This window comes from Apium graveolens, unplaced genomic scaffold (assembly GCF_009905375.1).
Source record: "Apium graveolens cultivar Ventura unplaced genomic scaffold, ASM990537v1 ctg8135, whole genome shotgun sequence".
In the NCBI taxonomy this organism is placed as follows: domain Eukaryota; kingdom Viridiplantae; phylum Streptophyta; class Magnoliopsida; order Apiales; family Apiaceae; genus Apium; species Apium graveolens.
Genome location: NW_027420916.1, coordinates 1 through 72,089, shown reverse-complemented (window position 1 = coordinate 72,089; position 72,089 = coordinate 1). Strand labels below are relative to the sequence as shown.

The window sequence follows — 72,089 nt, the reverse complement described above, 5'->3', positions numbered from 1 at the left end:
TAACCAATTAAAAGTCTTTTAACTCATATTTTAACATTTATCTTTTACATTTTTAGTAGTCAATATTTTAATAATTTGTACAACAAAACTGAGTAAATAATTTTTTTAATTAAATAATTTTTAAAAAAATCCAGTAAATATTACATAACATAAATAGTACACCATGAGGATTCTTTAAAGTATGAGAATATTTTTATCAATCTTCTTCCTGCTTAAACTTTACATTAGATTGGTACACAGTATGTGAATAGATTTGACATATAGAAAAACTTGGTTGATTTTTATTACTGTCTAAACATTACTAATCAGATATTTCAATTTTGTATAGCATTATACAATGGTGTCTACTTCAATAATGAAAGTTGACAGTGGATTATATTTGTATATTGAGATTACAAAAATCTATTAAAGTTAATTTTCACATATATGTTTTTCTACATATATTGCTTAAACATGTGAACTCGAAATCAATTTTTGTCAATTACTCCTCTAATTGTATTTCTGTATATAAATTTCAAATATAAAATATTAGTTCAATATTACTCGGCGTCGCCTTACGGCGACCCCTCGCAGTTTAAAATTTGGAAAATTAAAAAAATGTAAATACTTAATATGAGTTATTTTAAAACCGTTGAATTGAAAACTGCAATGTTACATTTCTATATATATTACTTAAACATATGAATTTGAAATTAATTTGTGTCAATTACTCTCTAATTGTATTTCTATATATATAACTTAAATATAAAAAAATTAGTTCTATATTACTCGGCATCACCTTACGACGACACCTCATAGTTTAAAATTTGGAAAATTAAAAAATGAAAGTACTCAATATAAGTTATTTTAAAACAATTAAATTGAAAACTACAAAGTTACATTTCTACATATATTGCTTACACATGTGAATTTGAAATCAATTTTTGACAATTACTCTCTAACTGTATTACTATATATATAACTTAAATATAAAAAATAGTGCAATATTACTCGGTGTCGCCTTACGGCGACACCTCGCAGTTTAAAATTTTGAAAATTAAAAGATATAAAGACTAATATAAGTTATTTTAAAATTGTTGAATTGAAAACCATAATGTTTTACGTGAATACATATACAAAACATATAAATTAGTGCATTAAAACAAAAGTCATTATTCTACTAAAGGAATTTTTTTATTCAAAAGTATTTTAATATTATTGCGACGCCTCGTCGTTTAAACATTATACAATTAAAATATATTTTTTTATCAGCACAGATCCATATCAATGCTCTATAATTTGCAAAATGATTCTCCAGTTTTCTAAAAGATTTGTTGGAAGTCTCTTGAACAGTAGATGTCATGGAAATCACAAATTGATTCCAAATAGCTAATGGCAAGATTGCAAGCATATGTGTGTTCTGCAAATGTTATTAAAAAAGTTAACTAAAAACATAGATATGAAACAATATACTATTCGTATTTACATCTTGATTCTAATCCTAATGCTGAATTTGCCGTAATATTCTATGTGAATTGTAATCATGGAGAATATAATTGAGAGTTAAGATTGTAATCACATCCTCATTCTAATCCTGATACTGACAAACCCTGATTTATATCTTGTTGCATAAGAAATCAGAATTTCTCAGCATCAAGATTAGAATCAAGATGTTAATATGTAGAGTATGCTCCAATAGATGTGAGAAATGGGATTGTTCGCTCGAACCTTCAATGTCCAAGCTACTTGAGTAACATCCAGAGCGGACAAATGCTGATGGTCGTCCATATCTGAATGCAAGAAGAGGAGAAGCTTAATAAATTACTATGGAACTTCAATGTATATTTGACAAAATAAAAAATGTGTACCTCTATTACCTTCTTTTGATGTTTGAGTATAGGTTGAGAGCCCAAACATGTGAATATATAATACGGTTAAAAGAAATTGAATATGGTAGAGTTGCATAATCTTTTTAACTTTTAAACAGATATGCACTATTTTCATTGATTAATTGACTGAGAATTTGTGTAGCCATAATATTCTCTGTGAATTGTAATCATGGAGAATCTAATTGAAAGTTAAGATTGTAATCACATGATGATTCTAATCCTGATGCTAACAAACCCTGATTCATATCCTGATATTGATTCATATCCTGATGAAGGAGAAATCCAGGAACATATCATGATCTTGATCATATCTTGTTACAGAAGAAATCAGGATTTCTCATCATCGGGATTAAAATTAGGATGTTAATATGCATAATATGCACCAAGAGATATGAACAATGGTTCGAATAGAACTAATATAATTAAATCACACCTCACAGTCCAACAGAATAAGATTATGCCTGATTGCCTCCCCATGGTTATTCCTTGATATCCACATTCTTGTCACTCGAACCTTCAATTTCCAAGCTACTTGAGTAGCATCCAAAGCGGAAAAATGCTGATGGTCGTTCATATCTGAATGCAAGATAGGAGAAACTTAATAAATTAATATAAAACTTCAATTTATATTTGAGAAAATCAAGAATGTGTATCTCTATTATGTTCTTCTGATGTTTGAGTATAGGTTGAGAGCCCAAACATGTGAATATATAGTACAGTTAAATGAAGTTGATTATGGTAGAGTTGCATAATATTTTCAACTTTTAAACATATATGCACTATTTTCATTGATTAATTGACTGAGAGTTTGTGTATCCACAATATTCTCTGTCAATTGTAATCCAAAGAATATGATTGAGAGTTTAGAAAAATTGTTTCATGAATATTGTGTCATGAATATTGTGTCTAACACGGTAAGAAATGTAACAATATAACCGGTCACGCGTAACTTGCATTTGAGGGTGATGAAAGTGATATAGGTATAAAAATGCGCACATCGATAGTATCATCACCCGGATAGAAAGCATATTCATTAGTTCCCCTTAAAAAAATTAAATTCTGAAATATTTATAAGATATGTTGTATTTAAACTTGCCACTAATAATGTCAAAATAAAAAGAAATAGAAGAATAAGTAATAAAAAAATAATGTAGTATGTGTTTCAGTGATACCACATTTTTTTACACCCCTATGTTTGAGCAGCGTGTGATGATTATCAAGTTGTTTTGATAACCATTTTCTTGTTGTGAGTCAAAATCCCCTTCAACATGCTTAAAACCGATATCATGTTTAAACTTTTCACATAAATCTAGGATTACCCGTGCATGGAACATCATACACAAAATAATATTGATAAAATTGCAACAATAACCAAATATCTACATAAACACATGCAGTAATGCACTTGTTTTAGATATAAACTTTAAAACCTACTTTAGTTAGATTATAAAGGGAGATGAGAGCTCTAACAAAAAATATGACGTTATCAAATGCTAATCAGGTTTGAAAACGACACAGATGACATAGAAGTAATATAAGGATGGTTGAAATTCCCGTCGACACAAATTTTGATTCTTCAACATTTTAATATTACTGATAGTCACGTTAAAGTGACACTTCCAATTTTAAACATTATAAAATGAATTCTTCAAAAAAAGATAATAAAATTAAAATATTTAAAATAATAGCTAAATTTTGATATAAAATTTAGTTCAATATTACCCGCCATCATGTTCACACTTTAAACTTTGAAAAAAATATAAATACTCTATATAAGTTATTTTAAAATATGTTAATTGACAACTTATACTTAGATGTATACAATTTATAAAAGCAAACATTAGTACATTCAAATTATTTTCTAACGGAATTTTTCTATAAAAAATTCATTTTAATATTACTGATATCCACCTTAACACCTCCTATTTTAAGCATTATAAAATTAATTATTGAAAAATATATTTTAAAATTAAAATATTTCTTTTCTCGACATAGTTTGCTATAAAAAATTTAAAATTATATAATATATAACAATGATTTTGAAATGCAGATAAATATAATTTTTCGAATATATAAACTGTGTATACATATATTTTGAAATGCATAAAAATATCATATAAATATCACACTATCTCTTTTTTAAAATTTTGGATATTTTCATTAATTCATTCAATATTTGATATTTTAATATCAAAAGATAATTGACCTCAAAATCAATATTACATAAGGTTACATAATTTATCCAAACTTTTCATAGTTAATATTGAACTTTTATGTATCCAATATTGTTTGATACATAATTTGAATGAACTTAATAATTTTATTAGTTAAATACAATAAGAAGTATTCATATAAACTAAATTTATTATTTATATACTATGATACTATATATTTAATCTGATTTTTTTAATAAAATATAAAAATGTATAAATTTGTACTAAATTTATTATTTATATACTATGCAATTTTTGTAAGTTCTTTTTTTTACAAAGTCAATTAATATATTACAATAGAACACACCAAGCATGATAGTTCAAACCTCACGAAGAAAACACTAATACTCGGTGTGCCCTATCACTTTAAACTTTGAAATAAGTTATTTTAAAATATGTTAATTGAAAATCGCTATGTTATATTTGATGTATACAGTTTGAATACAATTTGCAAAAGTAAAATATTAGTGCATTAAAATTATTTTACAACGAAATTTTTTTATTAAAAAATTATTTTAATATTACTGATATTCACCTTAAACTGACACTTCCAATTTTAAATATTATAAAATTAATTCTTCAAAAAAAAGATAATAAAATTAAAATATTTTAAAATTACAAAAATTACATTAATTGTCAAAAGGTAAATATATACAAATAAAAATTATATAGTTATATTCAAAATTGCATACAATTTAGTTCAATATTAGCCGGCCCCGCACTTTAAACTTTGAAAAAATAAATATATATACTTTACATAAGTTATTTTAAAATATGTTATTTGACAACTATTATATTATAATTGATGTATACAATTTGCAAAAATATATATTAGTGCATTAAAATTATTTTGCAACAAAAACTTTTTGTTAAAAAATCATTTTAATATTAGTGATAGCCACTTTAAACTCACACCTCCAATTTTAAACATTATAAAATTAATTATTCAAAAAAAATAAATAAAATCAAAATATTTATTTTCTCGACATGGTTTGATATAAAAAAATTTAAAATTATATAAATTACATTAATTGTCAAAAGATAAATATATACTATAGAAAAATGAAAAGTATATCAAAATAGCTGAATTTTGATATACAATTTAGTTCAATATTACTCGCCATGACAACACCTCACACTTTAAACTTTTTAAATATATATATATATAAATACTCTACATAAGTTATTTTAAAATATGTTAATTGACAACCACTATGTTATATTTGATGTATACAATTTACAAAAGTAAACAGTAGTGCATTAAAATTATTTTTCTAACGAATTTTTTTTATTAAAAATTCAATTTAATATTACTTATATTCACCTAACATTGACACCTCCTATTTTAAGCATTATAAAATTAATTCTTAGAAAAAATATTATAAAATTGAAATATTTATTTTCTCGACATAAATTTGCTGTAAAAAAAATTAAAATTACATAAAATATAACAATGATTTTGAAATGCAGATAAATATTTTTTTTTTGAAAATATAAACTGTGTATGCATATATTTTGAAATTAATAAAAATATCACATAAATATCACACTATCTCTTTTTTAATTTTTTTGAGATTTTCATTAATTCATTCAATATTTGAGATTTTAATATGAAAAGATAATTGACCTCAAAATCAATATTACATAAGGTTACATAATTTATCTAAACTTTTCATAGTTTAATATTGCACTTTTATCTTCATAATATTTTCTTGTACATAATTTGAATGAACTTAATAATTTTATTAGTTAAATACAATAAAAAGTATGCATATAAACTAAATTTATTATTTATATACTATGATACTTTTTAATCTGATTTTTTCAATAAAATGTAAAAATGAATCAACTTGTACTAAATTTATTATTTATATAATTTGCAATTTCTGTAACTATAAAAACGTCCTTTTTTTATAAAATCAATTGATATATTAAAATAGAACACAGCAAGCCCGGATAGTTCAAACCTCACGAAGAAGATACTAATACAATTATTAAACATAGCATGCAGTCTTACTTACTCTTTGACCAAATATACTAAAGAAGAACCCACTCACTATTTACTTTACTATTAGAATCTTACATTGTAACAACCCGCACTTCCGGACTATTAAATTCTAAATCGAAAACTAAAAATAAAATATATTATTACTCGATAATTCTAATAGATCACGAAATTCAAAGCAGCGGTCAAACTCAATAATCAAAATCATAAAAATAGAGACGCAGCTCCACAAATCCGATAATAATTGTCTAACAGATAATTAAATTTCTTCTCTAAAAACAAAATCTTTATTCTAATTCAAATAGCACAAAACGAAGCAGCACAGATCTCCACATAGTTCTCATTCCTTAATCTTAATATGCTCCAAATTCCGAACCTGAAATGTTAAAAGGGGTGAGCTACACAGCTCAGCAAGTACAAATTGACTAACTTTTAAACAGAAAAACAATGGGTGTTTTGATAAAACGATTTTTCTTAAAACAATAATAATTTTGTAAAACATTTTCTAAAATAAATCCAACCCAAAGTTTTATATTTTAAAATTCAGAATTTAAAACAGAACAGAGCAGAATTTATAACAGTACAGATTTTATAACAGATCTGAGCAGAATAAAACAGAACGAAACGATAATTCTTATAAATACCACAGTCTTGATCTACGGCCACACTTTGCCAGTAGCCGGCATCTAATTCTTATTCTTATTCTTTATACCACACTTTGCCAGTGGTCGGCATCTAAAGTTCAATAATTACGCGCCCTTAATAGGTATCTAAAGTTGCACACTTGTGCGCCTACTAAGGGTATCTAAGGCTAGTTCCGGAACTATAGCGTAAATTACGAACGGTTCGAAAACGTAGAGACTGGGTTCTAAAATTCACAAATACTTATATCTTATAATTTCGAAATCAAAGTTTTTATATCTTATATGAAATTAAAAACAGAACTGAAATATCTTTTCGGAAATTTAAAAGTAAGTCAAAAGGTACTTACCTCAAAGCCTGACCAGATCTGAATTTACTCTTTTTGACCCTCTAAACGATATTTTCTTGGAAAACACGAAACACGAAAGCTGAAGATAACGAAAAGACCTTTCTGAAAAGTCCAGAATCACTGAATTCTGACTTACGATGAATTTTCTACGAATTTTACAAGACAGCTGATTTTTGCTGAGAAAGTCCTACGAATTTTAATGATAAAAACAAGGAATACGAATATGGTGTATTTATAACGATACAAAACCCTATATCTCAACTAGGAAATAATAATATTTCCTCCTAAAGATTTACAACCTCTCCAAGTAAATTCCATAAATAAAATATTTGATACACACAATTACCTAAACTAAAAAAATTTCGATTTTCTAAATTATTCTTACACTTATTTCCACAAATAACAAATCTTTTCACAAATCAACTACCTTGCACAAAATGTTTTCAGAATATTCTAATTTTAAAATATTTATCTAGACAAATTAATATCTAATTTCTAATAAATAAATTAAAAATAAAATTACGAATTTTACATTCTTCCCTCCTTAAAAGAATTTGGTCCCCAAATTCACATAACATAAATAAATTAAATAAGTCACTAAAGAAAAGAAATCATACCTTAATTGCGATAGTTGTCATTTCCTGTCAGCTGAAACACACGTCCTTTGCCCATCTTGTTATCTGCTTCCTTCCTTGGTGGCGGTGGCGGATTGTGCGGACAATTCGAAATCTTATGTCCTACTTCTCCGCAATGAAAACAAGCACCTGTATTCCAACGACAGACTTTGTCCGGATGATTCTTGCCGCACCTGGTACACGTCTCTCGATCACCTTGACCCCCGATGTTATCGTACACGTGTGGCTTCTTGAGTGGTCCCCCTTGAAAAGATTGCCCACTAGTTTGAGTGAACCGCCTCTTATTCCAACTGCCAGACGCCTTTTCAGATTCTGCCAAGCCCCTTTCGATCACTAACGCCTTGTTGAGGACAGCCTCGTACGTCTGAAGTTCAAACGACGCCACTGAATTCCTGATGTCACTTCGAAGTCCCTCCTCTAATCTTCGTGCTCGACTGCTCTCATCTGCTACTAGGGTCGACGCGTACTTCGCAAGCTTTGCAAATTCTGCTTCGTATTCAATGACGGTTCTTCCACCTTGTTGAAGTCGAATGAAGTCCCTCTCTTTCTGCAGACGAACTGTTCTCGGAAAGTACTTGTCCTCTAAAGCCTTCTTGAACTTTGCCCAAGTGTACGGTTCATGATTTTCTTCAAGATTTGTCGTCTCATTCTTCCTCTTTTCCATAAGCCACCAGTCGTAAGCGCTTCCTTGCAATTGGTACACAGCTAAGGTCACCTTCTGTTCCTCATTGCTCCCCAGAAGTCCGAAAGCTTTTTCCATCTCTTGGATCCACATCTCAACGATAGCCGGGTCTGTAGCTCCATCAAAAGTTGGCGGGTTCAAACGCTTGAATTGAGAGACGATGTTGGGCTTCGGTTGCTGATTCACAAGTACAGCTAGAGTTTCAGCCAGCTGGTCAAAGACGTTTCCTCCTTCATCATTATTGCCCTGATTTTCATTGTTGTTCTGATTTTCTCCATCCATCTTTACTAGAACACACAAAACAAATTCTAAACTTATAGTCAATAATCAAAAAAAACACAAAAGTCAAACATATCAAATAATCACACAAATAAATGCCCTAAATCCAAAATAATTTTCTAAGACCTATACGATAGTCTAAAGGATCGCATCCTAGGGAATGTACTAGTCCCATACCTAATACACTCCGAAGGACAGCCTGCTCTTGATACCAACTGTAACGATCCACACTTCCGGACTATTAAATTCTAAATCGAAAACTAAAAATAAAATATATTATTACTCGATAATTCTAATAGATCACGAAATTCAAAGCAGCGGTCAAACTCAATAATCAAAATCATAAAAATAGAGACGCAGCTCCACAAATCCGATAATAATTGTCTAACAGATAATTAAATTTCTTCTCTAAAAACAAAATCTTTATTCTAATTCAAATAGCACAAAACGAAGCAGCACAGATCTCCACATAGTTCTCATTCCTTAATCTTAATATGCTCCAAATTCCGAACCTGAAATGTTAAAAGGGGTGAGCTACACAGCTCAGCAAGTACAAATTGACTAACTTTTAAACAGAAAAACAATGGGTGTTTTGATAAAACGATTTTTCTTAAAACAATAATAATTTTGTAAAACATTTTCTAAAATAAATCCAACCCAAAGTTTTATATTTTAAAATTCAGAATTTAAAACAGAACAGAGCAGAATTTATAACAGTACAGATTTTATAACAGATCTGAGCAGAATAAAACAGAACGAAACGATAATTCTTATAAATACCACAGTCTTGATCTACGGCCACACTTTGCCAGTAGCCGGCATCTAATTCTTATTCTTATTCTTTATACCACACTTTGCCAGTGGTCGGCATCTAAAGTTCAATAATTACGCGCCCTTAATAGGTATCTAAAGTTGCACACTTGTGCGCCTACTAAGGGTATCTAAGGCTAGTTCCGGAACTATAGCGTAAATTACGAACGGTTCGAAAACGTAGAGACTGGGTTCTAAAATTCACAAATACTTATATCTTATAATTTCGAAATCAAAGTTTTTATATCTTATATGAAATTAAAAACAGAACTGAAATATCTTTTCGGAAATTTAAAAGTAAGTCAAAAGGTACTTACCTCAAAGCCTGACCAGATCTGAATTTACTCTTTTTGACCCTCTAAACGATATTTTCTTGGAAAACACGAAAGCTGAAGATAACGAAAAGACCTTTCTGAAAAGTCCAGAATCACTGAATTCTGACTTACGATGAATTTTCTACGAATTTTACAAGACAGCTGATTTTTGCTGAGAAAGTCCTACGAATTTTAATGATAAAAACAAGGAATACGAATATGGTGTATTTATAACGATACAAAACCCTATATCTCAACTAGGAAATAATAATATTTCCTCCTAAAGATTTACAACCTCTCCAAGTAAATTCCATAAATAAAATATTTGATACACACAATTACCTAAACTAAAAAAATTTCGATTTTCTAAATTATTCTTACACTTATTTCCACAAATAACAAATCTTTTCACAAATCAACTACCTTGCACAAAATGTTTTCAGAATATTCTAATTTTAAAATATTTATCTAGACAAATTAATATCTAATTTCTAATAAATAAATTAAAAATAAAATTACGAATTTTACATACATTACTTGGTCATAATTTAGAAAATTGAAGCTCACTAAGCAACAGACTACAAATTAGCAAAAATCACATACACTAACACTGAAATATGGCATTACAGTTAAACTTCAATTCATTCCTCTAGCATTAGCTTCCTCCATCATTGCCAATCGCATCAGCACTTCTTTGCATGATAGATGATATAAGGTGCAATATCACTGCAATTTAATAGTATTAACTGCAGTAGTCCTAGCCAAATGTATTAGCCATGTAGCCAAGGAAAGCTAGCATTGCAGTCCAACACAATGTCGACGTTACCACCAAATTCTTCTCACTCAGGTGAAATATATCACTATATGGGTTGAACTGTGAACCTTTCTTCCCTGGACTTTTGTTGATATGTTATTTATGCAGATTATACATAGAAATTATGAGCTTTTATGTTCTAAGAACTTAGAAACATATGTTAGCTTCTATCAAAACAGAGATGATTTCTCACCAGATATGAAGATATGCAAATATGGGAAAATGAATCTTGAATTTCAGAAGTTTAATGTGGACTGACAGACTTTTGTATATCTTTTCTAGTAGCTGAAACCAAAATAAAAAACATTGATGCACATTTTATTATAAAAAACTGTGAAAAAACAATTCTTGAGTTATGAGTATGAGAGTAAAGAAACTTTACACGAACCCAAAATTCATCCTTCTCAATATTTCCATGGTTCTGATGGTGAGTTCTGTGGCTGATTCTCCTGCAGGAACTCACCTTTGTAATATTTTACAAAATGACGTAATGCTCATAGTGCAATGCCATCGTCAGCAATACCAAAATAACAACAAAATCCCTCATGACATAACTAACAGACCTCCAAGGATTCTTAACCCAACAATGCTTGGAAATAGTACAAACATATTATCAATACAAAAAACAACACTAAAATTACATAAAGAAAGGAGTGCAGGGACGAATTAAAAGAAAAACAGAAAAAAGAAGAACTATGATGTACTAACCTGTTTGTTCATTAGCAGATGAAACTCAATTAAAATCTACATGTAACCTGCAAAAAGAAAGAGAGAAAATGAGATTCTGAGATATGAAATTTGAGAGAAGAAGAATAACAGACGTATATATATCAATAATTTAACTCAATTTACAAATCAAGGAGTGATAGTTTCTATAGATAAGTATGAAATTCAAAATTTAAAAATATAACAAATAAAGGAGTAAATCATGCATGATTGATTAGTCTAAAATCTTTTTCGATAGATAACTTGCTTTTTGAATTTCAAATTATAAATGTAGATTAAGAATATTTATACAAACATACCAAATCAATACAAAAAAATATACTAAAATTACAAAAAAAAAGAGTAAAAGAAATGACATATCAAATCAATACAAAAAATTATACTAAAATTACAAAAAAAAGAGAGCAAAAAGTCGAATAAAAAGAAAAAAAATTGAAAATAGAAGAATGAGAGAGATAAATGTCTGATATAATTTGAAATAGTGGTTTTTGAAGGTAGATATATTTGAATAGATAGCTTTATCGTATTCGTGGCTAAAATTGTGGATCTTGAGTAGCACACATATAATATTAATTGGGTAATTTGATTGGATATGAGATAATTAAGGAAATTTGAATTTCAAAAAAAAAAACAATTGAATGTGTAAATAAAGAATGAGAGATAAGGAAACCAATAATTATCATTGAATTAGTGTTGTAACATATGTGAGAAAATCATGCAAATCTTTACTTAGATAAGATGTTTAAATTTTAAAATTCAAATTTTTTCCATGTTTAGTGTTTTGATGGGTAAGAAAATGGGTAAACTTATATGGATATATCCATGGATATATAGATTTTATACTTAATATGGGTCATGGGTAAATTTATTTACCCATTAGGTAAATTTTGTGGATATATCCATGGATCTAGTGATTTTATACTTAATATGGGTTATGGGTACCCATTTGAAAAATGGGTAAATTAAGGAGTAGTCATTAAGAATATATAGATACACACTCAATGAGTGCATTAAAATAGATTGTGTTTGATTCTGAAATTATTTTCAACCTATGTTTGCTTGTGAGCTTCTTGAACTATGTACAACATCTCTAGTTTCCGAAGTCTTCTAATCACCGGGCTTTATGCATAATACTGCTCTGGTTACTTAAAATGATATCAGAGCTAAATTTAGGGAGGAACTCGGTTTCGAGTACTCCCACCACCATTTATTTAATATAAATATTTGTTGTTGGTATTAGTGTTGGTTGTATTTGTCGTTGTCAATCGTAACGAAACGTATCATACGATTGATGGAAGTGTTAGAGAGTATAAGATCATATTCAAAACTTTCTCTACCACCTTAAGGTTCTAGAACAACCAGTTACTTAACAGGTAAAACATCAAATAATACATCAACCCTTTATTGACAATATTTATATATAAAGTAGTCCTTTTGTATTCATTTTTTGTACTTTTGTATTCTTACCATTCCAAGAATATGTGTTACGTAATAATATTAATTTATTTATTTTTAATTAATTACTTTTTAAGTACCGAGTTAAACCCAAAACCTCAAAAAACATGAAGGTTCAGTTTTGAGTATGGCTGAGTATTCGGTCGGTTCGGTCCTGACCGAACTGAATAGACCGAAAAAATAAAATATCATTTTTTTCCTGGACCGAACCAGACCGAAATTGTATTATGGACCGAACCAAAGCAAACTAAAGTAATTCGGTTTGGTCCAGTTTTGGACCGAACGGATCGATTTGTTTTTAAAATATAATTGTTTTAAAATTTTAAATCAAATAATATAAAACCTAAAATATAATTAAAGTAAAGTGATAGGTAGAGGTCTAATAGTGCATAAATACAATTACAAATTAAAAATTATGATTATAATTTTTAAGATGTAATTAAAATATAAATTATATAAAATTATACTCCATCCGTTCCGTTATACACTTTTCTTTTCGGGATACCCCATTCAATTATATATATTTCAAGAATTACCAAAAATAGTAAAAATTTTATAATATAAAATTAACTACACCCACTTACATCCACTATTTTCTACCACTATAGTAATTTTATATATTAAATATTAATTGGTACCATCACTTTATCCACTTTTCTTTTTTTTTTCTTAGGACATTTCATTTTTTCATAATCTCCGTGCTCAAACCAAACGTATACATCCAAATGGGACGGGGGGAGTAGTATGTATGATTTGGTCTATTCGGTCCGGACCGAAATATATTTTTAAAAGAACCGGACCGAACCAAATTTTATTTTGGTCAATTCGATCCGTTCCGAATAGATCGAATTTCTGAAAAATCAGGACCGAACCAAACTCAATTAGCACGGTTCGATTTTTCGATTTCGGTTCTCTTTGGTCAGCCCTAGTTTTGAATTTTTATTTTCAATATCCAGACCCGAAATCAATTCGAACCGAAAAATTAAGGATTGAACGCGGATTTTAAAAAATCCGATCAAATCCTGCTCATTGCCATCTCTACGGCGACGTCATATTTAAAACATTCGGGCGAACAGCGAGACATGCGACTGACTTCCTGCGCATATTCAGCACCTGTGGCAAAATAAAATATGTTATTTCTAAAATTTCAAATTAAATTTAATTTTAATTTTTCTAAAGTCAGTTTTAAAATTGATTAAGGTTACAACCAAAAATAGAATTGTATGTAAAAATGAATTATTTAAACCTATTTATATAAAGATATAAATGATAGAGAGCTTAAATTGCACATTCCATCCCATTAATTTTGTCCATAATCATAAAATTTATCTTTTATTGAATTAAATGAATTTCTAACCTTTTTAATAAATAAAATAATTATTATCATATCAAAATAATAATTTTTGAGAAAAAGGAAACATGGACAAAATATGTAACATGGATGGAAACTTTTTTAACTTCTTTATTTGTATTTCCGGAGACTAAACTGCCTCCACCTACAATGTTTGGTGGTGATAATCATAGTTCATAATAATTAGTGAGATTATGTATTTTATTCCGACTATTCTGTACCAGATGCCAGCCTCGAGGTTTGATATTATATTTGTTTGCGTTGAATGACATGACAAATTAAACATAATAAAATGATTGGGGTCACTAGTGCAGAATACAGATTCAATCAAAATAGGTGCGTCGGGACTCGTATTAATATGCGTCGGTCAAACTACATCCGACGCTGATAAAATGTATACGCGACGGTTTTAATTAAATCGATGCAAGAAGTGCGACGCAGAAAAACATTTCCATACCTGTACATCAATATTTAATTAGGGTTCGTCTATTACGTGACTGTGAGCATAATTTAATAATAATTATTTGATAAGTTATTTAATTTTTATTGGGATAAATTTTGTGTATATAGAAATTCATTATATTTATTATGAAAGAACCAATTAAAATTTTAATGCCTATTTTTTTAGTGTTAGCCCATAATCATATCACATAAAAAACGTTGGATTAAATATGAGGAAAATTAGTAAATATGGATGTATGCTGATTGAAAAGTTAAATCTTACTAATTAAATATTCCCTCCGTTCCAAAATAAGTGTCGTTTTTTACACGTATTTTGAGGTGTAAAAAAAAGGTACTTGTATATATTTTTTTATAAATTTTTTTTCTAAATAAAAATATAAATGTAAAATTTTAATTTAGGAAAAAAAATTTGAAAAAAAATATATACAAATATCTTTTTTTTTAATTTCTTAAAAAACGTGTCAAAAGTCAAAACAACACTTATTTTGAAAAAAAGAGAGTAAGAGATTGCTCATGAGTAAAACATGGTACGTACTCCGATGTTTTTTGTCCAATTATAACTATAGATTACAATAAAGTTTTCTCATTACAATAAAGTTGTCCAATTAGACTATTTTGATTGGTTGTCTTTTTTGAATACAGGCATGCCTACCATTATTATATTAAATGTATAATTTTTTGCACCATTATTATATTAAATGTATAATTTTTTGCAATCATCATTAAAAAACCATTAATTTTTTTATAAATAACTACGTGGTACAAAGATCAGTTAGACGAATGTGATACAACAACATCGTTCGAGTGATGAATTTCCCCTTATTGTAGGCAAACAAAATTAAAAAAGATAATCGATAATATTCTTTTAGCCTCATTTTTCTAGATGTTTTGCTTTTAGATACACACATACATGGTGCAGAGTCAAATCATGTACCAAAATTTAATTGATAATAAATCATCATTGTAGGTTGCAGGGAAGTAATTACAAATACACCATATGCCATGCTCAATGTTGCCCAAGAAGCTGCTTTTGTATTAGAAACCAAATATCTAGAGACGATTGTGATCAAACCACCTGCTGACCATAGCTAGACACTCTTCAGGCTTGAACTCTTGAGCTGCATGACCTCCATCCTGTAAAAGTCGAAGACAGAAGCATGAATTTATAATTTTTTCCCTTCTCCGGGCTTTATATAGTGAAAGGAAGAAGTTCGTAATTGTAAGAACTTCTGCAGAAGGTACGAGATGATTCTTTTTGACGCATGATCTGGACAAGTCTCACAAAAATTTAGTTATGTACATAATTCCATACCTTTACAGTCGCAAATGTTAATGTGAAATCATCGTGTGAAAATGACTCGGTGTATCTGTTAAAGATTAAGAAATATAAAGCTTACTTAAGATCGAGAAAGTGAAAATGAAGAATCCGCTTTTATACCCATCTGTAATCACAGGAAAACATTACATACCCTGCTACTTGTTGTTTGACAAACCATGGTGCCCAGGTGCTATCGACATTTAAATGTAGATCACGTATCCAATGTTTGGTTCCCAAGTGTGAAAAAGCCATGTCGTGATCTCCACTGTTTAATGTCACATTATGCCCCAACATGCTTTTAGTGAAAAATAGATTCTTAAGATTTAGAAAAGGCTTTCATTAGGATAAAGTTTACCTGATTATAAGAGCTCGACAATTTTTTTTGGTGAAGTTCCGATGATTATCAAGAGTACTAGAGACATCATATGCATAGTTCACAGTATCATTTTTACCAATGACATAGTGATCAGTGTTGCATCTAACCCACTTTCCAATTGTTCCCTGATGTTTACAACAATTAATTAATGATCATCTACAGTCAAGATTCTGGCAAACAAGCGATCACCAAATCATACATATAGATTCCATACCTCGCGGATATTTAAAGCTTTTCGTACTGATAGAATGTTTGCCCAAACATCAGTGTACAGATACGTATTTTCCTAAACATTAAAGGATAAGTATAAGAGAATAGAGCAATCAATTCAACTCTTACTCCTGCACCAATTTTATTTCTTTGTCGATAATATATTAAAAGTTACCCGACACCATTGCTGGCCTTTCAATTTGGCTGCCCTGGGAAGAGGTACGGAATACTTGTTAGTTGAACTACTAATCTTTTTCTGCAGCAAACTCCTGGTGCTACTGTCTGAAGTACAAATTGGTTCTAATATGTGATATATATACACGTTCTCCAGGCACTGAAAATGTATATAGAAGTAAAGATTAATTCAATTGTTTGTAAGAGGGTATTACAAAGTCTACAACTGAAGATATTATAAGATTTTTCGTAACTCAGAAACTAGTAGTAACAAAAATCAAGATTGTAACCTCGTCGACTTTTTCAAGAGCACTTTGACATAGTTTGTTGCTTGCTTGCACGTTCACGTATTCACCATTGCAATTCGCTTTAGTAGACTGAAAATACCAATAAATTTTTCAAATTTTGATTCACAAAGGAGTCCTTGTAATTGAACATTTTAGTCTAAAAATTACCTCATAAATTTCATCTGATAGAAGCGCCACCTGATGAGCATATGGAATCCGAGTGTTGAAGTCGATTTTCCTATCTGTCAGTGGGTTGCCAATTATATAGCCCTGAGTATATCAACTGTTAGGAATTGATGAACAACACAATAGCTGACAAGAATTGATAGTCGACGGGTCACAAAAACTACATACTGCAATATTAATTCTTGGCTCATTTCCAGCTTCATTGCCTACACACAACAATGAAAGAGAAATTATATAAACACGACAAATTTACGACAACGTTATTAAAGCCTTGGCCAGAATTTGAGCACCAATACCATTAAATATCTCTTGAACAATGAGCGGAATCGTTATTCCTGAGTAGGAAATACCGGTGATGTATAAAGGATTGCTTATAAACTTAGGATGTTTCTGGAGCCACTGCGTCAAATCAATAACAAATTAAATCAGTGCACATCGAAATTTCAAATCATTTTAGCGGGAGCTGGGTCAAAGGCAATCCATTGTTGTAGTATACCGTGCTGTTCGTACCTTGCTAAGAAATTGGTAAGTGTACTTTGCTGATAAAGTGTCACTATTTTTGTAAGTTTCTGGAGATTTTGCATAGGAAAATCCAGATGTAGGCGCGTCCAGGAAGATTACATTAGCCAACTAATATAGATTAAAAAAATGGAAAAAATTAATGACTTTGCTTTCTCCACTTGGTATAAACAAGTAGTATAATAATGTGCACCTTTGTCCAAGAGTATGGATTTAAATGTAAATCTGGTATTTCTTTGCTGGCATCTGGATATTCAATTGTAAGTGGACCTTCAAAAGTGTAACATGAATAAATATGAGGGGGGATCAGACATTTTTTATATATTTTCATTAAATAACTGTAAGAACCAAAATTACAAATTACATTTAAGTGGCCAATTGTAAGAACCAACTTAAATTTATGCAAGTGAAATATTTTTATTTACATCAAAATTTACATTTTTTTAAAATAGTCACTACTCACCAATATTCTAAAAATCGGCCGGCTAGGCGCAATTTTTTTAAAATAGTCACTACTCAGTTTCACTATACGAGTCAACAAAAGGATACTACAACTACAGTTGCTAATTCTATTTACGAATATTAATAATTTTAGGAGTATTTTAATTAACTTGCGTCTTGAAACTGCCAATCAAGTTTACGAATAAGATAGCTGGCACAAATTTCCAAACACCAGACTCTCAAACGTGAACATTATGACAATAGTCAATCCACTAGTATTTGTTTTTGTATAATAACTGACCCGGAGGCCGAGAAAAAAACAAGAACTGGTTTTTCTAGTTTTTTTTATTGTTGCACCGATAATTGATGAGTTATAAAAATTTTATTAATAGAAATTTTTGTATATACAAAACATTCATTATTATTAATAATTTCTCACCAGTAAAATTTTAATAAATAATTAACAACGGTTTTTTAACATGCGTTCTTGACACACTAAAAAATTTGTTATAGTTATTATACTCCCTATGTCATCAATATTGAGAGATATACTGTGCAGGGTTGAGTTTTTCTACTACTAGAGTTTTTGTACCGTGAGAGATCATATATAGCTTGGTTACGTGTCTAATCAATTAGAAAAAAATATTGGCAATGTATTTCAACCACAGATCTCATTATTTTTTCAAAAATTGTTCTAACTAATTCAGACAAATTTTAATTTTCTGTGCCATATTATCCATTATAGTTTCTAAATATACTTGCGGAATACAACATGACACATATATATGTCTTTGGAAATGGAAATTTGTTGGGGTAGTTTACAAATTTTAATATGCATCTGTCCCTCCACATTCTTTACCTGACATATATTTTAAGTCTTATATAAAATATAATTATATAACTTTTTTTGAACTTTTTTTATTATTAAAAATAATTTTTTTAAAAAAAATATAAAAATTATACTTTACATACACGTGCCAATCAGAAAAAAAAAGCTCAAATAAATAAGGGGATAGAGGAAAAGGGACTAATAACTTGTATAGTAATCATCATTGGAAATGGATGTAAATATATGTACACTTATTTTTTATTACAAAAATTTCATAACTGTCACAAATATTTCCCATGTTAATACAAAAATAGTGTCAATTAATCAATGTTGCCTAGTAAATATCGTCTATAATAATATTAGGGGAGGATATACTGCATACAACCCTACCCTCATTTTAAAAAATAGTGAAAAGTATTCGGTACTCAGTATCAAGGAAGAAGCTGTTTTGTCCAAAGACTCCTAATTTATCAATAATATATTTTAGATATAAAGTGATATATAATACAAAGATAAATAAAAGATAGCGATAAGGATAAAGAGAAATTAATATATTAATAAAAAATAGTGTAATATATGCAATAATGCAAATAAAATATAAATTACTATTGAGCTCACATGGCTATGCATAATAGGTGTACAACTAAAACTAAAATAATCCTCACCGATTTGAAAGAAGAAGGAACGAAGAGTAGAACAACCAGGACCGCCGGCGATCCAGATCAAGAGAGGGTCGTCGGTCGGATTCCGTTCAGATTCCACAAAATAATAAAACAATACCACATCTTCTCTCTCTCCAACTTCAACATACCTTACACACCAAAACACAAAACAAACCTATTACGGTCAGGGTTGATGCAGTGGTAAAGCTCCGCATCTTGGAGGTGGTCAAGGGTTCGACCCCTATGAGGTGTGTGTGAGTCTCCTTAGCAAAAAAAGAAACGCATTAGGGACGTACCCGGTTTCGAGTTTGAAGGGAAGGTCCCCGGGAAACCCTGGCAAGGCCCTGACAATCGTCTGTGAAAAAGAAGGGTTTGATAGATTTAATAGAACTACAATAAAAAGAAAAACCCTGAAGATGAATTTCGAAAAAAATTTCATGTTGGTTTAAAGAAAGCGCATATTGTCTTCGGTTTAACACTGTATCTTTAATAGAGGAGGTTAAGTAGTACAGTGCACAAAAACTGCTCGTAAGATTCATGTTGTTAGGTGTTGTTAATAGTAATACAGAGAAAAGCAACTAGACTTCAAGCTTGACTGTTAGATGTGGGTAAGGTAAGTGGAAGGTTATTCTAATCACATAAACGCCGCCAACTTTTTGCTCAGACAAATAAAAAATTTGCACTTCAATTTTTTCTTTGAAAACTAGAAGTCTTACAATGAACACAGTAATTGTTTAACGTTATATTCCCCGTCTAAGAATATATATTTCATGTCTATGTATGATTAATAACCTGAAATTCACAACTAAAAACTAATCTATTTTAATGGTTGTATCTATATGAACAAAATATAACCTACACCTACGTTAGTTGTGTCTCTACCCAAAAATAAGAGTCCTTTTAATTTTAACATGTATTTTAAGATACTCATTTTATGATATAAAATAAAAGAATTTTTGTATATTATTTCAAATTTTCTTTTTTCTGAATTAAAATTTAATATATATATTTTATTTAAAAAAAGAAAATTTGAAAAAAAAATACAAAAATACATTTTTTTATACCTCAAAATAGGTGGTAAAATTCAAAACTAACACTTATTTTGAGATAAAGACAATATATGATTAACAAATATACATGCACTTATTAATTGTAACTAAACTTAACTTACTCTCGCATTTACGATGATGCCCGTTTTCGGTAGAGGAGTCAGAGTTACTCTGACGGTCAAAATGTATCATATATTTTTTTCACATTGAAAACTACTAATATATCAATAAAATGTAAGAAAATATCTAATATGTTGTAAATAACGTATTGTAAATTTTGAATTACTTAATTATGAATAACTTAATAATTACACGTATAGAGAGAATAAAAGTTGAAAAGAGAATTATATTTAAATATATTTCAGTATATCTGATTTCAATAACTGAAGGTTATATTTATAGAGGTTGGTTGACAAGTTTTACTAAAAATGTTATCTAAATCTTCTTTGATAAGTATCGTAATTCTTCACTAGTAAGTTTCGTAAGTTTTCCTTAATAAGTTTTACAATTCCTCCTTACTAAGTTTCTTCTCGAAGAGGTCGTGCAAGTCTTCCTCGATAAGTTTTGAGAGACTTACTCGATAAGTTTTATGAGCATTCTTGATTAAATTTTGACAATCATTATTATATTATAACACTCCCTCTTGATTGTCAAATGCGAGTTTACTATAGAGATTAACTACCTCGTTAAAAACTTGCACGGAAAAACCCAATGGAATAAAAACATTGACGAAGAAAAAAGAGTACAGTCTCCCCCTGGATTTAACATCTCACACTTTGACATCTTGTTGTAGCAAGTTTCTCAATCTCCGCATGCCAATATTATTCCGTAGCTTTTCAAATGTTGATGTGGGTAGTGACTTTGTAAGTAAATCAAGAAGATTATCACATGAGCGCACTTGTTGTACATCAATATCACCATTTTCCTGTAGTTCATGCGTATAGAAGAATTTTGGTAAGATATGTTTGGTTCAACCCCCTTTGATATATCCTTCCTTTAATTGCATGATACAAGCTGTATTTTCTTCGAACACAATTGTAGGATTGTTTAAATACTTGATAATCCACACGATTCTCGAATATGCTGAATTACAGGCCTTAGCCAAATGCAATCCCTATTTGCTTCATGAATTGTAAATAACTCTGCGTGATTTGATGAAGTTGTTGCCATAGTCTATTTTGTAGACTTTCAAGAGATAGCAGTGCCACAATATGTGAATAGATAACTTGTTTGTGATCGTCCAAAATGAGGATCTGACATGTACCTAACATCTGCATATCCAGTCAGTTGTGACTTTGAACTATGTGAAAAGAATAACCCGAGATCAATTATCCCACGAAGATATCTAAATATGTGTTTAATCTCATCCCAATGCCTTTTAGTTGGATTATAACTGAATCTTGCCAACAGGTTCACAGAAAAAGCAATATCGGGTCTTGTGTTATTTACAAGATACATAAGAGCTCCAATAGTACTAAGATATGGAACTTCAGGCCCAAGTGCATCTTCATCTTCTCTTCTGGATCGGAATGGATCCTTTTCAACTTCGAGTGATCGAACAACCATTGGTGTCGTTAATGGATGAGTTTTATCCATGTAGAACCGATCAAGAATCTTTTTTGTATAAGTGGGTTGATGAACAAGTATACCCGAAGATAAGTGTTCCACCTGTATGCCTAAGCAAAATCTTGTCTTTCCAAGATCCTTCGTTTCAAACTCAATGTCCAAATAAGCAGCAGCGTTAGTAATATCTTCGGAAGTACCTACAATATTCCAATCATCCACATATACAACAATAATAATAAAACCAATTGATGACATTTTGATAAATACACATGAACACACTTGATTATTAACATACCCGTCATTTAATAAATATTCACTAAACCTGTTGTACCACATACGACCAGACTGTTTTAAGCCATATAATGATCGTTGTAATTTAACTGAGTATAAATGTCGAGGCTTAGTTTCATCTATCTTTAATCCTAAAGTGATTTTCATATAAATATCACTATCAAGTGATCCATAAAGGTAGGCTGTAACAATGTCCATGAGACGTGTTTCCAATCTTTCCATACAAGCCATACCTTTCAGAAAATGAAAAGTGACTTCATCCATCACAGGAGAGTAAGTATCCTGGTAATCAAATCCAGTCCTTTAAGTGAATCCCTGGGCTACCAGTCGGGCCTTATATCTCATAATTTTATTTCTCTAATTTCGTTTTCGTACAAACACCAATCTATTCCCGATGGGGATCATACCAGCCGGGGTTTGGACTGCAGGTCCAAATACATTTCTCTTGCGCAAGGATTGCAAGTCTTCCTGTATTACAATTTTTCGTTTTGGCCAATCATCTCTTTATCGACATTCTTCCACACTTTGTGGTTCAGAATCGGAGTTCATAATAATATCACATGCCATGGAAAAAGCATATACATCATCAACCTCAATACTCCCACGACCCAATAATTTCTCGTTATATACATAACTCAGTGAGATTTCATAATTTTCAGGTACCTTTGCCTCTATTGAAGCATGTGCCACTTCGGGGACAATATCCTCTTCTAGAGGTAATACCACTTTTGGGGGTTTTGTCACAACCACTTCAAGGGCATTAACTTTTTCAGGAGGTGATACTGCTTCTAGAGTATTTAATATAGCCACTTCAGGGGCTCGAACCTCTTCAGTAGGTAATACCGCTTCTGGGGTATATTCTGGAACACTTGCCACTTCAGAGGCATGTCCAATCAATTTCCGTTTTCTTGGTACAATATCTTTTGCCCCAACAGGTCTACCACGCTTCTGGCATGGTTTTGAATTACCAATAAATTCTTCAGGAATTGCTTTATGAATATGGATTTCAACCCTTTCCGGTGCATTAACAGCATATATATGTGATTTTATGACATGTCTAGAATTATTAAAAGCATCTGACATTTGATTAACAATATTTTGCATACGAATTATTCTTATAAACTCGTATTCACATTGTTTAGTACGTGGATCCATAGAACTTAATCTTGATGCATTCCGTGATAGTTCAAAATTTAACTTATGCAAAATATTATCTCCCCCTAATGGAGGGAATATAGACTCATCACAATGACAATCAACATATCGAGCTGTAAAGACATCACTAGTTAATGGTTCAAGATATCATATAATAGATGGTGAATCAAAACCAACATATATACCTACTCTTCTTTATGGTCCCATTTTAGATCTTTGTGGGATGCAATTGGAACATATACGACACTACCAAAGATCTTAAAATGTGAAATATTAGGGGTTTGACCAAGAACTAATTCATGACGAGATTATTTGTGATAAGCAGATAGTCTTATCTTAATTATTATTGCAGCATGAAGTATTGTGTGACCCCAAATAGAAGTGGGTAATTTAGATCTTAGAAGTAAGGGTCGTGTAATAAGCTGAAGTCTTTTAATTAAAGATTTCACTAAACCATTTTGTGTATGCACGTGAGCTACGGGGTGTTAGACAGAGATTTCTATTGACATACAATAATCATTGAAAGTAGCAGATGTAAATTCAGCGGCATTATCAAGTCGAACTGATTTGATAGGATTATTAGAAAATTGGTTTCGTAATTTGATTATTTGAGCAAGAAGCTTGGCAAAAGCTGTATTTCAGGTCGAGAGTAGAAAAACATGAGACCATCTAGTTGAAGCATCGATTAGGACCATGAAATATCTAAATGGTCCAGATGATGGATGAATAGGACCAAATATATCACCTTGAATTCTTTCTAAGAAATCTGGAGATTCGTTTTAAAGTTTACATGGAGATGGTCGAACAATTAGTTTTCCCAAAGAACATGCTAAATAAGGAAGTTCATCACGTGGCATGACCTTTTTTATTCTTAAGGGGATGTCCTGTAAAATTTTCTATAATTTGACGCATCATAGATACTCCTGGATGACCAAGTCTTTCATGCCAAAGGGTGAGTGATTTTGGATCTATAATTTTGGGAGTAGTGATACTATGAGACTCGATTACTCTAATTTCGGTAACATATAATCCATATGAGATTGCTCGCAATTTTTCAAAGATCTTTGTTAGATATATTTGATAATGTCATGACTAATATGATTTATGTTTAGTTTTCAGATCTTACTTAAACAGGACAAATCAGTACTTAACTGAAATCAACACTTATACTGAAGTCAGAACTTAAGTTATCAGTACTTAAGGTTCAGGAGATATTTATCAGAAGATAATATCAGGACTTTAAGGAAACGTTCAGATAAGGAAGGTGGCTGATTGAAACGAAAAGAAGATCAAGACAAACGTAAGAAGAGATATGCATGAAGAAGGAATTCTAAGAAGAATAGAATACTTGGAAGAAAAGATATCTGATTGATATATTTTAGAAAGCATAATTATATTCCATATCAATTAGCAATTATCTTGTAACTGTGTAGTATATAAACACAGACATAGGGTTTACACTATAAGTGTTATCGTCATCGAGAATATTATTCATTGTAACCCTAGCAGCTCTCGTGATATTTTTTCATCACTGAGAGAAGACAGTTCCATACTGTAACAAAGTTTATTGCTTTGAATAAAGTTTGTTTTCTGTTATTTGTGTTATTAGAATTCGATTTGATTGTGCTATACACTGTATTCACCCCCCTCTACAGTGTGTGTGACCTAACAAGTGGTATCAAAGCCTATCTGTTAACACACAAACAGTTTAAGATCCAAAAACAATCATGTCTGAAGCAGAAACTCCAACCAAGCCCACCAAAACTGAAGAACCACCAAAGACACAAATCCATAGTCAATATTAGACTATTAGAGTTCCCATATTGAAACCGTCTGAATATCCCATATGGAAGGTGAGGATGACTATGTTTCTGGAAGCTACAGATCCAGAATATCTTGACAGAATCAAGGAAGGACCTCACAATCCAACAAAGCTCGCAGTTGCAGTTGCAGGTGAAGCAGCAAAGTATGTACCAAAGGAGAAGAATGATTACACTGCTGAAGATATCGCTTCAATTGCTAAGGATGCGAAGGTACGACACTTACTGCATAGTGCCATTGATAATGTAATGTCAAATAGGATAATTAACTGCAAGACTGCAAAGGAGATATGGGATGCCTTGGAAATAAGATGTGAGGGAACTGATTCGATCAAGAAAAATAGGAAGACAATACTCACTCAAGAGTATGAACACTTTGACTCAAAGACAAGTGAGTCACTGACTGATTTATATGACAGATTTGTCAAGCTCTTGAATGATTTGTCACTGGTTGATAAGGAGTATGATCTTGAAGATTCAAACCTTAAATTCATGTTAGCTCTTCCTGAAAGCTGGGATTTGAAGGCAACAACTATAAGAGACAACTATAATCTTGATGAAACGACTCTTGATGAAATTTATGGGATGCTCAAGACTCATGAACTTGAGATGGAATAAAGAAGCAAGAGGAAAGGAGGAAAGTCAAGGACAGTTGCTCTTAAGGCTGAAGAAGAATCTCCTTAGGCAGCTACCTCAAGGAAAGGCAAGGGTAAAGCTCTCTTCATAATGTCTGATACTGAGTCATCAAGTTATGATAGTGATAATGACTCAAAAACTGAAAGCTTGCCTGAGACGGATGTTGATGAAGAGATGATGAAGCTGTGTGCTCTTATGGTGAAAAGAATCACGAAAATTGCATACAGGAAGTTCAGGAAGGGAAAGAAGTTTTCCAGGAGAGGTGCAAGTTCTGATAAGAAGAATTTCAGAAAATCTGAAGGCAAAGGAGGAAAGTCTGACAGAGGAGATTATACAAATGCCAAATGCTATAACTGTGGTGAAAAAGGCCACATATCTCCTGATTGCAAGAAAGTGAAGAGTGACAAAGGCAAGGCTCTTGTCACAAAGAAGAAAAACTGGACATACACCTCAGATTCTGAAAGTGAGGAGAACTATGCCTTGATGGCAAATGCTGATATGACAAATGCTGAAAGCAATACTGAAGCTGCTAAGTTAAAGGTACCTCAAACTACTTATGTCTTTCATACTGATGATATTAATGAGTTGAGAAGATATCTTAAAACCATATTCATTAGCTATAGAGACCAAACTTTAACATGTGAAAGATTAACTTCTGAAAATCTTGCTTGTAAAAAGAGGAATGATTATTTAGAAAAAGAGTTAGTCATGTTCCATCAAACTTAGAAAGATAGAGATGATGCTTTCTATGTTAGGAATAAAGTACTTAAAATGAATGAATCTTTAAAAGCTGAGTTAGAAAAGGAAAGAGAGATTATCAGGACTTGGACTAATTCTGGCAGAACAACTCAGAATTTGTTAAGTAGTGAAAACTGGAAAGAGGGCTTAGGTTATGGAGAGGATAAGAATGATAAAGGAACTGTAAATATTAAGCCTATAGTTGTTAAACAAAAGCCAAAGTTAAAACCTGTTAATTTTGTAGCTGTAAAGTCTGATATTGAGAAATCAGAAGTTAAAAAGGAATTAACTTCTAACAAACTAAAACAGGAAAAGACAACTGAAGTAAACGTATGCTTAATGACAAAGAAGCAGCTTAAGCATAAGCTGAAAGATGTTAAGAATGCAAAAAAGGTAAAATCACCTAGGAAAAATAGGAATGAAAAGGAAGGTGTGAATAAAAGCAATGATTATAAGCCTGTTCCTGATGCTCTTAGAAAAACGTGTCATAACTTTGGAAGTTCTAACCATCTGGCTTCTTTTTGCAGGAAGAATAAGAACATTAACTCCTTACCTTCAAAGTCAGGAGTTAAGAGTCAGTCTGTTAGATATAAGCCATAAAATCCTTGTTTTCATTGTGGTACTTTATGGCATTCCATTTATACTTGTAAGGAATATCATAGTCTGTACTATGATTATTATCAAATAAAACCTTCTTTAAAGAAAGTTAGCATTGTTCCTTCTAGTGTAAGTTCTGATTCAAAGTCTGATAGGGTAAATTCTGATAAGAAAAATGTTAAGATAAACTCTGATGCTAAATCCGCTGCAAATGTTAACAAACTTAATAAGGCCAAAGGATCCAAGCAAGTCTGGGTCCTTAAAACTAATCATTAGTGGTCTTTGTGATTACAGGGCAACAAGAAAAACATCCTAGTTCTGGACAGTGGATGTTCAGGACATATGACTGGAAATAAAGCCCTTCTATCAGACTTTGTGGAGAAGGCTGGCCCAAGTGTTTCTTATGGAGATGCAACATTGGAAAAATGTTGGGATATGGCAATATCAATCTTGGGAATGTCATCATTAAAGAAGTAGCTCTAGTCTCAGGACTTAAACACAATCTGCTGAGTGTTAGTCAAATCTGTGACAGAGGTTATCATGTGGATTTCTTTGAAGAACACTGTGAAGTTGTAAGTAAATCTACAGGCAAAGTTGTTCTGAAAGGATACACGCATGGTAACATTTATGAAGCCAAGCTTTCAACAAGTACTGATGGTTCTGCAGTCTGTCTGATTAGTAGAGCATCAATTGAAGAAAGCTGGAACTGGCACAAGAAACTCTCTCATTTAAATTTCAACAATATAAATGAATTAGTCAAGAAAGATCTTGTGAGAGGACTGCCAAAGTCAGTATTTGCTCCTGATGGCCTTTGTGATTCTTGTCAGAAGGCTAAACAAAGGAGATCTTCATTCAAGAGCAAGACTGAATCATCAATTCTTGAGCCTTATCACCTACTACATGTTGATCTATTTGGTCCTGTAAATGTCATGTCTATTGCAAAGAAGAAATATGCTATGGTCATAGTGGATGAGTTCACCAGATACACATGGGTGTAATTCTTGCACACAAAAAGTGAAACTGCATCTATCTTGATTGATTATGTCAGGAAACTGGATAAATTGGTCAAAGATTCTGTGAAAATTATAAGAAGTGATAATGGCACTGAGTTCAAGAATTTGATAATGGAAGAGTTCTGCAAAAACCATGGAATCAAGCAGGAATTTTCTGCTCCTGGAACTCCACAGCAAAATGGAGTTATTGAAAGAAAGAATAGAACTCTTATTGAAGCTGCATGAACTATGCTTGATGAAGCAAAGCATCCAACCTATTTCTGGGCTGAAGTTGTGTAGACTGCTTGTTTTACTCAAAATGCAACACTCATTAACAAGCATGGAAATACACCATATGAGATGGTGAAGAAAAGGAAGCCAAATCTGAAATATTTTCATAGATTTGGATGCAAGTGTTTTGTTCTTAAGACTCGTCCTGAACAACTATCGAAATTTGATCTAAAAGCTGATGAAGGAATCTTTGTTGGATATCCACTTTCCACAAAAGCCTTCAGAGTCTTTAACTTGAGAACAAGGGTGGTCATGAAATCTATCAAATTCTCCTTTGATGATAAGAAAATTACTGGACTTGAAGATTTCAATGATCATGATCAGCTGAGATTTGAAAATGAAGACTTAAATTCTGAAACTGAAAAGGAATAAAGCAAGGTTGGTTGTAAAAAGGATATTCTCAACAGGAGGGAATTGATTATGATGAAACATTTGCACCAGTTGCTAGATTTGGAAGCCATAAGGATATTTTTGGCTTATGCTGCTCACAAAAAGTTTACTGTCTTTCAAATGGATGTGAAAAGTGCTTTTCTCAATGGAGAATTGGAGGAGAAAGTATATGTTGAACAACCTCCAGGCTTTGTCGATCCAATTATTCAAATCATGTCTACAGGCTTGATAAAGCACTTTATGGCCTTAAGCAAGCTCCTAGAGCATGGTATGAGACTTTAGCTCAGTTTCTTCTGGAAAGTGGATTTAACAGAGGAACTATAGACAAAACACTGTTCTACCTCAACCATAAGAAAACACTGTTCTGTTGGTAAAAAGAAACTTCCTAAGGCCAAAGGCATTGTGATAAAAGAAAGGATAAATCCTGAAGCAACCAAGGTCAAATCACAATTGCAGATAGATCCATGGTCCAAGGGCAAAGAAAAAGTTGGTGAACCTATAAAGGTTTATGTGCCTCATGTGGATGAAGAATTACTGTTGAAGATGCTGATCTTACTCTGACTTCAAGGAAGATTTCTAAGACAACCTCTGACATGGCTCAAGTTGTTCAGAGTCAAGATATAGTTAGTTCTGATATTACAAAGAAGCAAGTAACCTCTGACATAGCTCAAGTTGACTTGATATCAGAAGAAAGGAAAAGGAAACCTCTAACATTGCTCATGTTAAACCCTCAAAGTTACTCCTACCAGGATTCACCAAATCCAAACAGACTCAACCTTTGAAGACTGCATCAAGTGGTTTTGAAGCAAGAGTGGTTACTGGAAAGGAAGCAAGAGATAAATCTGGATTGGGTAGTGCTGATGAAAGAAGAGTACAGAACACAACCAATGATCCAACTTCCTTAAGTGAACCAGGTATTGGAGCAACTCCTGAAAGATTGAATCAATTAGAATATGTACAAATGGTTTACTATACCTACTTGAAAGAACACATCTTGTTGTACTTCATGACAGATGGTAGGGTTTATCATATAAGGGAAAATGCTATTCCACTGAAGTATTTTGAAGAATTGGAACATGTATTATTCTTACTTCAAGTGAATGACAGAATAACAGAAAGTGCTGTAAACTATTTGAAGAATCAAATTCAGAGACAGAAAAGGCTTTATTCTGTAAAGTCTGACAGTACATATCTTCCAAAGTACAGAGATCACAAGGGTGATATTGTTGAGATGAAGCCTAACTCTGCTAAGATTATAACTACCTTTCTGGGTTATAAGGCTGTAGAATTCAATCTTGAATCTGATAAGGCGTATTTGATCAGACTGGATAAGGACATAAGGAAAGCTATAATTAATGATCTCAGGGCTGCTATTTTCCAAACTGGTGAAGATTCTGCAGAACTTAAAGATGCTAAAAGGAGGATGATTGATGAACTCAGATATGCTGAGAGATATTTGTTAAAGAACTATCTCAGAACAACTCCTGACATCAGAGAGATCAGAAAGTGAAGTCAAGTCAAGATCTACAACTGCTCAAATTCTGATATGAATACAGACTGAAGTTGTTATCAGTAGTTAAAGTTGGTAAAGCTTTAAGGACTGTAAGTTGTAGTTGTCTAGTCAAATTCTCATGCATTTGTATTTAATGTTTTTGACATCATCAAATATCTGTTAAGCTTGTATATTATGCTAATTTACAAGTTGGGGGAGATTGTTAGATATATTTGATAATGTCATGACTAAGATAATTTATGTTTAGTTTTCAGATCTTACTTAAACAGGACAAATCAGTACTTAACTGAAATCATCACTTATACTGAAGTCAGAACTTAAGTTATCAGTACTTAAGGTTCAGGAGATATTTATCAAAAGATAATATCAGGACTTAAAGGAAACGTTCAGATAAGGAAGGCGGCTGATTGAAAGGAAAAGAAGATCAAGACAAACGTAAGAAGAGATATGCATGAAGAAGGAATTCTATGAAGAATAGAATACTTGGAAGAAAAGATATTTGATTGATATATATTAGGAAGCATAATTATATTCCATATCAATTAGCAATTATCTTGTAACTGTGTAGTATATAAACACAGACATAGGGTTTACACTATAAGTGTTATCGTCATCGAAAATATTATTCATTGTAACCCTAGCAGCTCTCGTGATATTTGTTCATCACTGAGAGAAGACAGTTCCATACTGTAACAAAGTTTATTGCTTTGAATAAAGTTTGTTTTCTGTTACTTGTGTTATTAGAATTCGATTTGATTGTGCTATACACTGTATTCACCCCTCTCTACAGTGTGTGTGACCTAACAATCTTCTTATCATCTGAGGTGATTGAGGTGATAAGGAGATATTCTTTTTCATTTTCTCTAGTGGTTTCTACATGTAAACCGTTAAGATGAATATCTTTAAAACTCAGAAGATTCCTAGTGGATTTGCTAGAATATAGAGCATCATATATGTGAATTTGTGTCTCATTTGGTAGTATAAAACTGGCTTTTCCAAAACCCTCTATGATATTTGATGTTCCCGAAATCGTCCAAACGTGTGAGTTAGTTTTAGTCAACTTTGAGAAATATTTCTGATTTTATAAAATTGTGTGAGTGGTTGCGCAGTCAGCAATGCATATATCTCCCATATTTATATTGTGTATATAAAAGTACATGAAAGTAGAATACTAAAACAAGCACATCTAAAACATAACATCAAAGAAATACAAATAAAATTTAGTTATCTAAATCAGAATAAAGTATAGCACCGGTGTCTAGTTCATTTGAGGTCTTGTTGTTTGGTTCTTCACTTAGATTATAACCCGCGAAGTTTGTTTCCACCTTTTTTCCGTTATTCTTTTTATTTACCTAGAAGAGGTCAACTAGATGTTTCGGTGTGCGACATGTACGTCGAAACCAGCCTCGAAAGTTTCCATGCCCACGGTTTCGTCCGTAACCTCGTCCTCCTCTATACCATTTCCCAAGCTCATTCTTCTGGAATGACGTGTTATGTACTTCAGGTAACTGGGCAGAGCCTGTGAGACGTATCTGATGACTTTTCACTAACAACTCATTATTCTTTTTAGCGATAAGAAGAATAGATATCAACTCGCTATACTTCCGAAATTGCGCTCCCTATACTGTTGCGCAAGAATCATAGTGTTGGGGTGAAAGGTTGAAATGGTCTTTTCTATCATGTCAGTATCAGTAATACTTTCACCACATAAAATCAGTTTTGAGCTTATTCTGAACAAGGCAGAATTATATTCAACGATAGATTTAAAATCTTGCAACATTATATTTATCCAGTCATAACGGGCATGTGGCAAATGAACAAGTTTTTGGTGATCAAACATATCTTTGAAATTGATCCAAAGGGTGAGTGGATTTTTCACAATTAGATATTCAGATTTCAAATTTTCATGGATGTGGTGTCTAAGAAAAATGATAGCTTTGACATTTTGTTCAATAGTTGGGGTTTTTCCTGATTCTATGGTATCTTTTAGCCCGTTAGCACTAAGATGTAATTACGATTGAGCACCCAAGACAAATAATTATCCCCAGACACATCCAACGCAACAAACTCTAATTTTGTAAGGTTTGTCATTGTGATTTTAAAATAAACAATTCAAATATAGTATAATATGTCATATAATTAAGCAACTAAGTTTAAACAATGTACATAATTATTTAGTACAAAAGTTACGACGACATAGCCAGCCAGAAAATTTTTGAGTACTACTTGACGACAGAGCCATCTTTATAATAGTGTTACTTGATGGCAGAGCCATCTTTATAATATTTATGCAATAATATAAATGAATATGTAAAGACGATAAAATTAATATCTTAGCACAAACATGAGCAAAATCAAGTCATACTTCTTTTGTGGAACAAGCTTGAGTTGACACGGTTTTGCGAGTAAAATTAAGTTGTACCTCTTTTGTAAAAACAAGGCTCGGCTGGAAGAGACTCGTGCTGATAACCTGTTGTAAATAACGTGTTATAAATCTTTAATTACTTGATTATGAATAACTTAATAATTACACGTATAGAGATAATAAAAGTTGAAGAGGGAATTGTATTTCAATATAATATTTCAGTATATCTGATTTCAATAACTAAAGGTCCTATTTATAAAGGTTGGTTGACAAGTCTTACTAAGAAAACTATCTAAATCTTCTTTGATAAGTATCGTAGTTCTTCACTAGTAAGTTTCAGAAGTCTTCCTTAATAAGCTTTACAATTCTTCCTTATTAAGTTTTTTCTATAAGAAACTGTGCAAGTCTTCCTCGATAAGTTTTAAGAGACTTCCTCAATAAGTTTTATTAGCCTTCTTGATTAAGTTTGGAAAATCATTATTATATTATAACATAATGAGTAATTGGCAGTTTGTAACCCACTTTTATTTTTATTTTTGCGATTTGGGTCTAGATTATTTTCTCTGTCAACATGCACCCCATAAAATTAATTTCGCTTCCATTTGCACCCCACTGACGACTTTCCATCCAAGATGACCGTTAACTTTAACGAAAGCGAGGGAATTTCAGTAAATTACTAATTAAAACAAAATAAAATGAGAGTAATTGGTAATTTGTAACCCTTTTCTTTGAGCGTTTTTTCAATTCGGGTCTATATTATGTTTCCTTGCAAGTTGCACCTTTAACTTTGAATTTCGCTTTATTTTGCACCCCCTTGACCGTTTTTAACTTTTATATAAGGGGTAAAATCGAAAATTTAGGGTCTACAAGAATAAAGCCGAATCCTTATATTTCTCAGTCCAAACCAACAAATAAATACATGAATCGGTTGCAAATAACAAACAAACGCTATCTGTAATATCAAATTTAATGAAAAATTCCCTGAAATCAAACTCCTAATTCGAAATAAGAATATTAGAATCGAGTTTAATTTTTATTTCAGCGGATATGGATCGGCATATTAAATATTCGATCTAGGATTCGATCCGATAAAAAAATCCAATTATAAATGGAACGAATATTTTATAGGCCAATCCATATTCACTAAAATAAAGAATTAAACTCCATTATAGGATTTTTATTTCGAATTGGGGGTTTGATTTTCGGGAATTTTTCACGAAATTTGATATTATAGATAGCTTTTACTTGTTATTTGCAAATGAGGCTGAGCATTCGGTGGTCCAAAACTGGACCGAACCGAATAAATTGAAAATCTAAATTATTATTTTTTTTGAGCTAACCAGACCGAAATTGTATTATGGATTGGACCGAACCGAACCGAAATAATTCGGTTCGATCCGGTTTTGGACCAAATGAACTGATTTTTTTTAAAAAAATAAAATTGTATTAAAAATTTCAAACCAAAAAATATGAACTCTAAAATATAATTAAAGTAAAGTGATATGTAGAGTTCTAACAGTATATAAATATAATTAAAAATTAAAAATTATGATTATAATTTTTAAGATATATGTAAAATATATAATATACATTATAGTATTTATGATTTGGTCTATTCGATTTATTCGGTCCGGACCGAAATATTTTTTAAAATAACCGGACCGAGCCGAATTTTATTTCGGTCTATTTTGTCCGGTCTAAATAGAACGACTTTTTGAAAAATCAGGACTAAACCGAACCGAATTAGTACGGTTCGGTTCGGTTCGGTTTTTCGGTTTTGGTTCGGTTTTGCTCAGCTCTATTTGTAATCGATTCATGTATTTATTTGTTGGTTTGAATCGGGAAATTTAAGGATCCGGCGATTTGTTCTTGGAGACCAGAAATTTCCAATTTTACCCCTGATATAAAAGTTAAAAACAGTTAAGGGGGTGCAACAAAGTGAAATTCAAAGTTAAAGGTGCAACTTGCAAGGAAATATAATATAAACCCGAATTGAAAAACGCCCAAAAAATGGGTTACAAAGTACCAATTACTCTTAATTTCTTCTGTTTAATTAGTAATTTACTGAAATGCCCCCGATTCCGTTAAAATTAACGGTCATCTTTGATGGAAAGCCTTCAATGGAGTGCAAATAGAAGCGAAACTAATATTACGGGGTGTAAATTAACAGAGAAAATAATGGAGACTCAAATCGCAAAAAATAAAAATAAAAGTGGGTTATAAACTACAAATTACTCTAACATAATCAAATTTATAAAATGTAGTGAACAAAAGAGCAATTTTTTTTTCCCAGAAGATAGATAAACAAATTAAGTTGATTAGTATTATTGTTTTGATGAACGAACATCAACCAATGTTACTACATTATTTCTTTTTTTTGCAAGCTACATTATTGTTATTTAAGCAAGTTTTAACTTCAAAGTATAAGTCCGGGTTTTGGAAATTGGACTAAGACTTCAAGTTAAAAGGAGGAAGGCCCATTACTCCTCTGGCCTGGTACGCCATTGCCTGCATTTTTGTTTGATAATCATAAATTATGAGTATTCAATATTTTAATTGGTATTATTAAATTTCATATTAAGGTATCTTGTTCTTTTTATCAGTAGAGACAGTAGTAAACATGTATGATAAAAATTATCAATATGAAAATCTGTCACATTTATATATATTTCAGGATTAAGGATTGTAAAACAGCATTTAACCGGGAAAGAACGTTAAGTAGATAATCTGAAAATAATAAATTCATTCCGTTTCTAGGAAGCAAGTGAAAGACCAACATTCTCTGATCTCCAAAACAACATCTAGAGCACCGAGACATTTCAAATTTAATGGTATTGAGTTCACTAAAGTATAACTCTCCTATTACTAGCGAGAGCATAGCTTCTGGACCTTGGATAAGTAGTTTTGTTAACATCAACAACTTCGACGAAATCACACGCCGAATCTTCATCTATCGTCCCTATCCGGCCAACACCGATACTATAACTCCTCCCACTCCTGCCATTCTCCACACTGGCCTTTAGCTTTCTTCGATCATTAGTATTCTTCGTCCCGTTCTTCGCGGTGTTCTTCAAAGTCATTACTCTAATAAGCTCCCTCAAATCCTCAATGTCTTTGCTCTCTTTAAAACTACTTGATGATCTTGAAAATTCAGTGTGTGATAGTTGATGAGGGAGTGTCACATAGCTGGCCATTTGACCTACATGACCTATTCTTCCACAATCACAAAGTGTGTTTGTGTAAAAATCTCGAAAACTGTTAAGTAATCTAAGAGGTGCCGATAGGTAATACATAATCCTTGGTTGCTTCTTTATCTTCCCACTCTTCATTTCAAATATTTCTTCTCTATATCTCTCCCAGATTAAGAAATGTGTTAACTAATGAAAGAAGTATGTATAATTGAAGAATGTACATATATACAGGAAAGTACCATATATATAAGAAGAAATTCCAACAAATGGTTAGTGCAGTGCTTGAGGTCTTGGTTTCTCTAACAGATGTCAAGAGTTTGGCGTGTGCGTGTGTTAACTATAAAAACAAAGATATCTAAGTATAGCTAATGGATTTTGGTTTATGCATTTGATGAAATGCTATTACTATCTTTAATGTTTGTACTAAGTGGTGCATGGGACGGCAGTTCAGAGAATACATTCGATTCACAAGTTTTAGGTTACAAACGCATATGTCAGAATCAAGAAAGAGGAAACGAGAGCAAGAAGACAACCTATCATATTATACTATGTAAATAAGTTATACTAATATAAATGTTGCACTTGACATATACAACTTAAATGTAGTTCATCAGCGTCCATATGCATGGTTATATAAAGACGGCCTTATTGTCTTTAATACACTTCACGCATATCAGATAGACGATGGGAAAGAGATGATTACTACCAATAACATTATTCTTAAACAATACAAGAATATCAGTCAAAATCGATCGTTACTAACTAAGTATAACAGTAATGGTTGCGTAAACCTCTGCTGATATATACTTGGATTTACTCCAATGACAGCCGTAAGGCATAAGTGAACTCATTTGTTCACTTGTTCGTCCCACAATTGGAATTCATTCAGTAGAATTACCGGCAATCAACTGCAATTCTGCAAGATAATTCAGTAAATTAGTGATTCATTCACCTTGTGCTGAATATATTCTTCTCCCTTATTGACATTATTATTGAAAAGACGCGATCATTTATATTTTATTGTCATTAGCTACTAGCTAGTCTCTTGTACTTCTTCCCTACATAAAGATCTTAACGGCAGAAGCTAGCTACTTCCAATTCATCATATCTACACTTCTTCTGAGAATTATTCAAGTGACAAAAACCAAATCAATTTAAGCACTCAATCATAAACTCCCTTTTACATTGCAAGTTGTGAGGAACCAATCATTTGACAAACGCCTAAGACATTGATGCAGTTGTAATTTGAGGATAATTATATGCAAAATGTTTGCTCATCCAAAAATTTTGGGAAACATCACGGGAATAGTGTTCAGAATCATTTCGAGATTTATTAAACTCATATTTTTATACGTTTTGGGCATTTTTTTTGTAATATTATACGGTAATATTATGATGCTCCCATGGATGATGTTGTAACGTTAATCTTTAGCGAAAGGTTGATTTATTGAATCAACAGATGAATGAATTGGTCCACATGAACCGTCAAGTGACGTTATAGAGTAACGGACCATCGACTCTGGGTGTCTGCAATTTTTTTTTTCAGTTGGTGCCTAAAGTGGTTGAACTTTTGTCCCCCTTGCCGGAGGTCAAGAGTTGGACTCTGTGTGTCTGCAAATAAAATTTCGTCAGGAGAAGTTCAAGAAACATGCATCTGCGTTCTTACCCTAAAATTTTGAGAAAGAATTGAACCAGCATTTTCAAAATCTTCGTCAAGGAACTCATTCTGTTGATGATTATTCAACATCTTTGTACGAGCTCTCGATCACATTAATCTCAATGAATTCGCTGTTTGGTTGATTTCTCGATATATTGGTGGTCTTTGTCTCTAATTACAGGAAGTCCTTAACATGTTTGATCCATATTGACAGTGGATGAAGCGCATCAACAGGAAGAAAAATAGTTTTATAGGAGTATCCCTGGCCCTTTTCGGCAACCCTCTGATTTGGCAGGTTTCATGGGATCCCCTGCATGCATAACCTTCTCGTCCTCAGTCTTCCTAGCAGGCCCCTGCACTTCCTCGTGCTAATGGTGGTTTGCGTTGTTTTACTTGCGATGAAGTTGGTTAGAGACAATTGGTTTTTTCGATACCTAAAATCTGCCACTTGTGGCCTCTTGATGGAACCCGTCAAGTCCCTAGCTTATGATGAGTATGCTAACGGTGTAGATGAAGAATATGTTTCGGATGATGTTGGTCCTCTCTTTTGATGTTAAGCCGGTCCTTTTAACACCCGGGCTCCTGATAACGTCTGGTTATGCTATAATTTGTTTCATTCGACTTGTACCATTGATGGAAAAGCCTATTAATGCTTGTGATAATACTATTCAGTATGATGTCGCTCTAAAACATTTTCTTTCAAGATCTATCCCCAACCAGTTAACTGTCTCGTGCGTGGTCCTTTTCAAGCAACAATGGAAGAATCCAGTGTGGTATAATTGTCTGACTCTCTTGTCAGTTGCTAGTGACATATCTGATGTGGTACCTTCTGAGGTTCAACCGTTTTTACATGAATTTGCGGATGTGTTTCTGGACTCTCCTCCTGAATTGCTTCCTTTGCGCGATTCAACATCATATTGATCTAGTTCCGGCAGCTGCCCTACCCAATTTACCTCATTATTGGATGAGTCTGAAAGAACAATCGTGAAAGCATTAGCCTGTGTGCAGTTCCTACAGTCCTTACTCCAAGGATGGTTCTTGGTGTATGTGCGTGGATAATCGTGTTAAAAATAAGATCACTGTGCGTTATTGTTTTCTTGTCCAGCGATTAAATAAGATCACTGCACCAAAACTTGTATAGAGGTTAGAGAAACCAAAAAATGAAAACAATTTGCACTGCCTATATTTACGGTCTCACAAAACCAACAAACAATATTTAATCAAAATCCTGGGTTGATCTTACTTGAAATGTTAAAGCCAGCAGGGGTATGCTCTGTTTCTTTCGTGAGTTTGAACACAATTTTGGGTTTATTTGATTTTTTTTTGAGATCCCTTCTAATTACCGAGCAATTTGACACTTTTGATTTATGCCTAAATATGGACATGGGCTCTAAACAGGCCCATTACAAGAATTATTAATAATATTGGGTTTAATAAACAAGCTCAAGAATATGGAAGAACTCTCCTAATTTGTATATGGATCCGGGATCATGTACCGCATGTTTACCAAGACTTCGCATGATGACACATAGGAATATATAAAGGAGGATAGTCATGTTCACCTCTTACTAGGAGATGACACATGTCCACCTATAACTAGTAGGTGACGTCTGCCCGTCTCGTACTAGGAGGTGAGTCATGTCTGCCTCTCCAACAGGAAGGGGGCATGCCCTCCTCTTACAAGAAAGTGAGTCTTGCCCTTCTCTTATTAGGAGGTGAGTCTTATCCGCCTCTCCAGAAGTAAGGGGGTCATTTGCACCTGTCAACAAGACTGGAGTCCTGTCCACCTCTCAATCGGGAAGGGAGTCATGTCCACCTCTCAATAAGATAAGGATCAAGTCCACCTCTCAACAAGAGGGGAGTCCTCTCCTCATACTACTAAGAGGGGAGTCCTCTCCTCATACTACTAAGATGTGAGTCCTCCCCTCATACTACTAAGAGGGGAGTCCTCTCATATCACTAAGAAGGGAGTCCTTTCCTCATATAACTAAGAAGGGAGTCCTTTCCTCATATCACTAAGAGGGAGTCCTCTCCTCATATCATGCATGACTCCATATTACTAGGAGGGGTGGCCTATCACCATATCACTATGACGGGTAGCATGTCCCCATATTAACAGGAGGGGAGTCCTCACCTCATATTTTTAAGAGACTTGAAGAGACAAGTGAGAGTCCACAATGACATGTCAACTGCACAAGGAATATTATTACAACACTTTATGACTACATGACCCTATTGGGGCACATCATGGAAATCTAGCGGGACTATATTACACTTGGAAGGACCTCTTCGAGGTCAGCACTACTTACATATTTATGGGCCCATATCACATGATCAGACTCTAAGGCATGTGAGGCCTTTAGGTGTTCTCGTGCCTCACCAACGAGATATCTTCGCCTAATGCCATGACAGCCTATTACAGCCTAATTGGGCTTGGGCCATGGAATAATATGGGCTTTTTACGAACTATCCAACGGTCAACCAATCTGGGCTTTGATGGACTGAACCAAACCCAAGTCCATCTGGGCAACTTGTCCTCCAAGAACTACGTGTAGTTTGAACCCCTATAAAAGGGTACGTAGGCCTCTTGTTTATGGATGATCAACAGTTTGAAATAAGAGAGAATAAACACTATTCCTCTGGCATTCTAAGAATCATCGAACAAGATCAGCTATAACATCCATCAATTTTCATCTCGTGTTCTTCGCGTTCTTCATGAAAATAGCCTCAAATCAACATAATTTGCTCCGTGATTCCAACAACCTCCAAATTCGTGTTGTTACGAATTTCTCCCAAAAACATTTGGTGCTAGAAGGAGGGGATTTGACATCTACGGGAGAAAGATGTCTCGATTTCATAAAACGGAGCTAACAGCTAACCAAGGGGCGAAGATAAGGACAACTGGGAGACCACTATCCTAAGGAGAAGGGGTGCGCGACCCTAAACCTCTTACGCAAGAGGTCCCCTAGTACTTGAGCGTTGTCCACTATAATTCAACCTCATCTGAAGTAAGTTGCTCAATAAGGGGTGGTCGTGTATCTAATTAGGTTCTTGACCTTGGGACAACATCAATATGATCTTTCATCAGGGACAGCCGTTTCCCGTATGTCCCTTTTTGAGATGCCTCTCCATGTGATGTCTCTACGTGAGATGTCCCCTTGTGGGATGCCTTTGCGTGAGTGCCCTAACGGGCCTCTCTGCATGAGATGCCTCTATATGAGATGCCCCTCGTGGGATGCCTCTGCGTGAGCACCTTAGCGGATCGCTCTGCATGGGATGCCTCTATGGAGATTCCTCTACGTGAGATACCCCCTGGTGGGATGCCTCTGCGTGAGCGCCTTAGCGGGCCTCTCTGCATGAGATGCCTCTACATGAGATGCCCCCTCGTGGGATGCCTCTGCGTGAGCACCTTAGCGGGTCTCTCTACAAGGGATGCCTCTACGGAGATGCCTCTGTATGAGATGCTCCCTTGTGGGATGTCTTTGCGTGAGCGCCTTAGCGGGCCTCTTTGCATGAGATACCTCTACGTGAGATGACCCATTGTGGAACTCGTTCTGTTGATGATTATTCAACATCTTTCTACGAGCTCTCGATCACATTAATCTCAATAAATTCGCTGTTTGGTTGATTTCTCGATATATTGGTGGTCTTTGTCTCTAATTACAGGAATTCCTTAACATATTTGATCCATTGATAGTGGATGAAGCGTATCAACAGGAAGAAAAATAATTTAATAGGAGTGTCCCTGGCCCTTTTCGGCAACCCTCTGATTTGGCAGGTTTCACGGGATCCCCTGCATAACCTTCTCGTCCTCAGTCTTCCTAGCAGGCTCCTGCACTTCCTCGTGCTAACGGTGTAGGTGAAGAATATGTTTTGGATGGTGCGGTTCCTATTAATGCTTGTGATAATACTATTCAGTATGATGTCGCTCTAAAATATTTTCTTTCAAGATCTTTCCCCAACCAGTTAACTGTCTCGTACGCGGTCCTTTTCAAGCAACTATGGAAGAATCTGGTGTGGTATAATTTTCTGATTCTCTTGTCAGTTGCTAGTGATATATCTGATGTGGTACCTATTGAGGTTCAACCGTTTTTACATGAATTTGCGGATGTGTTTCTTGACTCTCCTCCTTCTGAATTGCTTCCTTTGCGCGATTCAACATCATATTGATTTAGTTCCGGCAGCTACCCCGCCCAATTTACCTCATTATTGCATGAGTCTGAAAGAATAAGAAGAACTGCGTAAACAAATCGAGGAACTGCTAGCCAACAGTTACATTCGTGAAAGCATTAGTCTGTGTGCAGTTCCTACACTCCTTAGTCCTTACTCCAAGGATGGTTCTCGGTGTATGTGTGTGGATAATCGTGATATTAATAAGATCACTGCACCAAAACTTGTATAGAGCTTAGAGAAACCAAAAAATGAAAACAATTTGCACTGCCTATGTTTACGGTCTCACAAAACCAACAAACAATATTTAATCAAAATCCTGGGTTGATCTTGCTTGAAATGTTAAAGCCAGCAGGGGTATGCTCTATTTCTTTCGTGAGTTTCAACATAATTTTGGGTTTATTTGATTTATTTTTTGAGATCCCTTCTAATTACAGATCAATTTGACACTTTTGGATGGAATTGTGACCTAAATGATAATTAGACCGTGCAAGAAGAATAAAAATTTATGAGAGTTTACCTGCAAGCTAAAAATTTAATACACCACCAGTTGCATGTTCATTTTTTCAAAAACATTTATCAATTTTAATATGTAGATTTCTATTTTCAAAATTTTCAAAATTCAGTTAGATTCTTAATTTCTAGACTATAAATTAAAGGTATTTATATGAAAAATTTATCTAATTAACAATTACTTAATATACTTAATATTTTTTAGGGTCGAGACCTGGAAAAAATGTGTCTAGATCCGAAAATTCGAACCGAAATTTAATAAACCTAGATCCGAATTATATAATCCAAAAACTATCCCAAAACTAATTTAGCTGGAAGCTAAAATTATCCAAATAAAAAATTTAACCGAAAATGATAAAAAATACTAGGTTTGATTATAACTTGAAACCGATCAAAACCGAATATGACCCAAAATAAGAAAATTTTTGTTAGGTTTCAAAGTATCGTGGGGGGAGGTTGAATACGATACTCACTAAATTAAAAAAAAATTCGAATCTTTTGTGGATAAATAATTTAGTGCGGTTAGTGGTTCCGTATTCTTGAAGTAAATAGTGTTTAGAAGATTAAAATAAAGAACACAAGATATTCGTGGAAGTATATATTAATATATAAATTCTCGAGGGTGTTGCTACACTCCGATAAATACATTAACCGGATAGAATCCTACAGAAATCAACAAATCAATTCCTATACATTATTTTACAAATTTATTTGTCTAAGGATTTAACTTATAATAGCCCCTGAGTTTATAAAAGATTTAAATCGGGCATTATAACGTTCCTCTGGTGAGAAAATAAACAGATATAATTTTGAGCTTGTACCTCCCCTGTCTTTCTTTGTTTCATTTCTTCAGCTCCTTTGAAGAAGGTGGATAACAAAACAAAACCAAGTTAGTTGCTTTCTTCTTCTTCAAGGGAGACTTTAAATCAATTTGAATTATGTGGCTAAATGATAACCAAGTAAAACAATTAATAGAGTCAATAATTATTTCTTACTGAGATATTGGTTGCGCCAACAGTGTATTTCCACACTTAGAAATATTAATTTCTATGCAACTTGCGCTATCAAGGAGACAACCAAGTAGTACTTGCACCTATGGGGATGAGGAAGTGATTTTGCCTTAGATTTTATATCCACTTGCGCCTACTAGGGACCAATTCCATGTCACTTGCGCCTAGAAGCATGTAGAAGGTGTTTTGCCTTAGAATTTGAGCTTAGTTGCGCCACCAAGATACTAGAATGCTTCACTTGCGCCTACTAGCATCCAAAGGAGTTTTACTTACTTTTTAAAGCTTACTTGTGTCTACATAGGGCTAGAGAAGCTCCACTTGCGCCTAGAGTGATCTAGGAGCATTTATGGGTTAGTTTTTGAGCTTGTTTCTTCTCTATTGCTCGTACTAAGTCAAGACCACCTCTGGTACTTAATTTTTGAGCCATACTATAAGGTACTTGCTCCTACTAGGTAATAGAGTAGTCTTGGTGACTTCTACTACAAGGTAGTAATCACTTTAACTTAGTTTCTATAGCGCAATTTAACCTTTATTTGTCTCGTCTTCACGTCTTGTCTCCAAATCTTCGTATAAACCATATAACTTTCATATTCATATACGAATTCTCATTTATTTGTATCATTACAAATAACTATGTTACTTATTATTTTAATTTTATTTAAATTATGAAACTACTATAAAATGAAATTGTCTACCATCATAATTTAAATCAAATAAAATAATATTCAAACTTAATGTTAGAAGATTTAATTACCGCATGTATGTGACAATGTAATCATGATAATTAAGGTAGTAGCACTAAGTACGAGGTACTGGATCACTGATAAATTCACAAGTCATTTAAATGTTAAAGATTTAATACTTGTGAACTTATATTAAGAATTTCTAAAAAATGGGATTTTCAACTAATATGCAATAAGTATATCCCAAATTTACCAATCAGTCTTGAAAAATTTAGTTCTTCAAGTGATTTAGTAAAAATATTTTCGAAGTAACTCTTTGACTTAAAGACATGCTCTCGAAAGAAATGATATATGGTTGTTAGATATATTTGATAATGTCATGGCTAATATGTTTTATGTTTAGATTTCAGATCTTATTTGAACAGAACAAATCAGTACTTAACTGATCAGTACTTATACTGGACGACAGAACTTAAGGGATATCAGTACTTATGTTATCAGGAGATAAGCATCAGGAGATAGATATCAGAACTTAAGTGCTGAAGGACGATCAGATAAGGACAGTAGCTGATTGAAGTTAAGAAGATCAAGATAAACATAAGAAGAGATATGCATGAAGAAGGAATTCCGTGAAGAATGGAATACTTGGAATAGAAGATATCTGATTGATATATATTAGGAAGCAGAATTATATTCCATATCAATTAGCGATTATCTTGTAACTGTGTAGTATATAAACACAGACATAGGGTTTACACTATAAGTGTTATCATTATCGAGAATATTATTTACTGTAACCCTAGCAGCTCTCGTGATATTTTGTTCATCACTGAGAGATAATAGTTCCAGATTGTAACAGAGTTTATTGTTTCAATAAAGTTTGTTTTCTGTTACATAAGTTCTTGAAGTTTGATTTGATTGTAATAAACACTGTATTCACCCCCTCTACAGTGAAAGTGTGACCTATCAAGTGGTATCAGAGCCTTCTGTTAACACACATACAGTTAAAGATCCAAACACAATCATGTCTGACACAGAAACTCCAACTAAGCCTACCAAAACTGAGGAATCATCAAAGACATCAACTCAGAGTCGATATGAGACTATCAGAGTTCCCATATTGAGACCATCTGAATATCCCATATGGAAGGTAAGGATGACCATGTTTCTGGAAGCAACAGATCCAGAATACCTTGATAGAATCAAGGAAGGGCCTCACAAACCTACCAAGCTCGCTGTTGTAGTTGCAGGTGAAGCAGCAAAGACCGTACCAAAGGAAAAGAGTGATTACATTGCTGAAGATATAGCATCTATTGCTAAGGATGCCAAGGTACGACACTTATTGCATAGTGCCATTGATAATGTAATGTCAAACAGGGTAATCAACTGCAAGACTGCTAAAGAGATATGGGATGCACTGGAGACAAGGTGTCAAGGAACTGAAACAGTTAAGAAGAACAGGAAGACAATACTCACTCAAGAGTATGAACACTTTGACTCTAGGACTAATGAGTCATTGACTGATGTATATGATAGATTTGTCAAACTCTTGAATGACTTGTCATTAGTAAATAAGGAGTATGATCTTGAAGATACAAACCTTAAATTCCTGTTAGCTCTTCCTGAATGTTGGGATTTGAAGGCAACAACAATAAGAGACAACTACAATCTTGATGAAACAACTCTTGATGAAATCTATGGAATGCTCAAGACTCATGAACTTGAGATGGAACAAAGAAGCAAGAGGAAAGGAGGAAAGTCAAGGACAGTTGCTCTCAAGGCTGAAGAGGAATCCCCCAAACCACCTTCCTCAAAGAAAGACAAGGGTAAAGCTCTTATCATAAAGTCTGATACTGAGTCATCAAGTTCTGAGAGTGATGATGACTCAGATTCTGAAAGCTTGCCTGAAACTGATGAGGAGATGATGAAGCTGTGTGCTCTTATGGTGAAAGGAATCACAAAGATTGCATACAGGAAGTTCAGGAAGGGAAAGAAGTTTTCCAGAAAAGGCATAAGTTCTGATAAGAAGAATTTCAGAAGATCTGAAGGAAGAGGAGGAAAGTCTGACAGAGGAGATTACACTAATGTTAAATGTTATAATTGTGGTGAGAAAGGCCACATATCTCCTGATTGCAAGAAGACCAAGAGTGACAAAGGCAAAGCTCTTGTCACAAAGCAGAGAAGCTTAGGGAAAATCTTGTATTGATGTAATTTCTATTTCATATATGTATTGACTTGATATATTAATGAAAACTGTTTTTACTTCAAGATTTTGTCTCTGAGTTATTTTATCTTGTGTTGTTAAATCCTGCTTGATATTCTGATGACCATTTAAATTTTGTCTTTATTTAAGTTCTGATTCTTTGTCAGCACTTATTCATCGAAATTATCTCGGTCATTTTTAACATGATTCATTTTCAGAATATTAATGTTGCAGTGAAAAATAATTCAATCAGTGCTAACGGTTTTAATTTTGAATTAAAACTATGTCTCTTGATAACTGAAATGGTTTTTCCTTGAAACAAGGCAACTGGGTAAGTAATCATTCCTGTTTTCTCGAGCCCAGTAACTATCCGTTATTACTGCATGTCTGACAGGTGTCCAACGGTAACATTTTTTTCCAGAGTATAAGAACAACAGAGAGAAGATTTCTTTAATCTTTTATTTTCTTTATACTTTATCTCTCTTCTTACTTTTACTCTCTTTCTCATTCTTTCTCACGTTGGTTTTTCATACAGACATTATCTCAAACACCTAACAGGCATACTTGAATTTCAATATTTTTTCACATGGCACCAAAGGATTTAATCATTGATGGAGCAAAGTTTGTTCCAAACAACTATGCTGCAATTCTTGATCATGCTGAAGCTCCATCTGAATTGCATTTTGTGCAAGATCTTCTTGCACATAGTGAGGTTGGGTACGCCTTAACTCAGCCTGAATTCTTTTCAAGTCAACAAGTTCTGCGGTTCTGGAGGACTGGAGTTTTTGATGATGGTGGTAAACGAGGAACTCCCAGTATTATCTTCCAAGTGGGTGATTCATCCTATGTAGTCACTCCTGGTACAGTACGAAGAGCATTACATCTTCCAGAAGATTGTACCTTCTCTATACCAGAGGAATCAGAACTTCGGGGGTTAATGACTGATTTGGGATATGAAAAGAGTCTGACGAAACTTGGACAGTTGAAACGGGCCAATATCAGAAGAGAATGGAGTTTCTTCTTCGATTGCATCACCAAGGCTTTTGGCAACAAGTGTTCAAATTTTGATGTCATCCCAATTCTGAGTCAGCATATCGGGTATGCTATTATCCATCAAACTCATTTTGATTTTGCAACTGGAATAATTGGCTTTATTGGGGATAGGATGACAGAGGATCGAGATGTTGTTTATTTTGCTAGATTCTGTCAACTTATTTATACGTATTGTACTGCTGAACCCCAGTTAGTCAGCACTCAAACCCCACCTTTTAAGGTTGCAAAAAGATAATTTAACGACCTGATAAATGCTGACACAAAGAAATCAATGGTGAGACAATTACAGATTCCTCAGTCTGTGAAACAGATTCTGGTAAATGCTGATCCTGCTACTTACAAATCTGTTTACTCAAATGTTCAACCAACTCACCATAACCAAAATCCATCAACCTCAGTACCTACCTCTCATTCTACTCAACCTACCCTCAGAACTTATCTAAAATCCTATCTCTCCACTTCACAGACTGCTCAACCTTCTTCTTCAGCACCTACTGTGAAGCCTACATCCTCTAAACCAAAGAGAACAAAGACTGTTCCTCAAACATCTCAGAAGAGGAGGAGGATCACCTTGAGAGATGACTCAGATTCTGAGGAACCGATTCCTTCTTCAGAACCTGTGGTAAATGAAGCTGAGAAGGCAACTTCTCAGAAGGATTCTGCAATTGGGGGTTCTAGGCTTCTCAAGAGGCTTAGACGTATGACGGTTCCTGAAACTCCCAAGGAATCCAAATCAACAAGGAAGTACAAGAAACAGAGGGCACAAAGGCCAGTTTCAGATGATGAGGAGGAAGCAGCTAAGGAAGGGGATCAGGAATCTCTGATCTCACAAGACAAGGAATTTGCTCCAGTCACTTCTTCTCCATCAACTCCATCTCAGGAACCTGTATCTGACAAGGCTAATTCACCTTCTATGTCTCTTGTTGATCCAGGCACAAGTGCTGAAATTGATATTCAGAACCTGGTTGTGCCTGAAATATTTTTCCTAGAAGCTCCAACAGCAAATAATCCTTCCACAACACCTGTTACTGATGCTGTTCAAACTCCTGAGTTATCACTAACACCTTCTCTGCATCAAGATGCTGATGATCAGATTTTAGGTGAGCATCAGGATATGGCTGTTGATCAGAACTTAGTATCAGATCAGCAATTAGAGGATGTTGATGCCTCCATTGCTACTCACACAGTTATCTTATCAGAAGATACTGATTCTCTAAGTTCTGATGCTGCAAATGTTGGAGATACTGGTGAGGCTGCTACAACTGTAGATGCTGATGAAGTAGGTCCTTCAGGACATACTCCTCCACTGACTCTTCCTAAGTCTGAACTGGTAAAGGAGTTTGTTATCAGGGATGCACCAGTACCTTGGAGTGAAACTCCTGCAGGTCAGGAGTGGACTAAGGAATGGAACTCAGTTTCATGTGTTCCAAATGCTTTACATCTTGCTGAGCACTTGACTAAAGCTGATGAAATGTTATATTCTGATGATTTTAAAACCCAGCTTAGAGTCACTGCATTGAGTACTAAACATCTACAAGGTCTTCATTCCAACACTCATGCAGAGCTACACAAGATTCAGGAGAACTTTATCAAACAGGAACAAGTTTGGAAAATTGATAAGAAAAAGTTCTTCCAACCTACCATTGACAGGGTTGCTTATATTGAGAAAACTCAAGAGAAGCAACAAGCTCAGATTGATCAAATTCTGACAAATCAAGCTTCTCAGCAATCGCAACTTACTGAAATCCAGACCTCAGTGGAACTACTTATCTCTCTTTTATTACCTGCTGATGCCAAAAAGGGGGAGAAGGTAATTAAGTCCAAATGCAAAACCAACAAGTCACTGCAAGGAAAGGATGATGGAAAAGATGACCAAAGAAACTCTGGAATGGGTAGTGGTCATAGTCAAGGTAGAAGGTTTACATCAAGACAAGCTAGTCACAGAACAAGTTCTGATACTGGGAAAAGAATAAGTTCTGCTGCTGGTAAAAGGACAAGTTCTGATGAACTTCTAGATCTTGATGAGGAAATGTCAAGACAGTTATTTCTTCAAGAAAATCCAGGGATGGACTTGGAAAGTTTAAAGGAAGAAGAAGCCAGATTTAAATCAGAGAAAGTCACATCTAAATCTGAAGCTTCTGGTAAAAAGTTACTTCCAAAACCTAAAGGCATTGTGATCAAAGAAAGGATACATACTGAAGAAACTTTGGCTAGATCACAACCACAGATAGATCCAAGATCCAAGGGTAAAGAAAAGGTTGGTGAACCTATCAAGCCTTATGTACCTCCTGAGGAAGAAGAAATTACTGATGGAAAAGATGATCTTGCTCTGACTTCAAGAAAAGTTCTTAAAACAACCTCTGACATGGCTCAAGTTGTTCAGAGTCAAGAAATTGTAAGTTCTGATATTCAGAAGAAGCAAGTAACCTCTGACAGTGCTCAAGTTAACTTGATATCAGAAAATAAATCTAAAACACTCCTACCAGGATTCACTAAAGCAAAACAGACTCAATCTTTGAAGACTACTCCAAGTGGTTTTGAAGCAAGAGTAGTTACTGGAAAGGAAGCTAGAGATAAAACTGGATTGGGAAGTGCTGATGAAAGAAGAGTACACAACACTACCGATGATCCAACTTCCTTGAGTGAACCAGGTATTGGAGCAACTCCTGAGAGATTGAATCAACTAGAATCTGTACAGATGGTTTACCATACCTACTTGAAAGAATACATCATGTTGTATTTCATGACAGATGGTAGGGTTTATCATATAAGACAAAATGCCATTCCTTTGAAGTATTTTGAAGAATTGGAGCATGTACTTTTCTTACTTCAAGTGGATGACAGAATAACAGAGACTGCTGCAAACTACTTAAAAGAACAGATTCAGAGACAGAAAAGGCTTTATTTTGTTAAGTCTGACAGCAGATATGTTCCAAAGTACAGAAATCACAATGGTGATATTGTTGATATGAAGCCTAATACTGCACAGATCAGAACATATCTTGGTATTAAGGGGCTTGAATTCAATCTAGAGTCTAACAAAGCTTATGTCATAAGACTAGATCGGGAGTTGAGAAAAGCAAAGATTAATGATCTCAGAGCTGCAATATTTCAAACTGGTGAAGATACTGCAGAGCTTAAAGATGTCAAACGGAGAATGATTGATGAACTCAGATATGCTGAGAAATGTTTGTTGAAGAATTATCTCAGAACAACTCCTGACATCAGAGAGATCAGAAAATGATGAAGCCAAGTCAAAGATCTACAACTACTTAAATTCTGATGTGTATACAGACCAAAGTTGTTATCAGAAGTTGAATTGGTAAAAGCTTTAAGGACTGTAAGTTGTAGTTATCTTGTCTATTTCTCATGCATTTGTACTTAATGTTTTTGACATCATCAAATATCTGTTAAACTTGTATATTTGCTAATTTACAAGTTGGGGGAGATTGTTAGATATATTTGATAATGTCATGGCTAATATGTTTTATGTTTAGATTTCAGATCTTATTTGAACAGAACAAATCAGTACTTAACTGATCAGTACTTATACTGGACGACAGAACTTAAGGGATATCAGTACTTATGTTATCAGGAGATAAGCATCAGGAGATAGATATCAGAACTTAAGTGCTGAAGGACGATCAGATAAGGACAGTAGCTGATTGAAGTTAAGAAGATCAAGATAAACATAAGAAGAGATATGCATGAAGAAGGAATTCCGTGAAGAATGGAATACTTGGAATAGAAGATATCTGATTGATATATATTAGGAAGCAGAATTATATTCCATATCAATTAGCGATTATCTTGTAACTGTGTAGTATATAAACACAGACATAGGGTTTACACTATAAGTGTTATCATTATCGAGAATATTATTTACTGTAACCCTAGCAGCTCTCGTGATATTTTGTTCATCACTGAGAGATAACAGTTCCAGATTGTAACAGAGTTTATTGTTTCAATAAAGTTTGTTTTCTGTTACATAAGTTCTTGAAGTTTGATTTGATTGTAATAAACACTGTATTCACCCCCTCTACAGTGAAAGTGTGACCTAACAATGGTGTCAAGGTGCATTGTCATAGAGTATTCTACAAAGTTATTGAAGTTGAAGTTGTTATTTATCATAACAAGAAATCAATCTTCTTCCACAAAGTTGACAGCTTCCTGAGGTGCTTCTCCTGCCACAAAAGTTGACAAAGTCCACATATGTTTCTCCTGTCTTTATTACAACCCGCGTAATCTAAATCTATGTAGCCAAACATGTTAAGTAAAATATTTTAGGGCACAATACTCCAAGAGTTTGTAGTCCCTTAAGATATCTAAAAATCTTGTTAATAGCAATAATATTAGATTTTCTAGGATCCACTTGGAACTTTGCACATTGGAATCTTGAGAACATTACATGTTGTCTATTTGCATTTGAGTAAAAGAGTGAGCTGGTCATACGTCTATAGCTTATTATTATACCTGAACTGCACTGATCATGCTTTCGTGGTTTCTCTTGATAAGTGGTATTGGCATGTTCAGAATCTTCCAAATATTACATCTTCAAAAGATTCTTGACTTACTTGTATTGCCATAATTCTTTTGGTTTACTTGTGCTCTGAAAGGAAATGTTCCCTTGGCTTACTGGAGCTCCTAAAAGAATTATCCTAATGGATTGTTTGAAGTAATTCCAAAAAGAATTTCAACTTTTCCCATACGCTCATCTATACCTACTCTGCATTAACTTGACAAATAATCATGCACAAGTTTTCATTAGTAGACCGACATATAATATTATTATGATATCACTGCACATATATAACATTATGTTTGTGCTTTATGATAATGGGAGTTATTTATATGACAACTCTACTAGTTTATAATTAACTGCAATTCAGCTACAGTGCCATACCATGTCCTTGACGATTTCTTGAGTAAGATACCAATTCATACCAACCTATAGTGAGCTTGTGAAGAAGAGATATACATAGTGCAATTGATTTGCAATTACAAAGTACAATAACTATTATACATTGACTTTCTCTTTTGACCCACCAACCAGAAGTGTACTTGTTCACATTCACCTTATAGATATTGAAGTTTGAATGTACATCAAGTGCCATATATGTCATAATATCCTCAAGTCTCATCACTGGTGCTTTCCGTTAGATATTGCTTCCAGATAATAACTTAGCATCCAGTTTGGCCTTGTCCCATATAATAATGCCATTATCATCTAGTTTGACTTTTGGTTATCCTTGTACCAATTACAATATTGTCATTTGGTTTGGATACTAGCTTTCCTACAATCTGCTTTTTGACTGATTGAGTTCATCTTGTTTTGCAATCACCCAATACATATCTATCAAAGCTTTTGTAAATTTCTTATTTTCTTCTTCAGATAGAAAAATAGAAATATAATCATTCATGCTCAGTAGCCCTTCTAATCATCACTCCACCATCTAGAACACTTAAGTACTAGATTCTGGGAATTCTTTACATCAAACCCTTTGTCTTAGCAAATACATTCTTGCAGTGTCCTCTTGATTTTCAATGTGTTGTTGAGTTTTAGTAGTTGATTATTCTTTTGCTCCCCTAAGCTATTGCTGGGATTTCCTAAAAATCCTTATCCTTGCTGAGTGGATTCATTGAAGTACTGAGTTGTATAGTTTCACTACCATTCCACTGCTTAGATATGAATCATCATTGCCATTATTTTCACCTCTAACAGCTTGGAGCATTATGTTGTTGAATTATGCACTTAGACTGTCGATCACCTTCTGTTGATCAACCATTTAAGCCATGTAGATTGTAGACTCCACTGAGTAGCCATGGAAAATATCCTTACCAGTCTAGGTTACAAATGCTAAGATCTTAAAAAAATGAAAATATTTCATTATTTACTTCTATAGAATATTCTCTTCCAAACACTTAAAAATTATTCAGTGTTTGCTTCTGTTGGCCATCAACTCATTAGTGGTATTCATGTATACATCCTGATCAAGGCCCGATCTTACTTGTAGTAAACTGTATTGACTTTTTTAGCCCTTTGGTATTTAGAAAGTATTGATTTGCTTGACATTGTCCTTGTTGCTTTAATCAAGTTCTGGTTCTTCCTTTATACCACTCCATTCTGACACGGAGTTTGTAGTGCTGAACATTTCCTAAAACCACTTTTATTGGTGCAGATATCATTCAAAACTGCTTCTTGAAATTAGTCTCATTATGTGACCACAAAATTAATTCAGTTGCTTCTAGCTTGATAATAGCTGACCCATTTCTATGGTCTGGAAGGAGTAGTTTTCCAGTATTTACATAGAGTGTGTTGTTTTGGTTTCTATACTATATACTATATTAGGTTGTTGGGACAATATGGACTATTCTAGAACTTCTCCACCGTTGTAAAATCCTAAATCCATAATTCATTGGATTGCCCTATCTCTTTGAGATGATCAATCACCATCTGTGATGTCTTGTCTTGAGAATGCATGAACAACAACTTTGTATTAAAACTAGTCATCTACCATCACTAAAGTATTTACTTTGATGTAGACATGACATTGACTGATCTGTAGAAATCCATACATATCATCTGAAAAGGCTCGGTGATGCTAACCATGTCCTTACTTCTGTGTGATGTTGTCTTTGACTTCTCATTCTTAAATGCCTCACATATTTCATCCTGCTTGAATTCCAGATGAGGCAGTCCTCTCACCAATCCCTTTTTATAAATGATTTACTTGTATTGATGTTCAAGTGTGAGAGCTTCTAATGTCATAGCTAAACTTTTGTCTGATGAAGCATTGCAGTCGAAACGGTTGACTTCACCTTTTCTTGAATATTATAAAGAGCAAGCTTCTCAACCTTCCTGCTTGAGATGAAACGCTACTCCTTCATTGGATTGACATTTTATCCTTTGTTAGAGAACTATATGATAAGAAAATTTATGTCTTAATTCTCCAGCAAGAAAGATGCTTCCAATTGTTATCAATGATACCAATGATTAGTTGTTATCAGTGATACCAATTGTTGAATCCATGTTAACATTCCTTTTTTTGCATAGCTTTGTCCCATAATGAAAACCTTTGCTATCATCTCCAAAGATTATTAATGGAATAGCTTTTATCAATCACATTTGATTGCGAGGCTTTTTCATTGATCATATGCCTTGAGTAATAATTACCAAGAACATATATGAGTCGATTAAACTGTTATCCCCTACACCTATAAATGGTTTAAAAGTTCTTGGTACCTAACTTATTTGTTTAGGTCCAGATGGATTAGAAATTTTACTTTTAACATAACAACAACTTCAACCTTAACATGCTTATTCTTAACTTTGACTGGCCATTTTTTCATTTTAAAGAGAAATAGTTCCAACCTTACATAAGGAGGACTATCGGTCTTTGCCCTATTGTAATTCTTAAACATGTTTTTTTTACAATTAATGCAAGTACTAAGAGATGCATTCATGGCATTGAAGTAAGAAAACATTGCATTAAGAATACATGACATTCATTTAGAAACATTACACATAAGAATAAAGCAAGACAAGCCTTATATGGAATAAAAAGAAATAACAAATAAATCACTAATTCTATCTAATCCAATTATGTTGTTCTAAGTCATCTTACTGTCTCTATTACCTAAGTCAGTTTAACATATAGCCTGGTCTACTATATATTCTACTGACAATACAGGTAATGAATCCATCTATTAAACTTATAAATCTTAACAAACAATTCAGACAAAGTGAGCAAATAGTATTGTAATAGGATACAGAAAATAATCTTAAACAAAGGTATTATATGCCAGAAATATAACCCCTAAAAATTAAGAGCTATTTCCTAGGAAAGCTTTTATCCCACTATTGCAATAAATTATGTTCAACAAATATTCAAACACATAGACAAGATCTTATCACGCAACATGCATAAGTTATTCATCAATCCTAGTTACCAGAAAAATATTCTAGAAAACTAGTTCAGCATTATCTATGTGTAATGCTATCATGCTTGTGCATGTGTTAAGCATTTAAATACTAAGATCTTAACATGAATTGAATTTTGAGAACTAATTACTGCAGTGGTCCCGAAGTATCGTAGAATGGGGAGGGAGTTGAATATGATCTCACTAAATTAAAAAAAAATTCGAATTTTTTGCGGATAAATAATTTAGTGTTCGGTTAGTGGTTCCGTGTTCTTGAGGTGAATAGTGTTTAGGACATTAAAATAAAGAACGCAAGATATTCGTGGAAGTATATATTCGTATATAAATCTTCGAGGGTGTTGGTATACTCCGATAAATAAATTAACCGTCTATAATCCAGGAACAACAATGTTCTTGCTTCTAGAAAAATCAACAAATCAAATCCTATATAATATTTTTCAAGTTTCTTTGTATAAGGATTTAATTACTAGGTAACGTTTATAATAGCCCATAAGAATATACAATATTTAAATCGGGCATTATAACGTTCCTCCGTTGAAAAGATTAACAGATAGAACTTTGAGCTTGTATATCCCCTGTCTCTCTTTGTTTCATTTCTTCAGCTCCGTTGGAGAAGATAAAGAACAAAACAAAACTAAGTTGGTTATTTCTTCTGCTTCAAGTATATACTTTATGTCAATTTGAATTACGTCGCTAAATGTTAACCAAGTAAAATAGTTGATAGAATCAATAATTGTTGCTTGCTGAGACATTGGGTGCGCCAAGAGTGTATTTTCACACTTAGAAATATTAATTTCTATTCAACTTGCGCCACCAAGGAGACAACCAAGTAGTACCTGCGCCTAGAGGGGATGGGGAAGTGATTTTTCCTTATATTTTATATCCACTTGCGCCTACTAGGGACCAATTCCATGTCACTTGCGCCTAGAAGCATGTAGAAGGTGTTTTTCCCTAGAATTTGAGCTTAGTTGCGCCACCGAGGTACTAGAATGCTTCACTTGCGCCTATAAGGGGCTAAAAAAGCTCCACTTGCATCTAGAGTGATGTAGGAGCATTTCTGACTTAGTTTTTGAGCTCGTTTCTTCCATGTTGCTCCTACCAGGTCAAGACCACTTCTGGTACTTAGTTTTGGACCCATATTATAGGGTACTTGCTCTTACGAGGTAATAGAGTAGCATTGGTGACTCCTACTACAAGGTAGTGATATCACTTTGACTTAGTTTCTGTAGCGTAATTTAACCCCTTAACTCTCCCGTCTTCACGTCTTCTCTCTGAGTCTTCGTATAAACCATATATCCTTCATATTCATTACGAATCCCCACTTAACAATTCTTCTAATGATAATACTCTGATTCCTTTCATGAACTGCTGACGCCTAGTGCAACTGTTCTGGTTCACAGACGACTAACTTCGATTCAGGTCTTCGTATAATATCTTTGATTACATTGTTAAGCTTGCAGCAATCTTATCGCTTCGAACACTGACTGTCAATAAATAAATGTACTTTCACTGGAATCGTTTCTGGTACTCAGACAACTTCTTCATTGCTACTACAATCTTGAATACTTCATTCACTATTCGTGACTAACGCTTAGACATATAAATGAACTCTTTTCAGTGAATATAACTTCCAGACTGCAATTGTCTTCTTTAACCTTTATCTTTACCCTGTCTTCAATTCTTCAAATTCCTATGCTTCGAACACTTTTTATCTTCAATCGATGTTAATACACTGAAATCTTCTAGTAACACTTTTACACTGAATCTTCAACACTTCTGAAACCCTGAAAGTCTTTAAACCTTATTCTTCACTAAGGCATGCACATATTTATGAACTTCTTTTAGTGACCTGGAAACAGACTTCAAAACATCTTCTAATGTTATAAATATTTGTATTTGCCTTATCTTCATTTCTTTCTGATTTCTGTGTATACATATTATTATTTATTTGTCCAGTTCTAGTATTGAGTTATCACGTCTATTGTTCATACAACTTCGTAATCTCACTAACAAATACATACTTAATTTTTTTATGATTATGATAAAATAATTAATTTATCATATTTTTTTTAAAAGTACATTACATTATATTAAATATTCTAGATTTAATAAAAAAATTGAAGTCTCGTAAATTTAAAAAATAATAATTTCTGATTCAAAATATCCAGACCCCTTTTCGTCCGAATCAATTTTTTACGACATTAATCCGAATTTCATCTGATTTTAATCCAAATTAAACCCGAATCAGTTCACATCCGATCCAATACGAATGGTTTCTAAATATATCATAATTTGCCGAAAGTGGGAAACTTGAACTGGTTGCAATTTTATAATTGTTGTCTCGTTTGTTTTAAATAACTTTTCAAAAATTAGATTGATCACCATATAAAATTAATTATTGAAAGTCTTTAATCATATAATTATTAATTTATTGAATTTTTTTTGAAGAAATACCAGTTTTGAAATCGTGCGATGTACAATTTCTTTATTATCAATAATATATATTTCTTATTTTAATTTGAATTAAAATTTTAAATAGTATATCATTAATTTTAATTGATGCATTTTAGTCGAAAATGTTAATTGGCAGGTTATTAATAATTAAAATATTATTACTTTGTTAAATATTATTATCGGTCTTATTTTGAAATATAAGAAGATTTGGTCAATAGAATTAAAAAGGGACGTATCTAATATATTTTAACTGAAAACATTAAGGGGTTATTTATTATTATTTAATTTAAAAAAATAGACTTGCCTGCGATATTTTTTTAGAAAATAATTATATAAAAATGATTCTTGTTTTAGGTTAGAAAGATAATTGGTTAGTTATTGATATTAATAGTATTACTAAATAAATGACCGCAAATCAAAAATTTCAATATTTTGACAATTTTTATATAATTGTATATATTTTTATTTTTTGCAATCTGATTAAACTTAACTTTAACAGAATATTAAGAATTAGTCTAGTTTATATAAAAAACGCATGTAAATATTAAATTCAACTTGACATACTTTCTAAATGACATTATTTTTAAAAAATTTAAATGAATAATATATATAATTTTCAGATAAAATTATTTAGCTAAAAATTACATCTATCTATTATATATATATTTGATGATAGAAACTAGAAAGTCAAAAATATATGATTTATAATTTAATGTGATCTGACAATGCAATTTCTTACATAATATTTTACAAAAAATGAAAATAAACGATATAAATGGAAAATAACGATCATATTGTTATAAACCTTGACTCAAAATATTAGTTATGTTTAATGTAGAGGAAGTATAGGAGAATAGAAGATATGGAGAGAAAGTTGTATCTCATTTCATTAGCTAAATGAGATATTTATAATAGTTGGTTTACAAGTCTTACTAAGTAAGCTATTCAAATCTTCTTCATTAAGTATTACAAAACTTCCTCGATATGCTTTTACAAGTCTTCCTCGATAAGGTTTACAAGTCTTCGTGATTAAGTTTCTTTTTTAAGAAGCTGTGCAAGTCTTCCTCAGTGAGATTTGAGAGACTTCCTCGATACGTTTTAACAATCACTTTATATTTATTCAAATATTTTAACACTCCCCCTTGATTGTCGAATGCGAGTTATTGCAAAGATTGACTGCCTCATTAAAACCTTGCAAGGAAAAACCCAGTGGGATAAAAACCTTGACGAAGGAAAAAGAGTACAACCTTCCCCTGAATAAAATGTCTCACATTTTGACATTTTGATGTAGCAAACTTTTTAACCGCCGCATACCTATATTATTTCTCAGCTTCTCAAATGTCGATGTAGGTAGTGACTTTGTAAGTATATCCGCTAGATTATCGCATGAGCGAACTTGTTGTACATCAATATCACCATTTTCTTGAAGTTCATGAGTGTAGAAGAATTTTGGCAATATGTGTTTTGTTCGATCCCCTTTAATATATCCTTTCTTAAGTTGTTTGATGCAGACCGAGTTATCCTCGAATAAAACTATAGGACTGTCTGAAATACTTGATAATCCACATGATTCTCGAATATGTTGAATGACCGACCTTAGCCAAATACATTCTCTGCTTGCTTCATGAATTGCTAGTAACTCTGCGTGGTTTGATGAAGTTGTAGCCATAGTCTGTTTTGTAGACTTCCAAGAGATAGCAGTATCACAATATATAAATAGGTAACCTGTTTGTGATCGCCCAAAGTGAGAATCTGACATGTATCCAGCATCTGCATATCCAGCTAGCCGTGATCTTGAATTATTTGGGAAGAATAGTCCAAGATCGATTATCCCTCGAAGATATCTGAATATATGTTTGATTCCATCTCAATGCCTTTTAGTAGGGTCAGAACTAAATATTGCCAACAGGTTCACTGCAAATTCAATATCAGGCCGTGTGTTGTTTGTAAGATACATGAGAGCGCCAATTATACTGAGATATGGAACTTCAGGTCCAAGAGCCTCTTCATCTTGTTTTCTAGGATGGAAAGGATCCTTTTCAACCTCGAGTGATCGAACAACCATTGGTATGGTTAGTGGATGAGCTTTGTCCATGTAGAACCGATCAAGAATCTTTTCAGTGTAGTTTGATTGATGAACAAATATTCCGGAAGATAAGTGCTCCACCTGTATACCTAAACAAAATCTTGTCCTTCCAAGATCTTTCATTTCAAACTCATTTTTCAAATAGTTAGCAGCATCAGTAATATCTTCAGTAGTACCGATAATATTCAAATCATCCACATATACAGCAATAATAACAAAACCAGTTGATGATCGTTTAATGAAAATGCAAGGACACACTTGATTATTAACATATCCATCATTCAATAAGTATTCACTAAACCTGTTGTACCACATACGACCAGATTGTTTCAAACCATACAATGATCGTTGTAATTTAACAGAATATAAATGTCGAGGCTTAGTATCCTCAATATTTAATCCTTCGGGAATTTTCATATAAAAATCACTATCAAGTGATCCATATAGGTATGCTGTCAAAACGTCCATCAAACGTGTTTCTAGCTTTTCCATACAAGCCATACCCATTAAAAAACGAAAAGTAACTCCATCCATCACAGGAGAGTATGTTTCCTGGTAATCAAAACCAGGTCTTTGAGAGAATCCCTGGGCTACAAGCCGGGCTTTATATCTCACAATTTCATTTTTCTCATTTCATTTTCGTACAAATACCCATCTATTCCCGATGGGTACTACACCAGCTGGTGTTTGCACTACAGGTCCAAATATATTTTTCTCGCGCAAGGATTGCCATTCTTCTTGAATCGCAATTTTCCATTTTGGCCAATCCTCTCGGTGTCGACACTCTTCCACACTTTGTGGTTTAAGATCGGAGTTCATAATAATATCAGATGTCACGCAAAAAGCATATACATCATCAACCTCAATACTCTCACGGTCCAATAATTTCGCGTTATGGACATAATTCATTGAGATCTCATAGTTTTTAGGTACCTTTGCTTCTGTGAAAACATTTTCCAGTTCTGGGGCATGTGCCACTTCTGGGGCAACATTCTCTTCTGGAGGCAATCCCACGTTTGGGAGTTTTATTACAGCCATTTCAGGGGCTTGAACCTCTTCAGGAGGCAATACCACTTCTAGGATATTTTCTGAAACTTTTGCCACTTCTGGGGCAATTCCAATCAATTTCTATTTTCATGGTACAATATCTTTTTCACCAATAAGTCTACCACACTTTTGGCGTGACTTTGAATCACCAATCAATTTCGCTGAAATTGATTTATTTTCAGGGATTTCAATCTTGGCCGGAGCATTAACAGCAGGTATATATGATTTCACAATATTTCTAGAATTATTAAATGCATCTAGCATTTGATTAGCAATATTTTACATATATGTAATTATTTGAACCTCAGATTCACATTGTTTAGTACGCGGATCAATAACATTTAATTCTGAGGCATTCCATGATATTTCCGAACATAATTTATGCAAAATTTTATCTCCCCCTAATGTAAGGAGCATAGATTCATCAAAACAGCAATCATCATACCGAATTGTAAAAACATCACCATTTAATGGTTCCATATACCTTATAATAGACGGAGAATCAAAACCAACATATATACCAATTCTTCTTTGAGGTCCCATATTAGTTCTTTGAGGTGGTGATATAGGAACATACACAGCACAACCAAATACTTTTAAATGAGATATATTAGGTACTTGACCAAGAACCAATTCTTGAGGGGATTGTTTGTGGTAAGCAGGAGGCCTTATTCTAATTATATTTGCAGCATGAAGTATTGCATGACCCCAAACAGATATAGGTAACTTTGCTCTTAGAAGTAAGGGACGGGCAATAAGTTGAAGTCTTTTAATTAAGGATTCTGCTAAACCATTTTGTGTATGTATGTGAGCTACCAGGTGTTCGACTGAGATTCCTACTGACATACAATAATCATTAAAAGTTGCAGATGTAAATTCAGCATCATTATCTAGTCGGATTGATTTAATGGGATGGTTAGGAAATTGAGCTTGGAGTTTAATTATTTGAGCAAGTAATTTGGCAAAGGCTGTATTTCGGGTTGTAAGTAGACATACATGAGACCATCGAGTTGACGCATCAATTAAAACCATAAAGTACCTAAATGGGCCAGAAGATGGATGAATAAGTCAGACAATTAGTTTTCCTAAGGAACATGCTGAACAATGAAGTTCATCTTGGGATATTATCTTTTGAGTTTTAAGAGGATGTCCCACAGAATTTTCAACGATACGACGCATCATAGATACTCCTGGATGACCGAGTCTTTCGTGCCAAAGGGAGAGTAGTTTTGGGTCAATGACTTTGGGGATGTTGACATTATGAGATTCAAGAACTCGTATACTCGTAACATGTAATCCTGAAGAAACCGAGTGGAATTTTTCTAAGACCCTTTTATTGTCAACGGTGTTTGAGATAATGAGAAGGTATTCTTTTTTATTCTCATTAGTGGTTTCAACGTGAAACCCATTAAGACCGATATCTTTAAAACTTAGTAGGTTTCTAGTTGACTTGCTAGCGTATAGAGCCTCTTGTATATGTATGTGTGTCTTATTTGGTAGAAGAAAACTAGCTTTCCCAAAACCTTCTATTATATTTGATGTACCTGATACCGTCCAGACATGTATCTTCCATCTCTCTTTTATAAAATAATTTTAGTTGATAGAGACTCGTGGGTCAGAATAAGTCGTAACTCTTTCGAGAATAAAACTTCAGTTGACAGAGACTCGTGGGTCAGAATAAGTCGTAGCTCTTTCGAGAATAAAGTTTCAGTTGGCAGAGACTCGTGCTGATAACATGTTATAAACCTTGACTGAAAATATTAGTTATGTTTAATATAGAGGAAGTACAGGAGAATAGAAGATATGGAGAGAAAGTTGTATCTCATTTCATTAGCTAAATGAGCTATTTATAATAGTTGGTTTACAAGTCTTACTAAGTAAGCTATTCAAATCTTCTTCATTAAGTATTACAAAACTTCCTCGATAAGCTTTACAAGACTTCCTCGATAAACTTTACAAGTCTTCCTGATTAAGTTTCTTTTTTAAAAAGCCGTGCAAGTCTTCCTCAGTAAGATTTGAGAGACTTCCTCGATACGTTTTGACAATCACTTTATATTCATTCAAATATTTTAACACATATCATTTATTTGGTGCGGCTCAAATATTAGCACGAGAGACTCATCCGGTGTCAGATCTTCATGAGTGGTATGAGTACCTTCGTCAAATTATTAATCATGTAGTCAGTTATGAGACTATTTATTAAATTCAAGTGCGTTATTACCAAGAAAAAAAATTATGAATAGTGATAGGATGAGATTTTCTTAGATACTCAAAACAAATTAAGACGGAGAAAATTTATATCTACAATCTTTATAACCATAATTTTTTTTAATAATGAAATTATTAAAAGTAGACCAAGGTAGGACTATAAATGAACAGAGCCGTTCGTGAACAAAACTCGGGATCAGTTTATTTAAGTAAACTTCGCTCGACTCATTTTTTAAAATGAACATAAAAATGAGCACGAATAAGTAAACGAGCCGAGCCGAATTTTTTGTTTGTTCGGCTCGGACTTGACTCGTTTAGCTCGGAAACATCTCGAACTCGGTAACTCGACTCGCCTCAGATAAAATTTATAAGTAATAGAAATAATAAGTTATTACTAATCACTTAAATATTTTTATTAGTAAATTTTTTAATCATTTCTTAATAATTTAATTGTTTTTTGTTTTTTTTCTTTCAAAATTTAACACCTTGTTTTTTCGTAAGTAAACTATCAAATTTTTATCATGATATATTCATCTCCAATTCATCGTATTTTCATATTAAATAACTTGTAATTTATATAAACCAAATTTAAGTAAAATATTAAAACATAATAAAATTTCGATATTGACATTTTAAAAAGCAATGTACCATTTCTAAAGTTACGAATATCTCAATACTTTAAAATATATTAGATATATTCTTAAAACTCGTCTTGAAAAATAAAATGATAAAGATAACTAAACAATTATAGTGTGTGAGTGTGCGTATATAATTATAAGATAATACCAATATTTGATCTCGATACGACTTGTAAAATTATATATTCTATTGTAAGGTTGTTCGATTGAAAAAATATATGCAAACTACTAGCGGAAAACTTGACTCAGGTCGAGTTCATGAACAAATTTGTATCATTTATAAACAAGTTCGTAACATTATTTTTGATTCGGTTATTAAATTCAAATTGAATTGACTTCTTTAAAAAAAAATTAAATTTAACTTGACTCGAACAAAACTCTTAATTTGTAACTCTACTAAGGAGTCTATAATTTCCCGAACAAACGAACCCGGGGTCATTGACACCAGAAAGACTACAAGTTGATGATTTTGATGCAACTAGCTAGTAGGGGGTGGGGGTGGGCTACTGCGCCTACAAAAAAGTGGCATTTTTTACATGTGAAATCAACAAAACTTGTACTTAATCTTTTTCTTGGTGTCAAAAAAAAAAAAAAAACCTTTTTCTCATTGCCCACATTTTTCGGATTTTATGTGTAATGGCAATTGAATTATCTGGGACCCATTAATGCTCAATTTATTACTACAGTTGAAAATTAGAAAAACAAGTGACGCCCTCCATATTTATGTCCATCACTGCCCTGCACTGTACAATTCTGCATAACCATTAATTTTAAAATTATAATATGAAAATTTCATATGATATTCAACAACTACTGAAAATTATATAATAAAATAGATTAAATGTATTTTTTAATACTGTAATTTTTTTATATTGTTCGATTATAAAATATTAATAAATCTCGGTCAAATTTTGATCTATTTAACTATACAAAAATTAAATACGACAACTAAAAATTAAGGGAGGAGTCAATAAAAATTTGGAGTTACTTTCTATGAAATCTTATTTTTCGCAGAGTTTCCCAGTTCATGTATGTTTCGAAAATTAAAATATTACTTAAAATATCATAAATAAATATATAAACACCACTTTATACCGGCCATGCATCTTTATACTGGAGTCTTCACTTTATCACTTACCCGATCGCATTCATGATATGTTTCATACGATTTATAATCACACACACATTCCACCAAAAAGTCAAACAAAAATTTACAAAAAGTCAAAAAACCATTACTGATTTCAGATTACAATTCCGGAACCAACATTTTTCGAACCCCGGTGAATTCAACATACATAGATTAACGAAATTAAGCTACGATAATTATCTTAATTCTAGAACACCCCACGTTTAGCTATAACACTATCCGCAGCTTTAAGGTTCTTTTCAATGAGCTTTCGAGCTTTTCTGCTTCTGATCTCCACTTTAACACTCGAGCTTTTCTCCATCTTCAAATACGGCTTCTTGGCTTTCTTCTTCTTTAACGAACGTACCTTCGATTTTATCGACTCCATCAAACTCTCTAGCTGGTTCGCCATGATTGTAGTTTAATTTTTATGTAGTTTCTGTATGAAATTTGCAGTGATGAAAAATAGTAAAGAGATGGGGAGAGAAGGAGAGTAAAGAGAGAGAGAATGCAAATGCTGTGTGATTTTCTGTTGGGAGGTTACGTGCCCAATCAGTAGCGCTCAAAATTTATGACCAAGAGAGAGTCGTGTTGAAAAATTTGTTATGGGCCTTGTTTGGTACCGTTTTTCACGTGGAACACATCTGAATTTTCGATTTTTAAGTAAAATATTGTTTGAACATTTCTCATTATTTCCGTTAATTTCTCCATCCAATTAGTATTTACATGGAAATAATTGTGTCAAGTAACATGCATTTAAAATGAATATTAAATATTATTGTTTGTTTTTTTTTTCAAATTATAGTATTTGTACTAATATTTGGAATTCAAATAAAATTCAAATTCAAATCGTTCAACTGGTCCAAATATTTTATCTGGTAAGTAGGAATTTCCAAATAAATCTAATTAGGTTTCAAGGAAACATGATAAATCATCTAAATCCTGTAAAATGTAAAATTCAGTAAAGAATTTTGATTTTCAGCCTAGATTTTAAAGGGTGGTAGAAATATGCTAAAACAATTAAATACATTTACAAATTTATTATATCAATTCATAAATAGTCTATAATTAAATAGTACAAAATAACAAAAAAAAAAAAGAACTTGCAAGGGTTGTTAAAGAGGGGAAAATTATCCTCTTGGTCACGGGTTCGAATCCCACGGGAGGAGAATTTATGATTATGCCTCCGGAAACAGAGTATGTCGCTTAAGTGCGGTTTATCTTGGTTCACGTGATTTGCAGAATATTGCGTGAGCCCGTGAGATTTACCCAATGCGCACCCGAAAGGTAGCGGCTGCGGGTTCCCTACGATAAAAAAACAACATAACAATTAACCCTTTTTGTATTTTTATATATAATAATATAATTAATTATTGTTGACATGTCAATACAAGAAATAGGGTTATAAGCGAACGTCACAAAAGCAGCCGTCGCGCGTTGGTTGTTTTTAATTCACATTATTAAGCGATTACAACCAACCAATGTGATTGGTTGTAGTTATGTACATAACCAACCAAGTACTGACCCTCGGTTGGTCGGTTTTTTTCCAACCGACTAAAATCAACTAACGACTCGGTTGGAAATATTACCAAAATCGACTGATGTCAGTTGGTTATGTTTCATGTAGGTCCCATCTTATGAACCATCATACATGTGGCAGATCACATCAGATTAAAAGGCGACGAAAATTGGATGGAAAAAGATCAGTTGGAAATGTCTTTTATCATAATTACCAAAATTGGTTGAAAAAGATATGGTTGGAAATGCGTTTTAAGTGTATTTAATACATTCAACAACACTATAATGCAGTGTCGTGATGCTATTGGTTGATAAAGTCACCTTTTACGTTGGAGGGTAAAATGATCAAAATTGGTTGGTTTTGGTACATATTCGACGAGTTTTGCCCCTCAGCTAAATAAGAGCTAGTAGCCATCTTTATTATCTTCTTAGTTGATTATTTATGAGATATAAATTGGAGAAGATAAAGAACAAACATATTAAAATTTAAAATTATCATGGTGAAAATTCATAAAATAGACAAATACAATGACTACGGAAAATCGACATGTTGATAATGAGGTCGAACAACCGGTAGATATCAATGGAATGTTACGGGTTGCTGGGATTGATAATAATAATTTTTCCAACGATATGGGTGGTGGTTGAGTTGAAGAACACTCCTAATGGAAGTGCTTCCGAATTTGATTTTTTTTCTAGATTTTTCTATTCTTGTCATGCAAGATGAATTTAATTTTTTTTTGTAATTTTTTCTTATGACTAAAATGAATATATCTTAATATCCGTACGGTTGATACTCGAAATAATTGTTTAAAACAATAATCTGATTAATCCAGAACAAAATCCCTTGTTTAGAGGTTGAATTTTTCCTAGATTTTTTAATTCCTGTCATGTAAGATGAATTTTAAATTTTCTGTTAGGTTTTCTTATGACTAGAATCATTATATCTTAACATCTATATGAATGAATCGTCGAAGAAATCGTTAAAAAAATTATCGGGTTAATCGGGAACAAATCCTGTGTTTGGAAGTTAGACTTTTTCTGGAATTTTCTATTTCTGTTATGCAAGATGAATTTGAATTTCTTCTGTAATTTTTCTTATGACTGAAATCGAGATACCTTAAACATCCATACGGTTACATAGTCGAAAAAATCATTAAAAAAATATTTGGTTAATCGGGAACAAATCCAGTGTTTGGGAGTTAGACTTTTCCTAGATTTTTTTGTTCATGTCATTCAAGATGAATTTGAATATTTTTTTTTATAATTTTTTTGTATGACTAAAATCGATATACTTAACATCCGTAAGATTGGATCGTCGAAAAAATTGTTTTAAAAAATTATTTGGTTAATCGCGAAAAAATCTGTTGTTTGGGAGTTAGAGTTTTCCTATATTTTTGAATTACTGTCATGCAAGATTAATGTATTTTTTTCTAATTTTTTATTATGACTATAATCGATATATCTTAACATCCGTACGATTGGTTCGTCAAAAAATTCGTTTAAAAAAATTATTTGGTCAATCGGGAACAAATCCTGTAGTTGGGAGTTAGACATTTCCTAAATTTTTCTAATCCTGTCATGCAAGATGAATTTAAGATGTTTTGTAATTTTTTATTATGACTAAAATCGATAAATCTTATCATCTGTATTGTTGGATCGTTGAAAAAATTGTTTAAAAAAACTATAGGGTTAATCGCAAGCAAATCTCGTGTTTGGGAGTTGGACTTCTCCTAGATTTTTCTAATCTTTTCATGCAAGATGAATTTCAATTTTTTAATAATTTTTTATTATGACTAAAATCTATATATCTTAACATCCGTACGGCTGGATCATCGAAAAAATTATTTTAAAAAATATCTGGTTAATCGGGAACAAATCCAGTGTTTGGTAGGTAGACTTTTCCTAGATTTACCGTCATACAAGACAAATTTGATTTTTTTTTCATAATTATTTCTTATAACAAAAATCGATATATCTTAACATCCGCACAATTGGATCATTGAAAAAATCATTTTAAAAAATTAAATAGTTAATCGGGAAAAAAATCCTGTATTTGGGATTTAGACTTTTCCTAAATTTTTCTATTCGTGTCATGCATGACGATTTTGTTTTTATTTTCTTTTAATATTTCCTTATGACTAAAATCGATATATCTTAATATCACTATGGTTGAATCGTCAAAAATAATATTTAAACTAATTAAAAGTACAATTCCGGATTCAAATATAAGTTGTAGATATGACAACGGTTTCTTCAAACAATCATTGTATAATACAAGAACCGTTGTGCCAAATCAATTCACCGCTGTAAAGTTTTTTAGGACCACAATTTTGTTAACCATTTTGTATCGACCGTTGCATGATTACGAAATTATTGTAGTGTTCATCAAATTTTTAGGAGGAGGAATTTAAATTTTCTTGAAAATTTGAATAACCCGTCATTACAAAACCAACCACTTAATGAAACCGAATTCATTTGGTTTTAGTTTATCTTGAAAAATTTAAATTTTCGTAAAGAACTGAATAACCTGCCTAATAAACCAACCACTTAATGACTATAACTAACCGAATTTAGTTGGTTTTAGTTTAGGCTTAAAATTTAAATTTTTCACGAATTTTTTGGGGGGAATTTTAATATTTGTTAAAATTTAAATAACCCTCCATTACAAAACCAACCTCTTAATAATGACTATAACCAACCGAATTCAGTCGATTGAAATTTAGTCCGAAAAATTTAAATTTTCATGAAATTTATAGGGGAAATTCAAATTTTCATGATAATTTGAAAAAAAACGCTAATTACATAACCAACAGATATTTTGAATCAATCAGTTGGATTTAATCCAACTTTATATTTTGATAAACAGTCTTTCTCATTCTCTTTTTTTATATCTTCCACTTGATCTATCAGATAATTATAATATTTATTTTTTGGTGTAATTAACTTCATCCTCTTCAAATTCAATTATTAATCATATCATAAATTTAATGGTGAATGTGTATTTGATTATATCTCTCTTTCTTTTAATGTATAGATATATAAATTTATGTACTTTTTTACATATGTGTGTTTGTATTCGAATATTTCAATATTACATTTATATTCATATACTAATCAATAAAGTTAATGACTAAATCAATTTTTCTAATGGATGTCGAAGACAATGATGATGAAGATGAAAATGACTTACTTATGGAGAATTTAATGCTTTTAAAGATGCAAGACATCAACAATATAGTGTTTAATTTAATTCTATTACAATTTAATTTAATTTTTTTAGTTGTAATGTATTTTAGTTTTAGTTGATTGTATCCGTTATTAGTTTATGAGATTATACCACTTATTAATTTATGACAATATTAAAAATATTTATATGATTCCGTTATTTCCAATGATCGGTTTTGCTGTTATTTCCAACTGATAGGTCATTTCCGCCCAGGTTTTAAACGACTGACATCATCGGTCGTCCGAGTGTCGATTTTGTATCTATTTCCAACTGACATGGGCCATTTCCAACCATTCGTTTCGATTGTTTATGACCCGTTTTTCTTGTAGTTTATGACCCATTCTTAAGAACTTCAATATTTTTCAAGACTAATTGAATTTTTCAAGAACTTCAATATTTTTATGCCACAAACACAACACTTTCTTATATAGACTACTAAAGTACCCCATGATTAAAATTGTATAGGATATTGATTCATAATATACATGATGTCTAAGAATTCAGAAAACTTACTCCGAAATAATAATTTCTAAACACAAATATATTCATGTATGTTGTAGTAATCAATGAATAAAATACATTGATTGTTTAGAATCTGAAATTGTTGCGTATAATTTCAGAAATGGAAGAAAAAAATATGATAAATGTGGTAGTTTTTTCATCTGGGTGATTCCAAAAAGTGTGAGAGATCTGAAAGCTTTTATATATCTTTATATATGACATAAATAGTAATATAAATATTTCATGATCATTTTATAAAGAGAATCTAAATGTCCTAATTATTTCATAAGAAAGATTTAACAGTTATGAATTCGAGGATTATCAATCCAAATCAAAATGAGGGTTGTAGCAAATAATATCGTACTTAGGTTATTATAGATTAACATAGATTCAAAAATTGGTTTACTACGACGTTAAAACAAAAATCTATGTAATTTAAAAACTTATTATAATTTTAACTCTTACTTATAATATTTGCAAAAAATGGTTATCAAGTGAAAGCAGCTGGATATAATTATTATTTTAATTTTCCGGAAAAAATTTGAATTAGTTTTGGGTTACTTCCGTGTTGCATTAGATTTAATCAGTGCAACTTGCTAAGTAACATAGTATTCAACCAAAGTTGATTATAGTCAATAACTGTTAGGTCACACACACTGTAGAAGGGGGTTGAATACAGTGTATATCACAATCAAATCGAATTCAAATAACACAAGTAACAGAAAACAGACTTTATTCAATGCAATAAACTCTATTATAATATGGAACTGTCCTCCCTCAGTGATGAACAAATATCACGAGCGCTGCTAGGGTTACAATGCATAATATTCTCGATAATGATAACTGTTATTCCTAGAGGACTAACAATGAGATTTACAGAAGGGGGGTTGAATGTAAATCTCAAAACTTTTTCAGGTTTTGAGAAGTTTATTAAAGCAGTGTGTTCTAGATGAACAAGTGTATGAATTGCTTTGAGCTAATGCAGACAGATATATATTCAAACACAAAATGTAAAGAACACAACAAACTTTAAAAACTTTTCTGGTGGATTTGTTGTTCCACCAGAGATGGTATATTAGAAAATCTGTGTTCAACAATGTTGATCACAGCTGCATCCTAGTACAAACTAGATGAATTTTCTCTCAAGATATTTCTTAACAGCTCTGGAAAATCTCACACTAATTACTAGCTTCTTCTTGGTTTATATATTACCAAGTGTACAAGTGAAAAACAATATAAAATTACAATAGTAAAATAAGTTCTTCACTTGCTTCTTTTCCTGTTCACTCAAGTACTTTGTTGACTATTGCATCTTTGTACTAAAGAAGAACGGCTGCTTTTTCTGTTGATCCTGAAATTCGGCTACCACATCTCACTTTTCTCTGTCAACCCATGTGCCTCTGTTTGTAGGTACAACTACCACTTATCAACGGCTAATTAGCAGAACATCCGTTGAAGCTTTCATCCGTTGATGACTTCATCCGTTGAAGGATGTTATCCGTTGAAGCTTTCATCCGTTGATGCTCTCATCCGTTGAAGGATGTTATCCGTTGAAGCTTTAGAGACATCCGTTGAAGCTTAGCTTCTCATCCGTTGAAGGTCTTTAAGTCATCCGTTGATACCACTTCATTTATACAAAATTACAAGGCATGAAATATTTACAATTGGCCTTCCTATCTGCATATCATCTAGTAGTCAACATGACTTATAGTTTCTCTCAACTTCTAAGAATTACATTTTAAATACAGAGACTGAAATATGCTACAATACTAGACTTATTTCTAAGTAAAGCTACACCATCAACGGATAGCCAAAGTGGTCTTATCCGTTGAGGCTACTGACACTAAATTT

General features: G+C 32.8%; 4 protein-coding genes across 4 annotated transcripts; all 4 read right to left on the bottom strand.

Annotated features, from left to right (window-relative positions):
• Positions 1-7,695: 7,695 nt before the first annotated feature.
• Positions 7,696-8,676, bottom strand: LOC141704695 (uncharacterized). The gene has a single exon (XM_074507885.1). The coding sequence runs from the start codon at positions 8,674-8,676 to the stop codon at positions 7,696-7,698; it is 981 nt and encodes a 326-aa protein (XP_074363986.1).
• Positions 8,677-15,443: 6,767 nt separating this feature from the next.
• Positions 15,444-20,256, bottom strand: LOC141704696 (serine carboxypeptidase-like 13). The gene is made up of 14 exons (XM_074507886.1): positions 19,904-20,256; positions 19,611-19,756; positions 17,869-17,945; positions 17,667-17,786; positions 17,453-17,555; positions 17,325-17,362; positions 17,139-17,240; positions 16,974-17,060; positions 16,685-16,843; positions 16,514-16,585; positions 16,279-16,424; positions 16,075-16,188; positions 15,918-15,972; positions 15,444-15,739 (listed from the first exon to the last, which is right to left on the bottom strand). Exons 1-14 carry the CDS (start codon positions 20,044-20,046, stop codon positions 15,656-15,658), a joined length of 1,446 nt encoding a protein of 481 aa, XP_074363987.1. The 5' UTR covers positions 20,047-20,256; the 3' UTR covers positions 15,444-15,655.
• Positions 20,257-21,844: 1,588 nt separating this feature from the next.
• LOC141704694 (secreted RxLR effector protein 161-like) lies at positions 21,845-22,524 on the bottom strand. The gene is made up of 2 exons (XM_074507884.1): positions 22,518-22,524; positions 21,845-22,419 (listed from the first exon to the last, which is right to left on the bottom strand). Exons 1-2 carry the CDS (start codon positions 22,522-22,524, stop codon positions 21,845-21,847), a joined length of 582 nt encoding a protein of 193 aa, XP_074363985.1.
• Positions 22,525-65,074: 42,550 nt separating this feature from the next.
• Positions 65,075-65,546, bottom strand: LOC141704697 (uncharacterized). Its single transcript, XM_074507887.1, has one exon. It carries the CDS (start codon positions 65,400-65,402, stop codon positions 65,199-65,201), a length of 204 nt encoding a protein of 67 aa, XP_074363988.1. The 5' UTR covers positions 65,403-65,546; the 3' UTR covers positions 65,075-65,198.
• Positions 65,547-72,089: the final 6,543 nt, after the last annotated feature.

Excerpts from the sequence above, each read along its gene's own strand:
- LOC141704695 (XM_074507885.1), bottom strand. The coding sequence starts at position 8,676 with ATGGATGGAGAAAATCAGAACAACAATGAAAATCAGGGCAATAATGAT.
- LOC141704696 (XM_074507886.1), bottom strand. The coding sequence starts at position 20,046 with ATGAAATTTTTTTCGAAATTCATCTTCAGGGTTTTTCTTTTTATTGTA. Across the intron at positions 17,556-17,666 it reads CTTACCAATTTCTTAGCAAG|TGGCTCCAGAAACATCCTAA; the intron begins GTACGAACAGCA and ends GATTTGACGCAG. Across the intron at positions 16,586-16,684 it reads AAGGCCAGCAATGGTGTCGG|GAAAATACGTATCTGTACAC; the intron begins GTAACTTTTAAT and ends TTTAATGTTTAG.
- LOC141704697 (XM_074507887.1), bottom strand. The coding sequence starts at position 65,402 with ATGGCGAACCAGCTAGAGAGTTTGATGGAGTCGATAAAATCGAAGGTA.